This window comes from Rissa tridactyla, chromosome 1 (genome assembly GCF_028500815.1).
Source record: "Rissa tridactyla isolate bRisTri1 chromosome 1, bRisTri1.patW.cur.20221130, whole genome shotgun sequence".
Classification (NCBI taxonomy): Eukaryota; Metazoa; Chordata; class Aves; order Charadriiformes; family Laridae; genus Rissa; species Rissa tridactyla.
Window position 1 is genome coordinate 66,542,515 of NC_071466.1, and position 72,089 is coordinate 66,614,603.

The 72,089-nt window shown below is 40.7% G+C and overlaps 1 long non-coding RNA gene across 2 annotated transcripts; it reads left to right on the forward strand.

The window, feature by feature from the left end:
* The first annotated feature begins 5,284 nt into the window (after positions 1-5,284).
* LOC128904478 (uncharacterized) lies at positions 5,285-42,168 on the forward strand. 2 transcript variants are annotated; one of them, XR_008464508.1, is made up of 8 exons: positions 5,285-5,412; positions 10,425-10,507; positions 14,472-14,631; positions 27,842-27,931; positions 29,785-29,832; positions 30,069-30,221; positions 34,643-34,716; positions 41,707-42,168. It is a non-coding gene; the product is annotated as an uncharacterized LOC128904478 (long non-coding RNA). The 2 variants fall into 2 exon arrangements; XR_008464507.1 differs by lacking the exon at positions 29,785-29,832.
* Positions 42,169-72,089: the final 29,921 nt, after the last annotated feature.

Below are 72,089 nucleotides of genomic sequence, written 5' to 3' on the forward strand. Positions count from 1 at the left end.
CTAGCTGGGTACACAGATTGCTTCAAAAAGACTTCGGCTAGTGTGTGAAAACTATCTTTTGTATTTGAGAATGCTGCTCTAGTGACAAAGAGGCAGGAAATCCTCAAAATAAACTGTTTTTTTTTTACAGCACCGTTTTTTAAAATTCACTCTGGGTTCACTGAAATGCTTTTGATAATCATCAATGCAGCTATTAAGTCTGTAATTTGAACAAAGGGTACTCTTCTTGGATCATCAAGTAGGAGACCTCCAGAAATAACAACACATTACAAAAAATGTTTGAGTGAAATTCCAGTCTTAGAAAATACCTTTCCTGTTGACATTTGCTTGTCTGCTCTAGGGACTGAAGAACATCTAAAATAAAATAATTTATTCAAGGCATTTGCAATATTGACTGTTTTCCCTCTTTTTATGCAGGCTATGCCAACAAAACCTGGGGACAAGCCAGAACTTTTTTACTACCTATCACAATAGACAGAAAATCACGGCATGCAGGCCTTTAAATGAATGCCCAAGAGGCTTAACCATGCACAGGGTCAGAGATCCTTGTTGTGAATGTCTCTCTACCAACCAAGGACTTGAAGCAAGCAACAAGTCTTAAGACATGTATCGTTTGTTACAAATTATGCAGCTATGCCAAATGCTTGAATACTTCTGATATCTTTTGAAGCACAAAGCATTATGCCAAGGGCTCCCCACCTATCCGAGTGGTGTAGATCTCAAAAGTAATTGAATTTGTTGATACGCTTACAAAGTACAGAATTCTTCTGTTTACACAGCTGGCTACTGACTCCTGATTCTCTCCGTGTTGGCTGTACTTAACGCTGGAGCCTTCATGTGCTAATCTGGTTATGATCAAACTGCCTCTTCCAATGACTATGGAAAGAACTAATACATTTAAGAATTAATGCATGTCTTATAAAGGCACATTCCTTTATATCCAATATACCACGTTTCTACCATAGTAGATGCTTTGCCAAAGGTTACGAAATACATACGCATCACCATGTTACACACAGTCTTCAAGAAGAATTTTGCACATCTGTGGAGCCTCCAGGATTAGTGGGTGTGCTCCTACTTTTCATAGTTAGGGGCATTCACAGGGTATTACGTGCATCATGTTACCAGGTCGCTTTTGGTTCCTTGACCCAAATGACTTATTCTTAACTGAGTTGACTGTGGGTAGACTGCTCCACAAATTCACAGCAGCTCTTGAATTTATGTCTCCTGATGAATAGCAAGATGTCCATCCATCTTTGACTCAGTAACACACATGGCCTCCATACTAATGTCATCTTCCTTGAATAGCTGGTGTCTTACATCACTATTGGTTAATGAAAGTTGACACTGAATTTGCTTTTCTGAAGAACCCACAGTAGGAGGAAAACACTTAACTTTGGAGTTGAACACTAAAGTGCCTCGATGTCCAAGACCTCAGTCTCACTTCTTATAAATGTAAAACAATCCTCACATGTAGTCTGCTGAACAGCCCTTCATCATTGTTGTCTCTCTCTCCCATTCTACCATTTACCTCAGTGATACGTTTCCAAGGTGGCAACTTTGTGTGGCCTAACAAATAGAAGGCAAGTTTATTGTAACAGCAGGTACAGGATAGAAAAAATGCTAGAATAAATTTTCTGGCTTATTTTCGTTATGCCTTCAGCTTTGGATTGAGTTGTTGCAAAATAAATCACCCAACTCTGACTACACAAATACTTTAATAGCTACAGAGGTTCTAAGCATTTTTAATTTTTGGTGAGTGCAGAATCCTGTTTATTTAACAGATGACTTTATACTGACCTACAGGTATTAGAAAAGAAATCTTCAGGCAAAGATAGTACTCTATTTTGGAATGGATATTATGCAATTAAGGAAAGAGCAATATTTTATTGTTCTTGGCACAGAGGCTCTTACTTGGGAATGACTACCTGTTCCTTTTTATCTTTCCCACCCATGCCACATTGCAGCAACCATGGCCGCAGGTGCCTGCACTGGATGAACACCTGTCCAATCTACGCAAGAAGGAAAGGAAATCAAGGGATGGCATGTTTACTGATCTTGTGTACACACCACAACAGAGTGATAAAAAGATGGAGAAATGAAAAGAAAGTTAAATTTAGCATGATTAAGAGGAGAGAGTGGAGAGGAAAATGGTCATGACCCTTCAGAAACAGCTTTTGCAGGAGACAGAGAGCAGGTAAATCTAAATATGCTTTTTTTCAAAGACAAAACTGTGCTCTCTGTGTCTATCAGCCTTTCTCTAACAATGTATCTACTGAGGTAGCACCTTTTAACAGCAACTTGTGGGTACAAGTTTGTCCTTCCACATTCCACATTGCAAAGCAACAAATAAATGTGCAGAGTGTGAGACCCTGTAAAATCATTAATCTGCCCAAAGGGATAGTGTATTTCTAGAATTCCACAGAATATTCCCTGCTCTCTTGCCCTAACTAACTTACATTTTCTGAAATTATTTTCATAACTTTGCTGGATTATATAATAAGCTTTGCAGAATTCAGTAAAATCCCTGTGTATGATATATTAAAACCCTTCGTGTATATGAATTTCCCTACGCCTGCCCTAAGAGGGCACCCATTTTGTTCACAAATCTGCACTTATTTCACATTTGAGTTGTAGGGCATCCCTGACTGTAGTCTTCCTGATCAGCTGGAGGAGTGCACCACCACTACTTTTTTTACTACTCAAAATGTCTTGGTGTTTCTCTGTTTACTTTGCTGTGAAAGAACCTGCATAACACGGAGGAAATAATTCTCACATGAGGCAGATATTGCCAATCAAGCACCCAGTTTTTGAGTGTTGTTAATGCACAGTCTAAAATCACACCATGTGGTTGGGTATTGAGCCTTTCATTAGTTAAGCATCCACTAAAAGGCTTCATAACAGGGGAAACATGGGTGTATGGATACGCTAAGTCTTTCGGACAGACAAGAATAATCACAGCCCTATTGTTTTCTATATTTGCCCTTAAAGAAAAAAATAGCACTAAATAGCCTCGTGTTTCTAAAAATGTAGGCTTCTTGGACTTACCCATCACATCACTCTAATATTAGTAAGTCTCCCATGGTGATCATCTGTCTTTGCTACATCATAGAAAAATGCTGCCTTCTGTTAGGTATGATCTGAAGTGAGAATAGCCTTATTGGTCACATTAATGACCTAAACACCATTAGCTACCTTGACATACTTAAACTCATCAATAAATGCCTGTGTGTTGCCAACTTATATAAGCCAGACAGTTTTTTTAGTTGTTGCACATAACTCCTTCACAATAATCCTGACCATTTTTTCCTGTGGATTTGTCTCCGCAGAAATGGTTACCAAATGAGAACGGCGAGCCTTCAGATGAAAATGGATGACTATATTTCACCGTGCCAAGAGAAATTCTTATGACATGTTCCATTCTTACAGTTGCAGGGCAATTTCTCCATTTAAGGCTCTTGAAAGTTAATGTTCCCAAACCCTGTTGAAATTGCTGGCTGTCCCTGTTCTCCATCACTACTGAGCCTCACCATTTCATGCATTAGTTTAGTCAGTTGTCTCTGCTCAGCTTCAGCTGTGCACATGTCCCTGTCCCTAAAGATACACAAATAGCATCAGGAACCTCTCAGGGGTCTTCAGTGCTTCTTGCCTGATGCCCAGCAGTCCTTTGAAAATGGAGCTCGCTCTGAACCCCGTGATGAAATGAGAGAAATCGTGGGAAATACTCCACTACCTTCTGGTGGGATCTTTCACAATGAGCAGCATGGAAAAAACCAGAGGGACAAAGCAATAAACTGTGGAATCTTCCAAGAATGCAAAGCAGCAGTGTCGTAACAGCTGTGTAGACATAGCGATTCCAGAGCACTGTGTAGACATGATTATTCCAAATGCAAATTGCATCACTGAAGATAACGAAACACTGTGGACATACTGCTCCCCATTTCAGAGGACTTGCCATAGATACAGATGTCCACAGTGAATTTCAGTCGTATATAGAGTTTAGGTGTCTTTGATAAACTTTGTGCTACATTGAGGGTGGACTACAGAATTGCTTCTGAGGTAACACAAAGGAAGATTATAAAGACTAGGTCTTTGCTGCTAAAAAAAGGATACAATATTTTTGCACAGAAATCACTAATGTGTGTCAGATATGCCAAACTGGAAACACAGCCAAGTGCTGGATACTTTAATTTTACCACAAGGTTAGTTCAGCAAGGTCAGCCCTGTCCTCTTGCCTGGGACTGACATTGGTAAATTCACCTAGCTACAAAATTAAAGCACCTTATCTTGACTGTGTTTTTAGCACAGGAGAGCTGACGTATGTTGGTTTCTCTGAGGTTAAAAAAAAATAAATTAGCTAATATTTTAACAGTAAAGAAAAGTCCAAATCAAGAGTCATCTCTGTTAGGGTATCTCTGCAAAACCTTGTGTTACCTATGTTCTTCTGTGTGTTCACTGTTGCGTTAGAACATGATTAGTAACGATGGTATAGACACAGCATTGCATGAGTGTGGCTGGTGGTGGCTTTATGCGGGACTAGTCTTGAGAATGGCATAGTACAAAATAAGGCAGATGTGAATTTAAACAGACGTAGAGGTTGGCATAACAAGTACCCTTGGCAGCTGTACAAATGGCCAGTGAGGTGCTTTGTCTTGCGTCTTTTTTACACTGGTAAAAGCCTGAGGGGCAACCCACTTATCGTGACAAAAAGTGGCACAACTTATTTTGTACTTTTGCCCTGGTGTATGTTACATAGGTAAAGCGCTTTTCTTGCTCATACAGGTTCTCCCTGTCTTAAGAGGGCTTTTTGGGAAGGCTATTTGACAAATCATTCCTGGCGTGGATTTGGCCCTAACTTTGTACCAGTGCAAACTTTCATGTGTACACTTCTATGACAGAGTAAGAATGATTTTTCCCATTTGTCTTGAATATATTACAGACAGGTCAAAAATGAAAAAAGTCCTCCTGTACCAAAAAGGTACAGAACATGGACAGGCACTGCAGTAACTATACTGGCTTCAAAGCTAATTAAATTTACCTCAGTGTGGCTTTCCCCTGTAGACAAACCCAGAAGTGCCAACCCCATCAATCATTGTCTCACTGACCTCCCTGACCTATCTTTAAAACTAGAAAAAAAGCTGATCAGCTCCTCTCCATTTCAATTTTGCGCTCCCCGGCCTGAAGATCTTTTTAAGTCCTAGCTTCTGGCATGATGCCTTCCAGTCACTGGTCAGATTCAGCAGTGCCAGCTGCTAGCAGAAAATCCGCCTATTCAAGAGATGACCTTATGTGCTCCAAACGCTGCTTTCTCATTCTGCCTAAATCGTTTCTCCGTGTTCAGTGCCTGCACTAACACCAGGATGCAAATAGAGATGTTGCAAGTCTTCTAGAGCCAAAGGTATTATTTGAAAGGTAAGAGATTTTATATTTTAAATTCAAAATGATGGTGAGACTGTCCTTTTACTAAAAGAAATTAACAAAATTTCACACATAGCATCCAAATTGTAATTTGAAATCAATGCCACAGTATCCATCCTGATTCCCTTATGAAAGATCCACTGTAAAATCCTGTAATGCCTTGTGAATAATTTCAGTGATTCACTCCCATGCAAGTCTCTTATTTTCCAATGCAAATATTGCATAAGGGTAGCACAGTACTCTTAAACACGAACAAGACATAAACCAATTTCATTCAGATTATGTTTGTGTCATAAATAAGGCTCTGTATCCACTCAGTTCAAATCGGCCTCCTTAAGCAGGCTTGCACTCGTTAAATCCTGTCTATGACCTCAGGCAACCTGTTCTAAATGCATGACTCTTGCATGTGAAGAGAGGAGCTTGGAAAATAACACTGAACTGAGCTAAGGCTAAATCTATTTGGATTCATTACATCTATGACCGATCTGTCTTTCTAAATAACACTTATTTACATATATTTTAAGAATTCTCAGTTTTGCCTATGGAAAACAGAATCATGAGAATATGAAAACCTCATTCCAGTTTAGGCGACCCATAGTCACCAAAAAAAAATGGCTGGTTATCCCTTCGTATTTTTCAGAAAATACACAGTTGGTGCATGCCTACTAAAATCACTACATTTCTTCCATCCCTTTTTTTTCACAGTGTTCTTTTTTGGTTTTCAGCTCATCATACTAGCTTGAGTAGATCTTACATATGCAATTTTCTGTGTGTCCTTATGTCTGAAATGACTACTATCACAGAATGACAAGCCGGTATCCAGGCGCATTATGATGCCTTTTTTTTTTTTTTTTCAAAGAACTTTAGGAATTTTCCAGCAGCACGAAGTATGGGAAAGTAAAAAAGGTTACATGCAGGAAGGTGACTTTTTAAACAAATATCTTCAGGTAGTTTTCCTCACTAAAGCATAGCTGTAAGGTAATAGTTTTTCTAGGTGTTAACCTGGCTTTACTCCTGTTTGACAAGGTTCCGTTCAGACAGCTGTTTAATATTTAAATACAGGAATTTTTTTCCTACTTTAGGCTTTGCTTAGACACCTCAATAAGGTGCTATAGCTAGAAACCTTCCGTGGTTGTGCTGCCACAATTAAGGGATTTGACTCATGCTCACACAGGACTCTGACTCAGGAGCAAGAATGGCTTATGCTGGCATGCCTGTGATGTTTCTTGCTCACAGTCATCTATTTTGGTCTAGCTTTCTCCCCTTTTTTGAGTTTGCTCACACCATTACAAGATGGGCTAGGCTTTTTGGGAAGCAGCCATAACCCCAAAATTTTTAGGCCTGTCAAAATAAACCAGAACTGATACGCGGTTCTTTAATTCATGCCCATTAGCAACTTCATTCATATCTTAGTCATCCCCGCAGGAAAGGTGAGAAAGGAGAACTGTGTCTGCGAAATGCTTCACCTTGCCCAAGGTTGGTCACTCTTGCTCTCCTGTCTAAGGCCTCAGTTTGTGGACATGCTCTTCTAGGTCTGTCTGTGGTGCCTGAAATTACTGTTATCCGTAGCCATGTATTGGCAGGTTGCGTTAACCAAGCCAGTTTACCTAAGAAAGATTAAAGGAGGTAATGGGGGAAAACAGAGGGGTGCCTCTCCTGAGAGCATACTGAGGATGTAGGAGATTAAAACATTATCGGAGTGTGCTGCTGTTTGCAAAACTAAGTCCATTATAAGCAATGTCATGACCTGTGTGACAACTGCTCAGCCAGAAAAACACCTCCCAGACAGGAGTTAGGTGCACCGAATGCAAGTCCACATGTTACCCTGATGGTCCAAAACCTGACAGTTTAAGTTCACCTGTATCAAAAATTCAGGCTGAGCTCACTGACTCTAATGTAAACTGAGGATCATTCCTAGGTTGTGTACTGCCATTCTCCCGAGGCGGTTGTGACCTTGGTCAGGGAAAAAAAGGAGGGGTGGAGGACCAAATAGCTACAGGTGACAACCTCTTTAAAGGCTACGGTTCACTTGACATCCCTCTAAATTTTCAGTGGCAAGCACAGGATCGAATGGACATCACGCCACTATGTAGAGGTCCTAAATCACATTGCACGGTTGGTGTGCAAACTCCACCCTCAGCTTTTGCTTTTGGGTTGCAGGGCACATCTACGCTGGTGCCGATAAACCAATTTGAATTACCTTGGCCTAAGGGCTGACACCCACACTAACAATGAGAGATTTTTTGGCCAAATTTAATAGGTATACAGGTCGGTTCTAAGTATAACCTTAGACAAGTCAGAATGGATTTGTACAGTCTAGAATTAAGAGTAAATTGGCACCTCAGGTAAAACTTTTAACTGGGAAAGGTAATATACGAGCAGGATGGATTAAATTGTCGGGGAAGATGAACTAGATGAGAGCCTCTAGAAAATGTCAATTTTAATTTTGTCCTGTGCCTTGTTTTTCAGCAATTTACTAAGAAATAGATTTTTTACACTACTGGTCTTCTTATGAGAACATACCAGCCTCCTCAGAAAGAGGATTCATTAGAGCTATTGTGCTGGTAAGGCCCTGAAAGAAAGACAGAGGAGGGAAGAAAATACATGTGATCGCTGTGTGAAGATGATTTGATTGTCCAGGTCACCACACATACCATTTGTTTGCCACATGAAATGCTGGAGACCAAGCTGCAGGCTCTTTAATGCTAACTGAATCCTCAGAAGAGAGTCAAGCAAAAGGCTACCTTACTCATGAGCAACAGCAAGCGAACCGCATAAAGGTGCCTTAAAGTTGGGTGCCACCAGGAAACCTTTGGTGATTCATGCTGGAGCAATTTAAGCAGGTAGTGCCCCTAGCCCTCTGCTGCACCTCTCTGTGGAGGTTACCACGCCTACAGCAAAACCAGTGTGTTCGCTTCCCAGCCACACCAGCCCACAGTCCAGCGCATTCGGTTTAACTGGGATTGATGGCCGTTTAAGGTAGTTTGCCAAGCTTAAGGCTGCGGCAGCTGAAGAGCAGACACAGTGCCTGTTCTCTCAGGTTTACAAAGGGGCAACAATTTCCTCCAGAAGAGCAGAGAAACCAGCAGAAGAAATATATATTTCTAAGTTGCCCCAACTGTGCTTTTTTTTTAAAGCATTCTTTTATTTGCTGCTATTTCGCATTTTCAGTTGATATCACTTACCTTTTCCAAGTGATACTGTGTAAACGCAACTGCCACTATTGCAGTTGGTGCGACCATACCCAAGCCAGGACATGGGTCCAGTACCTGCTCCCAGTGTAACCACAGCAATGTGAAGCCATGCATCTGAGATAGAGCTGAAGACATGTTTAATATCTTCTTCCCAAGGAGTGAGTTGATGCAATGTGAAATACAATAAGCCTTGTGTCCGTTACACAATATGTTTTGGCTGTTAAACACTAGGGAAACTACCACTGCTGTGAAAATACTGTTTCTGTAGACTGTCCACGTTTAGTTTGTTGGCTAGGTAGTGGCCACCTCTGAGCTGACATATTTAACAGGTTCCAGGTGGTTTCTACCTTTTTCATTATGAAGGTAGAGTGCTCCTTCCTAGCTCCCTGAGTAGGAACCTCACATATTTCTTCTCTTCACATAGGAGAGGGGCAAATTTTTAGTGAGGGGTCCTTACCAGGCGTCACCTCTGAGAAATCAGCGGCAGCATTCCTTAAAACACAGGCAGGCAAAAAACCCAAACCCAAACCTTCTTAAAACTATCAGATAAGTTTCAATCAATTAATTTATTCCAATTGAGTCCAATGGATTGGCACTCTATGAAGATGAGTAAAAGACGCTTCTGGCAGAGGTCCTATTACCTTCAGGAGAAGGACTCACTGATGCATCAAAACTCAGTTTGAAACACCTGAGGCAATTAGAGAAAGGTGCTGTTGCCACATCAAAGGCACAGTATCATAATCAGATCAAGCCAGTTTGAAAAGTCACGGCCACTGACGGGTCAAGTTCTTCATCCTTGCCCTTGGCCACACGTGCCTGCTGCCCCTGCCACGCTGGCACACAAGGTGACGTGGATGAGTGTGCTGATACCATTAAATACTGGTCTTTCTTACCAAAATAAAAGGTTGTGTTTCAGCTGGATCAGAGGAGGAGATGTGAACGCATTGTCAGGACAAACTCACCACTTTGGTGAATAGCTCAGTCTTAGATGACCGCCCCAACAGAATGACTGATCAGTGACTTTGGATTCAAAGAAATCTGGTCTGCCTGTGGTTAAAAGTCCTTTTGAACACTTTTTAAAAAGAGACTCAAGTTGTATTCAAGTTGCTTTTTATAAGCCCTATGCTTTCTAATATAACAATTGGAGAATTCATAAAATTTTCCAAAAACTACTAGAATTCTGAATATTCCAAGCCTTGGAATACTTATGATGTGGTTCTATGATAATAAATACTATACCTTCTCTTTATTATATCACTGAGTGAAGGAGATGTCATTTAAATCAGTTGTGGGCCCATGATCATAACTGTTGAACTACTCAGAAAAAACAAAATGGGATTCAGGCTGACTTTTATGCATGTGTGCTGGCTTTATACTAATTGTTAGCAATTATCTTATACAATTAACAATTGTTCAACTGCTCTCAGGTCAATATTGAGTTCCTAATTATATTGGTAATTCTTCTGTCTAGCGTATCTGATGCCAGGAGAGTACTTCTTTAGCACTGATAGATCAGAATTAAGTTACAGGAGTAGCCAAGCTAGGAGTTAGGCTTGTCCTTTTTGGCCCTGAATAAGGCTGGCCAAAAATATATTAAATCAATAATATATTGCTCAAAGGCACCGTTACTTCACAAAGAAACTGTTTAAATTGGTTTTAATTACTATTTTACTGTCTGAACACCTTTCAGATTCTCATCTATTAGTCATTGTTGGGCTTAATACTGTTTCTTCTGTGGCTTAGAAACTTTTACAATGTATAGTCTACTGGAGTACATGTGTTTGAGTTAATTTTCCTCACTGTAAAAACTAGTGTATAGACACAGGAATGGAGAACCTGGCTGTGCCTCTTGTCGGAATCCTCTGCCGTCACAGAAACCTCATCACAATTCTCAGGTAACGTTATCACCCATTTTGCGTTGGCACTCTTCTTCAAAGCAATTTAGGTTATTAATCCAACATATCTCCATTAGAATATTGTTCCAGAGCCTTATTTTTCCAATGGTCTTGATAATTCTTTGATTTCATGAAGTGGCAAATTGCAGAATATTGTCCCATTTCACTGCGAAGACATCACAGTATTTATGTTTTCTATGATAAACACAATGAATTATAGTTACAAGAGACTTTTGGGTGAAGTTTAGTTACAAAAGAACTGTAGCAATAGCAAGACCTATATTTCTTAACTCAGATTAAAAGATAATGCATTCATCAACAGCTTTTTTTCATTGTTATACCTCTGTAATAAAGTTAAACAACTTGTGAATTGTTCAAAACAATGAACTCCATCTGGCTTGCATCAAGTTATCTCTGTTGAAAACCAATGCAAATGAGGTGTGCACAATTAATGACATAGGTCTTCTCTTCCCTAAGATGAGACTGAATTTTTCATTGGTAAATCATAGTATGCCTGGATCGCTGAAGGCATAATGGGGAATTACATTTCAAATTGACTTTAAAATTAGTTACTTCCTTTACACTTTCAATCATTTAATAACTAAGCACTTAAATCTTCAAGTGATCATTTGTATTTCATTGTCCCTCCTTTTCAGTACTAGGTAAGAAATAATAAGAAAGCTATCTTCTTTGTGGCTCCTTTCATTTTAAAATAATACCTATTATTATGTGTGTAATCAGAAGTAGAGTGGGATCATTTTAAATATATAAAATTAAAATGGGATTACATCTGATAGCTCCAATAAATTAATAAAATTAACACTATGACTATTTTTGCACAAAGATTACTTAAAATTTCTCTAGAATAAAAAACTTATACTCATTTTGTCTTGTATTTTATTCTGTAACTTGTATTGGAAATATATATGTATATTTTTTAGGCTATTTTTGTCTTATTAACAAGAATGCTACTATAAACTACAGAAAACAAGTGATAAATTTAATGTGTATCTCATAAATATATTCAAAAATATAACATTAAAAAAATCTTTTTGAGTGACAAAGCTAGGAGTAGTTGCAATTTCACATTTATGAAAAGGAAACATTTTGTTGAAAACATGTTCTAGTTTCAAAATGAATGCAAAATTTTTTTTTATATAATTAGCATACATACTTGCAAAGGTTCAGATAAAATTAGAATTCAGTCAAGATGAAAAACTACTTATAATGCACAAAAAGGGACCCACAATTAGAGACTGGAAGGGGGTTAGGCACAATAGTGGGAATACATAATTCAAAATGTCACTCAGCAATCTACTTCAGAATAATATGAGTTGTATGCTGATTTTCCTGTTTGGCAACTCGGAACATATTTGGTCTCAAAACAGGAAAATAAAAGGTACTTCATATAGTTCTGTTTGGGAGGATGGGAAAAACTGGAACATTTTCCAACTGTTTCAGAAGACATCTCTATCAAATTAAATATGGCTGCTGGCTTTCACCTGGTTTTCACTCAAAAACCATAATACCCCTAAGCACAAAATTCTGTGCAGATTTCTTAAACTCATCAACATATCTGCCCCAATGTTTTAGCTCATTAAGTAAAAAGTAATGCAGCTTAACATGGGCTAGTTTGAAACAAAAAGCAGGGAAAAAACCCCACATTATAGAAACTCTAAGTCTTTTCAGGAGACAAAAAAAAAGTGCAGTTAACTTGTTCTCAGCTTGGAGTTTAATTCAGACGTTTCCTCAAGGCTTTTAGAGAAGGACAGTTGGGAAGGACAAAGAAACACACTGTGGAATGGCTGGAAAATATAGCAGAAAAGACAGTATACGTGGCATGAACAGTTATGGAAAACTGGCAGACAGTGACAGGAGAGTCAATTGACAAGAGTAGAGGTCAGTATAAAAGAAATCGGTATTAAGGCCCTGAAGCATGGAGAAAAATGTCTACGCACTAAACAAAATTGTTTACTTAGTTTTGATTTATAGCTGCTGCATCGTGAATTTCAGTTACAGTTAGCTGCATAAGACAACACTTCTCTTCAATCCAGACCTTGCCAGTAAATGAAAATATCTGATTCTCAAAACAACCTTTCAGAAAGAGAGTATTAGGTAACATAGGACTGATGAGTAACTATGGTGTTATTAAAATTAATCTAATCTAATGTACTCTCTAAGTCTAATAGTTAGTCAGTTCGTTCATTGTTCCACTCTTAAGAGCTGAAATGAAAAATGAACTGGCAAAAAAACACATTTATGAAAGACAAGTTTATAAAAATCAAAACATTATATAGGTCCAAGCTTTGCCTCATGTTCACAAGTAGCAATCAAGTTACTTGCTTATTGATGGCGAGTGAGGTGCCTGACCATTAACCCTTCCTGGATGCTATCAGATATCAAAAATGCCTTGAATCCTAAATAGTGTCGTGGGGTACCAACATTTGAGAGCTCCTTAGTTTCTTGCAAGCATCCCACGTTAAACTGCTCTGCAGCCACCGATAGTTGTTCAAGCAGCTCGTTATTTCTGCCTGTTACCCATAGCTTTTCATAGAAGTAGCTCTGGGGGGTTGCATTATCCAGACTGACTTTGGAAGAAGTCAAAGAGCACTCACACAAGTCCTTCTGCAGACAGTGTTGCAACGGTGATAAGTCAGGGCCCTGCTGGCTCTAGTACAGTAAAACCCAGAAAAAGTTGTCTGCTTATAGGCTGAAGCTTGCATTATGCATATGGGATCAACATAATAAATTAATAAACTAGTGAAGTTATGTGAATACAGGTAAATCATGGCTGAGGGATGGATTGTACAGAAGTCTTTGTCTTCGTTTTTGCAAACCTGTGAATAGATGGGAACATAGAGAGTGCCATTGCATGTTTTGGACGTTGAACAGGTGGGACAAACCTTCAGAAACAAATACCGGCATTTAGAAAAGAGTTTCTTCAGCACACTGGTGCAGCTGGGGACATGGAAAAATGTTCACTGCAGAACACAGGGACTTCAGATTTTTCTGCTTTCTAGCTGCTTAGCATCACCTCTGTGTCAGATATCACTTCCATGGCAGAACAAACATGAGCATTCTTCATCCACTGCAGTGGATGCAGCCACTTAAATTGGTGCAGCCACTTAAAGTAATTTAAGATATTTTTAGATAAGATATTTAAGATACATAAGATAAGATATTGAAGATATATAAGATATTTTTTTCACTGAAGCAAATGAGATATATTGATGTATACAGTTCTAACATCGCTGAACGCTAACCTCCAGTAAAGAAAGGTTTGATAAGCAAAAGTCACAAGTTAATAAAATCAGTCCATTGAAATTCAATACTGGTTATCCAGTCTACAAATGATCACTTCCTGCAGGTCACTGCAAAAGTGTAAAACCTGGCAATGTCTTAGCAATAGCTAAAAGTAGGAAATTTACCTCTTGGGCAGCTCCACCTCTACTCTTAGAGATACCAGAAGTGACAACTGGAAGCCACCTTGCCTTTTATTAAGATGGTTTCTAAAGCCATAGTGAATGTCAAGCACCAAGGAGATATCTTTGATAGTGTCTCCTTTGGTCAGCTCTTTTATGTCATTGTTTTCAGCACTGAACATAGGATGCAGAAGTCCTGCTTAGTGTAAGCAGGTGGCAAAGCATTTGCCTGATGAGGGATACAAGAAACCAAAGTGTTTAGTGAACGAGGAAAACAAATGAAAGGGCCAGCATAAAACTGCTATCTTGAGTTGCTGTTAGGAAATAAAATGCAGAACTTCACCTACCATGAAAATTTTATAGAATGAATATTAATGTTATGAAGAAGTAGGGTGGATTTGCATTATGTATTTGACTTGTCCCTGGAGCGCAGAGACTGACACAGAATTGTGACTGCATTAACTATAGCTAAATTTTAATTGAAGACGATTGATTGTTGAGCATTCTGTTAATTAACCTCTTTATTCTGCATTTTCCTACAGAATCTGAAATGTCCTTTCAAAGTAAGTTTTCCAACTCAGCCATCAAAAAATGCGGGCGTGAGCTTCACTCACAAAAGATTCCTTGTAATAGCAATCCAGAAAAAAAGCTAGATGCCCAGTCCTCAGAAGCTGATAAGGGGTTGGTCCTCATAATACAGAGGTAAGCTCTCACATCTCCATTTTAATAACCAAGAGACAAGAAATTAATAAAAAAAAATCCATGCCCACAAGAACCTCTCACCCCCACCCCCATCTAAATGCAACCAACTTTGTTTCCTTTGAGCTTTTATTTCTCCCCTTCATCTTGGATTTAGAATTAAATACACATTCATCCACAAAATAAAATTTCTTCCCCGGTTCTGCATTATTTGCTAACAGGTTTGTGCAATATATCTGATTTCTCATCCTGGCCTAATATAAAGGTTAGATTTGTGATATGAATGATTAAAATAATTTGCCCAGGATAAGAAAGGATGCTTATTTCCTAACGCAAAATAACCTCTTTCTAAATCAGGTACTTTTCTCAAACAGTCGTGTGTACTATGAAGGAACCTTCTACATCCAGTGACATAGAGAAAGGGAGGGATCCTTCTCCAGTCAATACCAGTCACTACAAGCAGCTGTTCTACATCTAATCAGGCGTCACTCCATCACTCTCCAGCTGCCCCACAAATGCCATCTTTGAAGCAGCTTGTCAGTGACAGTCTAATGCAAATTTCAGCACCTTTACTTTACAGTGCAAAACAGATCATGATTCACAGAAAACTAGAAGGAAAACAAGGCAGTTAAAATGATTTACTTGTTTTGGGATGGCACACTGTACCGTTCAGATTGAGATTTAGGGCGGGATTAATCTAAACACTGAAGTCATCTCAACGCTGGAGGACTAAGCCAAATTGTTTCTCTGCACTCCCTCAGTGTGTGTCCAGGAAAAGAGATAGACACCACCAGACGGTGATCACCCCATCCTAACACGGGTGTCAGAGGTAGCGTGATGAATTGCTTCCTAAGGTACCTATCTCTTTTCACTGACTACAGGGGAAGCACAGACTAGACGTCTTATTTTATAGGCTAAAATTAGGTGAGATTAAGGCTACCCAGCTGCTCCAAAGTCAGACAGCATTTATTTTCCTTTTACATACTTCATCGGAGGTGCAGATGGCGGGATAAGGAAAGGATGAGCAGAGCTCAGTGAGTGGGTAGCTGTTCGATATTTCTTTTTACACTCATCTCTCAACGTGCGCCCCATCCATTATTTACTGCACGCCATCTGAATGCTGCACTGAATAGAGAATCACTCATTTTCTCATGGGCTTTTCCATACTGTTCTCATTGTAGTACTCTATTTCTCTGCAAATATTAATGAATTTATCTTCCTGACACCCTGGTAGTATTATTATCTTCCTCTCACATGTTGTGAAGGAGATGCTGAAAAAAAGTAAAAACAGACCTCTGATATTGTTTCCCCCCATGCAACATGCTTTCCAGATGGATTTTTCAGAGTACTTACCAATTTTAGGCCTTCATAATGTTGAAGTACAGTTCCTGTTCACTTCTGCTGCAATTATTGCTGCTTAGCATTCAGCTGAGTAGTCTCTAGGTGTTTTAAGACAGATACCCAGAAAAATCGAGAAAAATCAGGGACCCAAATGCCTCTATTTGAAGTTCTCTGCCTTATCCTGGGCTGCATCAAAAGAAGCATGGCCAACAGGTCAAGGGACATGATTCTGCTCCTCTATTCCACTCTCGTGAGACCCCACCTGGAGTACTGCATCCAGCTCTGGGTCGGTCAACGTAAGAAGGACATGGACCTGTTAGAGCAAGTCCAGAGGAGGGCCACGAAGATGATCAGAGGGCTGGAGCACCTCTCCTATGAAGACAGGATGAGAGAGCTGGGGTTGTTCAGCCTGGAGAAGAGAAGGCTCCGGAAAGACCTTATAGCAGCCTGCCAGTACCTAAAGGGGGCCTACAGGAGAGATGGGGAGGGACTCTTTCTCAGGGGGTGTTGTGAGAGGATGAGGGGGTGATGGTTTTAAGCTGAGAGAGGGGAGATTTAGATCAGATATTAGAATGAAATTCTTTCCTGTGAGGGTGGTGAGGCACTGGAACAGGTTGCCCAGAGAAGCTGTGGATGCCCCATCCCTGGAAGTGTTCAAGGCCAGGCTGGATGGGGATTTGAGCAACGTGGTCTGGTGGGAGGTGTCCCTGCCCATGGCAGGGGGTTGGAACTAGATGATCTTTAAGATCCCTTGCAACCTAAAGCATTCTATGATTCTATGATTCATGACACACTTCCCAACATTTGCAGCTGAGCAGATTTGGGCTTTCTTCACTTTGACTCATTCCCTGTCTGAATGCCCTTCCTGTATCTCCCCTCCTGGCTGGCAGATCCGTGGCTTTTTGGGCTGCTCACTGCTAGATGCTTCATATATCCTCAGACATAAACAGTTACAATCCAAGCCATGTCCCAGGCCCCCTGCCAATGTGAACAAGCTCTTGTAAGACCGTGTCTAGATGGAGTGGCTGGCATATACTGCACTGGGGACAGAAAGGGCCTGTTAAATAAAGAGGCCCATAAACCAAACTTGAGCATAGGACCCCTGATCATTGATATTGCTGACTCTTCTTTCCCTAAAAGAAATTCCCACAAGAACAGGGGTAATTATGTCCTCAGACCTATGGGGCACCACAGAGATTGCAGGGTGACATGCTTCGCAGCACGGGCACACATCCTGCTTGAGGAGCTCTGCCTGAGCAGCGTGGGCATAAACCTCTCGGTGCCACTTGGTTTCAGCAGCAGGAGTTGGTCCCTGGTCCTCGTATTTCACAGAAAAATACTCCTCCAAGGCTGTGCAGTGAGAGTGGGCCCCGCTGCAAGACAGAATGACCTGCCAATATTTGGCTGAAGGGTGTGACTCTCCTCTTTCCGCAGCTCCGCCGGCATAGTGTCAGGCTGGAAATAAATGCATTGAACAGTACATGCTCTTCTACTACTTTGTTATGAAAACAGTGGCAGTAGTGTTGTAGCTGGGATGGGCTAAAGACCACAAGAGCAGCAGGGTTTGCAGGAAGAAATTCTATTTTTTAATTACGAAATAATTAAAAAATAATTTTTAAATCACCTCACTCTGTAACTTACGCTTTTATTTCAAAACCAGGCTTTTTTTCTTTTTTCCTGTGTTAAACATCCTCGACTCCTAAAAAATAACAAAAGAAAGTCATCTTTTTTTTTCTGAAAGAATTTCCGCCAGAAAAATGTTTTTGCCAATGCTGCGATCTGTCCAGGCTGTGTGGCAGGGGTACACCAACTGGATATGTTAGCCAAATAAGCTTTATTATTTCAGTGAATTTCAATTACTCTATTAAAATAAAACAGACCATTGCACTTAAGAATAAAAGAAAAAAGAGCAATAGGAAAAATTTAGAAAAAAATTCAATACCATGGTGTGATTTTAATTTAATCAAAGCTGAATCAAGATAAGCACAAATGGTAAATTAAGATAAGCACAAACAGTGTTTATAAAATCAGCATAAGTCTTGGCTTGTAAATTGATATAAAAATAAAATGTGAATAGGATATTCAGTATTGCCAAGCCAGTGGATTTCCAAAGTTAAATATGGGATTAATCAGAGTCCATTAATCTTAATTTTCCATCTGACCAATATGAAGAAATTTTATTTTATCAGCCTCATTGATCATTTTCACCATTTACATTTTTTAGCTTGCACAAACCACTCATTTATTGTTACATTCCTGCTTTTAATGGGAATATTTTCTGTAGGAAATTGTGCAAAAAATAGATTTGACATTGCACTGCTGCTGTCTTCACAAGTCCTTCTTTATCTCTGCATCCATTAGCTGACTGTTTGCAATATGGATTTATTTCAGTCTGCTTCTTGCACCATCAAGGTCTTTAAATGAAGTTCTGCCCCTGTACATGAAGAGACTTCTTAATTCGTAGTTTCATATTATGCAAAGATTAACAGTAGAAGGTTATTAACAGTGCAAGGTTATTAAGAGCGTGTTTAATATTATTTGAACGATAGCAGAATCCCACGGAATCCCATTTTGATATAACTTTATTAGCGACAGAAGTATTCAGCTAATTCCATGCTTTTTCCTAGAATGACCAATAATAAATGACTGCAAATCAGTATGCATTTTAAGCTCCTTTTCAGCTAGCAATCGACAATTTTGTGGTCTATTAGAGTCTGTGGTTGCTCAGGGTAAGCGCTGAGAAATGAATGCACTTTACCAATGGCAAAGCTAATAATAGTATTACTATTATTTCACAGAAATTTCTTTCTGGTTTACATATAATCATCGCAGACACATTAGGAATTTTTTCAGTTCAAGCCTAGCATTCAGCAGGCTGATTCCCTAAACTCTGGCCAGAGCCAGATCCCATCACATTTCACTTCAGTGTAACCCAGGGAGGAGGAGAATTGGGGGAAGCATGGAGGCTTTATCAGTTAATTTGGTTTGTAAGGTGCTAGAGGTGATCGTTCCTGGATCTAACTGGGGCTTACAATTAGCCACTCCAAGCTTTGTTACTAATCCTCAGCAGAAGGTCTTTTCCCCCAGAGCTCAGCTGACATCAGGGATAGCCCAGGAGTGTGTTTTCCCCTGCCTTGCTGCAGGCACCCACACGGACACGAACCCGACCAGACCTGCGACTAGGAAACCCTCTCAAGATCTCTCACAACACCTGCACTGGAGGATGGTTCCAGCATTAAACCATATGTCAGGTGTAAACATCTTAAACTGCCCAGAGTGTTTATAAAGTAATCACAAGTCTAAGCTCTTAATCAGCACCTACGCTGAAAACACCATAGAGTTAGAGGAGTCAGCTAATACATTAAGAGCATACACCCACACATACCAAACAAAACTCTTCTTCTCCTAGTCCAGGTAATGCTTTCCCGATAAAGTTCCAAAATCTTACAACTGGTCTCAATTCTTATTCCTTTGTGATTTTCTCACAAATTCCTTGCAAAACCAACCTAGATGTGCAAATAGGCACTTCTGTAAAAACACTTGTTCTAGTTTTCCACTAGAAAAATAAAAGGATGATTTGATGTTGAGGGATAGACTTATTTGAATTTTGTAACCACGCTATGTTTAACCCTAGGAGGCTTTTTTTAACAGTACTTTGTTCGTTTATTTAAATTCCTTGCTGTTGCACAGCATCTGCAGCATATCCTGTGAGATGCTTGTATAGATGAGCCCCTGGCAGCTATCAGTGCTTTTTAATCTTCATATCATCCAGCCCTACTCAGACAAGGGCTGTAGTGTAGTTCCCAACTTCTTTTTCTCTGGTGGCAAAACCAATTTAATAGATTTCCATCCTTTCTTACCCCAGTTACTCATTCCCTCCCTTGTATAACAATATATCACCCCCTTAACCGTGCCTGTGTTGCAGGACAATGCGTGTTCAGTGCCATGCTCTAAATTAGATGAGTGAAATAATCTGGGTTGAAAAGACATATTTTTTTTCTGGAGGGTATTTCTTAGCTTAGAACATTTTGCTGGTCCTATTGAGTAAAATTTTGTCAACAACTCCACTGGCAGAACCGAAGAGATAAATATCAGTACAGGAATGGAAGCAAGCAGCTAGAGAGGGAAACATTGTCAGAGGGAAAATTGTTCATGAACCTCCGTCCTTAGATGCTGTATGTTTTAGTTGCTCCTCTGGAGAGCCAGAACTCCTGTTTTCTTTGATATGGAGACCCTGCAGTGCAAAGAAATCTTGAGAACAAATTTGGTAATAGCTATGAAATCCACAGATTTCACAGAGCTCTAAAAATCCACAGAATACTCTGGAATTTTTATTCAGACAAGAAAATTGTTATATGGTTCCTAATTTTATTGCCTATTGAGCTTTCTGCCTGGCTCCTGAATCTGCAGCTCTGTAAGAGCTGACTTCACACTTTCCATTCGAAAATCTATTTTTCTGATGCAGAACAGGGTTTTGCTCCACCATCATGCACAATTTTTTGTTGCCTGCCTTCTTTGTAGCCTGAGAGTGTGAGATAATTGACACGGAACAGACAAAAGCTTGAATACATAATCCATGACATCTGTGAAATGCACGGTCTTTCTGTACGTAGAGCATAGGAATAGCCAAAAAGAAATTGCTCAGTCCATGGCCAAGATCCCAACAAGTAACGAAAATCCTGGAGACACCTCACTTTTAGGCATGAGCAGGAGGTATGTAGGGCTTACGCACGCAGTTGGAGTGGTAATATTTTTAGATTTGCGTTGAAGTATGGATAGCTTTGGAAATGGTTACTTTGCAAAGGAATATCTAGGTAGCTCAAAGAGAAACTGGTGCACTACGTGCCCACCGTCTCTGAGGAAGAGCAGTGGAAGTTGAAGGAGTGGAGCACCGCTCCTATGAAGACAGGATGAGAGAGTTGGGGTTGTTCAGCCTGGAGAAGAGAAGGCTCCGGAAAGACCTTATAGCAGCCTGCCAGTACCTAAAGGGGGCCTACAGGAGAGATGGGGAGGGACTGTTTCTCAGGGGGTGTTGTGAGAGGATGAGGGGGTAATGGTTTTAAGCTGAGAGAGGGGAGATTTAGATCAGATATTAGGATGAAATTCTTTCCTGTGAGGGTGGTGAGGCACTGGAACAGGTTGCCCAGAGACATTGTGGATGCCCCATCCCTGGAAGTGTTCAAGGCCAGGCTGGATGGGGCTTTGAGCAGCCTGGTCTAGTGGGAGGTGTCCCTGCCCATGGCAGGGGGTTGGAACTAGATGGTCTTTGAGGTCCCTTCCAACCCAAACCATTGTATGATTCTACGAAATGGTGAAAAATTGAGACTATTTTAGCCAAACGCATCCCATGAGCAGAAATAAAGAGGAAGGCGAGGCCAAGGGAGATGCCAGGCTGGGATGTCAGCTGGCGGGTGGGGTCAGGGTCAGGCCCGGTGAGGGGAGCCAGGGCCAGACACAGCCCGGGGCATCCGGGCAGGGCCGTGGGGATGGGGATGGGCCAAAAGATTGGCCCTGCTGCTGCGGCATCACTTGAGAAGGGGCTGGTGGCCCTGGGGGAGCTGACATGGGGTCCTGGGACTTAGGCAGGTGGGGGGAGCCCTGGACTGTGCAGGGACAGGGAGACATGACAGGCGGAGAGTCAGGTTAAGGAGCGATGGGGTGAGGGAGGATAATGTCGTAAGATAAATCTGACAGAACTCATCTGCTATGGGTTAGGTGAGACATTACAATGAGAAAAAAACAAAACAAAACAAAACAAAAGCAAACCCTAGCAGATTTAACAGATTGCTGAACACATTTTTTTATTATATTGATATAGAAATAAAACATACTCTACACCTCTAAGCCCCTGAAAAGCAATCATAAAATTCCTGCAACCAATAATCGTACCACAATGGAAACAGAAATGTGAAGTAAATTTTAAAGGCCTCGTCTTGCCCAGTATGTGAGAGGAGGGGAGTCTGCTCTACTGTTAAAAAACATCACAGAAAAGATTTGAGAGACAAAAGTTCTTGCAAATATGTTTTCATTCAAGCCTGCCTGATCCTGCCTCCTTCCTGCTCCCACTACATTCCTGGTTAAAAAAAGAACAGGGTTTGATATGTGGCTGTCTCACTGCTCTTATCTCATGTGTCTCTGTGGGCTATTAGCACCCAAAGGGAAGATAAATCTTTTACCCCCTTCTGCCTTATTTTATGAATAGGTAAAGTTGGTTAAAAAAAAAAAGTAAAAAAAAAAAGTAGAGAGCCAATCAGGCTTGAAAATGTAAGATCTCATTCTCACTGGAAGATTTTCTGAAGGACTGAAAAGCTCTCTGCATCTTTCGCACCAGAAGGACAGGCAGTGGATTTCACAAAGGCAGTGTCTGGGCATTCAGGCAGACCCAGTCCCCCCAATCCCCCTGTTCCCCGCTCGTCCCATCCCACGTCTCAGGGGCTATGTGGAAAAGGAGACTGAGGAGCCAGAGATACTTATTCACACTGTTACATCAGCTTGTCCCTAACACATGTGTCCATCTACAAAACTCCAAACAGGAGGGCTTAAGTCAGTGGAAGCACTGAGATGTGGGAAGGATCTGTCATACCCCTTATACAGCTGCCCGCTTTCTTGTTCTTTCTTCTGAGTTCCCTTCATTCAAATTCTTTAAGAAAAGAAAACATAATCTTGCTTTTCTCCATGATAAATCTCGCTGTACTTTGGAGATGGTTATGAGAAGAAGCACTTGTTCTAAGCTACAGGGTTTAACATTTTATTTCGAATTTGAGGTAAGAATTGGTCCTCTGCAATTCTCTTTACTGCTACTTTTGGAGAGCTTATATTTCATATGAGGCTGGATCACATCAAATAACTAAAAAATGTTTTTTCCCCAGTGATAGTTTCTAATTACCGCTTAACTATAAAACTGAATGAGGAATTAGATGGGCAGTAGAATGACATAGAGTTTGAGTTTGACATAAACATTCAAAATGAAAAATAAACTCACCCAGGAGTGAAGGGAAGGAAAACAACAACATGTGCAACCCATTTTATAATTCAGGACAGTCTTGAACATTTCAGCTACTGCTTCAGCTTGGCAGAACTAAAGCCAGCAAAAGGCAGATTACCAGAACTCCCCAGCTTTAGGGTTTGTATGAATACAAGGTGATTTATTTTGTTGACTTTCTCTACTGAGCTTTATGTTCTGATTTGTTGATGTACAATTATAATACTGTTTCCATAGGTCTAATGTAAAAAGTCTTTCATTTCCAGATATCACTTTCAAGCTGTCATTTCACAATATGCTGTCCCTAACCACGCATTCCTGCCTCCCCATATTGTACCACCTCCACAGTTGTGTCAACACAACTGTTTGTGGAACTGCAATCTACACTGGATCACTGAACTGATTTGGATTAAAAATAACATTTGCTTTGGAGGGGACAGGGCGTGGGAATGAGCAACTGGGGGCAGAAAAGGGCCGACAGAGATGGAGGAAGGAGAAAAGATGGGAACCCATTAAACTAGTCTTACCACTGAAGTTGAGCTATTGTGAAACTGTGAATTGATGATACTTACCTTTCAGCTAGCATAGCCATGCTTTTCACCTAGTATTAATCAAATTAGACACATTGAACTCTCATTCTCATTACATTTAATGCAAACAAGGGGACAACTTCCATGAAGAGCTTATGAGCTGTCAGTTAAGACTACATCCATTCCATGTACTGTTCATATTATACCAGGTGAGTCAGTAGCAAACAACGCTACTGCAAACGTCTAACCCAGACCGCAGGGAGGTCAGTGAAGGTACACCTTCCTAAATAAGAAAGAGCCAGGGAGTGAGCTCTAGCCCTGTTCTTAATCATTGCCACAGGTGATTTGTTAGCTCACTCCCCAGCTCCGCACTGGCCTGTCACATCTTGCTCGTTCAAGGCAATTCTTTTATAAAAAGGACTAACCCAAAGCAATGTGGGTACAAGCCAGCGGAGATATGGGGGCTCCAAGGCAGTTACTCGTTCCTATCCCACTTTTGTTATGCAATATCAAGAGACCTGACTGCCTTCCCTTTGCTTTCAGCCGGCTTTAGGTCAGGATCCAGAAACTGGAATGCCGACACAAGTTCTTCATACTTGAATTTCACACAAAGAGATGTAAGCAACACAAATACGCTTGTAGCCCCTCTGTATATTTTGCTTAAAATAGATATGGAATTCAGGGACTAAATTAGAAACTGACTTAATGAAAAGACGATTCCTTCTTGTAAAAAGTCACTGTGATTACCCAGGGATCTGGAATAATAATTTAATGACATCAGTATGTCAAGTAAACAATTCCACAACCAAACACTGGAGTGACCCCCATGTAATTTCCTTATTTATAGCACAAGTATCAACAGCACATAAAATTGTAATTAAATATACTAGCCCGTTTGCCATAGATTAATCAAATAGCTGCTAAAATCATTGCTAATATGTCATCAGCTTGCATAATGCTTTTGTCATATCTTAAAATATTATTTCATGTATTTATGTCAACTTTGTCCTAATGAACAATCGTTTCCCAGATGTCCTATCAATCCACATAAATAAAAAGCCTAAGTAATTTGCTAATTCGTAACAGTGAGGATATAGTCAGACTTCTGTTATCAAAACACCCTTGGGATTATGGCTAGAAGCAAAGTGGCTCTCTTAATAGAAAAAGATACGATCTTATGTCCTTTTGTGAAGAAAATCCGCACCAACAAATTAGTGTTTCCTAATTTTCTAGTAATTATTCTTTTACTAGATGTAGACCCACAAATAGATGTGATTTGCAATCTATCCTGTTCTGTGCTTGGATACAACTGAGTACAATATCTAAGTTAACATACCAAAGTCATGTTTGCTGGAGAAAAAAAAGTCAAGCTTTATGATTTCTCTGAATGTCATGTCTGTGGACGCTCTTGATAGGATAGTGGGTAGTGTTTGTGGGCAGAGACTTTCAAATGTTCTTCCTTAATTTTGCTTAAGCAAAGGTCATTTTTCGACAAGGTTATGATTGTCACTGTCATAGACCAATTAGTGCCCTGTGTGTTATCTTTTGCCAAAAGTGCTATGTAATTCTTCGTGTATTGTGGCTCCCATAGGGAACATTTGACAGTGAATGACCCCCAGAAATAACTAATCAGGCTTCAGCTACAGGGGCAATAGGTTTCCTTCTGGCACAGGATGCCATGGTGTGTAAGTTTTTGCCGCCTGTACCAGAGGCAGAGCAATGTGACTGTGCAACTCCTCCTTCTGATCATGAACGTCTTTATCCTGGTAAGAAGTATCCTCATTTTTGTCGTATTATTCCAATTTCACCCACAGGCACAGGCACCAGACAGATAAAAAACAAAACCAGAATTTACAAAATTCACACTGCAATGTTTTTTCACAGAAGTAATTGCCAGATTCTAATTGGATGCAACCTGTAAGGTTTTGGAGGGATGAATCTGTTCCCTCTGCCTCAAAGAAGAGCTGCAAAAGGGAACGACAGTCTTTGCCTACCTGCAAATGCCTCCACATTTTTATAACATCCAAACAATGCAATAATGAAAAAGAAGATCCAGTGAACAATAGCTCTGTAAGTGTGTTGTATGAGAAGACACAGAGTTCAAAGATCACAATTTAACTTGACTCTTAGAAATAGAAGAAACAGATCAGGATGATTTTCCAAATTCTGGAACAGGAAGTCCTGCAGTATCTAGAGTGACAAGCGATTTCTGGGACATGGTTTCACACTACAAAAAGTTTATCTGCAAGATTTTCAGTTCCATGTTCAACCTCACAGTATGGTGCCACAAACAATTTTTCAGCAGAGCTGAGGGTCTGCTCTCAGCCATATTCCACAGTGCAGGGCAGCAGGAGGAGAAAGGGAAAAGAGTATCTAAAGCCAGTGTTCTCACTGAGCACTTTATGCCACGAAACCACATCTTGAATGTATTAATTTTCAGGTACTCACATTAGGCAAATCAAAAGACTAGAAAACACAAGCCATTCTAAAAAATGAAGACCTTTTAATAACAGTTCAGACTAAACTTCCAAAGTCTGACACACCAAAATTCATTAGTCACTCAAAAAAAGCAAAAACAAAAACAAACCCGACAAAGAAAAAAGAAGAGTATATTTAGCTCTAGGAGTTATTTATCTAATTTCTAAAGTTAAGGTATGTCAACCAAGGAGTACAAAGATTATAGATTTTGTTCTGTCTCAGGCAAGAAATTTTGTTTTAATTAATGTTTCTGATGTACAGATATCAGTTTCTTCTTGTAGGGATTGAAAAAATCTGTAGGAAAGCAGTGGGTTCCATAAATAAACCAAAGGAATTAAAACCTGCAAAACATTACTGGCAAGTCTGACCAGATATTTCTTAAAGCTATAGCTAATGTCATTGCAAACAGCAGCTGAAGTTGTTGTGGAATAAATTAATTGTTTTATGGAGATAACTGTCAGAATTTTTATTCCCTTAGATATGGAAAAACAGAGTGAGAACTATTTCTAAAATACCTAGAAGCTGTGGCTTTAAGCCAGTTTTCCAGCTACTTGATAACTAATAAGATTTATATAAAGCATAGGATGTCCTGTGTTTCTAAATTTATAGCTAGAAAAAAAGTCAGCAAGACTGTGCAAATACATATATTTTGCTTCGAAATTTAGCTGCAAAGTAATACTACTTGTTTAGACTCAGATTAAAAGTTACATTTGAAAACTCCAGCATACTGAATGGGGATTACCATAACCCCTGTTCAGGTATCAGTGAAGGGATCAACACAGTTTTATTAATGGTTAAGAATAACGTTCTCAGTTTCCCCAGCATGACTTGTGAAGATGAGTAGGAAATTATGTAAGACAGCTTTTGGTAAATATGGAACGACATAAAATGTGTCATTTTAGTTACAAAAACTTAGGACCATTTTATGAAATGCTATGTTGTTTGCTCCTACCAGCTTCAATAAGTATTAAAGGGTTGTCTGTATCTCAAAAATTAGGGCTTGTTTTTCTAAAAGTTATGTTGATAAAATGTACAGGTAGATTACTGCATATTACTAAAATTTATTGAAATTAAATTCCCAGACACTAACGAGGATCCAGGAGAGCAAAGAAAACAAGATGCTCAACGACAAGATTCCTGGTTGGTGTAAATCAGAATAGTTCCTAGATTTCAAAGAATGTATCTGGTAAAGATTTCATTCTGTAACTACACAGATGCAGACAACACTTTAGTGAATTGCTTTTTCCCCTGAGGGTCTACATACAGGTTCCTGCTCATCCCATCCTTTCTCACTCACAACAACCTGCACATTCAGAACCTACCCAATGTGATCAAGAGTTGGGAAAACAAAGCCATAAATTATCTAGAATCAGAACTTTGGTAAAGGAATTTTTGTTCCCATGTTTTGCTGCACTTGAGGACTTACCTACTGAGAATATTTTTCCAGTCTTCAAGTAGGAGCTTGGCAGTTTCTTTCTGAAAAGCAGCACTTTGGCGAGGATCTTCTGACAGCAGGAACGTCATTACTGAGGAGGGCGTAGAAGCCCTTTGGAACCAAACCACCATGCTCACTTCCTCTTGGTCAATGAATTGTCTTCTGAGAAGTAGCAGATCGACAAAACTATAAGTCCAGATAAACAGTAGGCTTATAGAAAAACAAGTAGTTTTTCAATGCTTTTACAAATATATCTGAAAGGAGACAGTGCCCACGTATGTTGCCAAAGACTAATTCCTCACTAGTAAATCCTGTAGAAGTATGGCAGCTGGTAGAAACAAGATGAACTTCGTGTCTGAAATAGCTTGTCATACAGAGTAATGAGATGGATAGGCTGAACTGTTAAGAAATTAATGTATTTCAAAGTATATCTGTTTCATACACAAGGTCACTTCAGGAGGGCCTCAGGAGCAGCTGAACAGAGTCAGCAACTTCAGTGAAGGAGGAGAGAAACCTAAATTGACCTGAAATATGAGGGTAAGTGCTTACATTTTGTGCTCTCAAACTAGCATCTGGGGAAATAAATAAAAAAAAAAATTAGCAAGAAGAGTCAGACAACAGTGGTCCCAAACTTTTAGGATCAGATATGTCTGTTCTTAACTCTTTAATTTTATTTACAGACCCCCCCATGCCCTTTTATTATTAAGGTTCATGGCAAGCAATTCAAATGGTTCTAAGGACCAGATGTGGACAATTTACCACATCCTTTCATTACACAGTCTGGGAATGGCTTAATTTTCATCTACCACTCGTTACCATCTAAAAATGTTTCATTTTACAGAGAGCTTATTGGACTACTTTCAGTTGTCCTGAAATAAAATTGCAGTGATTACTTACGTTCAAAGTCTCAAATAATTGTTTACATGATACGGACTATATCTACAAGGAAGCCTACAGGTGTCTTTCTAACTCCCCTCCTCCTGACCACCACCAATTTTGTAGCTGACACACTAGAAATTTTATTTGCTATCTTTGGAGTTAAGCAGCTATTTTAACACTATTGCTCATATTCTTAATAATTTTAAATGCCAGTTCACTCAGTTATTCTTTAAAAAGTGTCTTAGCTGTGCACCACATGAGTCCATCAGAGAAAGCTTTATCTCTCTTCTTGCTTCTTTGCTAAAAACTGACAAAAATTGTTAAGAGAGAAAGTGAATTCCGATGAGCATTTCTATTTTGTGTACCAATATTTCACTTCACATTTGGTAGAAAAACTAATTATATATCCTGAATTTGGTCATTCTGAGGTAGATTTTAGAAGGGAAAAATGCATGGATTTCAAAAATGGCAAAACAAAATATATCACTGAAATTCAGTTAAAGGGTACCAACGTCACACCATGCAGAGGAGCTGGTAGGGGACACTTTACACTCTGCATCTAGTCGCCTGGCATGTGTCAGCATCTTCAAGGTTACCCCTCGTCACATGAGAGGCATCAGTTTCCACTGAGCATGGGGGCTACTATTACAGCAAGCTTAAATCCGGAATGGTTGTCCTCCCCCATTCGTAACACTGCTTAAAGCATTTGTGCCTATCTTGTAGGCTCTTCCTGGCCTAAGGGCTTTTGCTATTTTACAGTCCAGGGTACAGTGTGTGCTGTGCTCTGGAATATCTACTACCTGTACTCCACATAGAGTTGAGACATGAATCATTCCACTGTAAGTCAATTACTTATTACATTACAGATTATCCCTCGCCTAAAAATTTCTTTCTACCCATGTTAGAATAGATAAATCTTTTTGTATACTACTTTTATTAAACCTACACCCTGCAGATATATTGTCTTAGTTGCCTTAAATATTTTGTATTAAACTGTGGCATAATAATAATAGAAAAGAAATTATTTATCTTTTCTGCAAATTGACACCCCCTCTCCCCCCGGAAATATCCCGATATTTAAAAGAGTTCTGAACACATAATGATCTTGAAAGACTTTTGGCATACAATAAAAGAGTTTGAACTCTGAAACAAAATCACCTTACAAAGTCATAAATTATTCAGTATTGCCATTCAAATCACACAACCTGTTTCTTAAGCTCCAACAAACAGGTCAATTTATCTTTTGAATTCAAAGATCTTTCCAATACTTAGTTATCATAATATATTCTACATGATTTTGGGACAATCACTGAAGAGCAATAAATTCCACAATTTGCAAAAAAACCCTGTCTTATTTTCATGTCATGAATAGAAGTCAATAGACTGCTTTTCAATGGTATTTACCACCCAGCACCACCCAGGCCCACTGGACATAGCAGAATGTTCTTACATCAAAGTAAAAATATGACTTTAGAAGCATAACTTCTCGTTTTTTTCTGAACTAATTTTAGAACATCTGGAAAAGGCAAATATTACTATGCACTAGGAACATACCCTAGGTATGTATATGTTGGGTTTGTATGATACCATTTATTTATAAAGCATATATTATAACGTCATCATTGATATATCTTGGAAAATTTGTGGACTCTATCACATATATAGACAGGCTTGTAAGGCTGATCATGGAATGACTGAGGAACACAAAAAGGCAGTCTGTGTTTCTATGTTAGTGATTTAATGTACCAGATGAGGTTGGTTTTGATACGCATTTCCCTTCCTTTTATACTTACAGATATGATAGACAACTAAGTGCATCATTGGTGTTCCGAACAGTTTCCCTCTGTAGGGAAACACAGAGGGCCACCACTCAGAGCACCTCACATGCAGCATGGGCCCAAGATCCTCCAGCAGTCATCTGCCTTGCATACACTGTATGGGTTGGAAGGTATGTCCTGTGAGGAGCAGCTGAGGACTTTGCGTTTGTCTAGATTGGAGGAAAGGAGGCTGAGGGGCGACCTCATGGCTCTCTACAGCTTCCTGAGGAAGCGGAATGGAGAGGGAGGTGCTGAGCTCTTCTCCCTGGTACCCAGTGATTGGCGCTGAAAGCTGTGCCAGGGGAGGTTTAGACTGGACATTAGGAAGCATTTCCTTACCAAGAGGAACAGGCTTCCTAGAGAGGTGGCCAATGTCCCAAGCCTCTCAGTGTTTAAAAGACATTTGGACAATGCCCTTAACAACATGCTTTAACTTTTGGTCAGTCCTGTAGTGGTCAGGCAGTTGGACTAGGTGATCATTATAGGTCCCTTCCAACTGAAATTATTCTATTCTATTCTATTCTATTCTATTCTATTCTATTCTATTCTATTCTATTCAAGTTGCAATGTAGGGATATGGTTCTACATCCGTAATAAATCTTAGCAAGACAAAACACAGTGTTTCCCCTTTGCATTGCACCAGCTGCTGATAGAAATGTACCACAAGTATTAAAAAAAACTCTATAAATATTTAAAAAAAATTACATTTCTTCTAAAACATGTGCCCTTCATTTGTGTAGCACATTTCTGACACACTTATTTGGGCACTTTCACATACTGCAGCCTTGTCATCTGTCAATAGTGTGGTAACACCACGTTTATTCCAAGAAAACTTTTATTCCACCACCTCATGTATACATATATGCAGAAAATAGGCAGAGATTAAACATATTACTTGAACAAATCTTGGCAATATCTGATCATTAAGTAAAGGTAGTCTCACAGTGATTTGAGTGGAAGCTGTATTGTATGTATATATCCCTGTAAGGAATCAGTGACAACCAAATAGTAACCCACTATACTCAGAATGTATATGAATTTACATAGTATTTATTACTTATTGGAATATATTTTATTACATTTCTTGCTATATAGAAGATGTAGCCAAGAATTTTACATTTTAGTTAAGGATCTACCATTCACAGTTAAATATGAAGGTGCTTTGAAAGCCAACTGGTGAAAAAAACAAAACAGAATTTAGTTTTATTTATTTCTTTCCTTTAGACAACACACGAGAATGCAAAGCAAAGTTTCTACAACACATTTTGCACCAGGCTGTACCATTTCTATTGTGCATTGGCTCACAAATTCCACCATTTACATTTTTGTTGGTAAACTAATAAAAGGTCAATAAGCTGTGACAGTTTCCCCTTCAAACAAACAAAATGCATTTACGTATGAGATGTATCCATGGCTTTCATGCCCTGCTTTATCAGTAGGAGCAACAAGGAGAGATGTGGTTTCCCTGTGCAGGGCCAACATTCCACTCATACCATCTGAGAGTAACGCTACTGAGGTTACGGACATCCCTTCTGATGTTTCAAAGCTTCAAATTGAGATATGGTTGGCAGGCAGCAAAAGCCCAGGCAGTATTAAAGGCACAGAATACTGATATAGGATCTTAAATTAATAAAAGGATTCATTCCATTTTATTACCCCACCCTCCCCCTTCTCACAGTGACTTCATAGAGTTCCTTGTCTCTGCAGAGAACAGCCTTCAGCAGCAAAACTGATGCACTATGTGCGTCTTCAGGCTTAAAATGAGTGACACCATAGTGTAAAGATTGGGAATAGTTGCAGGGTACAGGTATGGATTCATGTTGGAGCAGCAGGAAGATCATTTTGTCAGTAAGTTTTAGCTATAACTCAGCCATGAGGTGATAAAGATTAAATACATTTGTCAAAAGCCATTGACGAAAGCCAAATATGGTATTGCTTGGAGAAAATACACACTTGGACTGCTCACAACAGAAACCATCTTCAAGGAAGCCTGCATTTAGGGAGCACACCTGTGTACAGCTTTATTCCACATCTCTAAATTACTTGGCAATTTTTAGTCCCTTTTCCTCTCCATGTCTGCACAGACTTGGAATCAAATATTTTCCCTGCAGTAAGCTTTGTGTACATGCTTTGTGTATTTTTTTAATTTTAAGTACTCGGCTGGTAGTAAGTTCACAACGGTAGTAGCGTTTTGAGAAGGCCACCTTCCATCTCAGAAAAAAAAAATAATAAAAAAATCAAGCAATAAATATGAGCTGAAATAAATTCTGCAGACTATGAAGATACTATTTGTACGAAATTACAAGTTACCTGGGGATTCAACAACCCATTCCCCTTAACTTGGAAGAGCTGGTATCTTTAATATGTCAAAATACTGAGTAAGTTTACTTTCTAAAGCTGCTCTCCTGATTTGGGTATGTTGACAACAAAATTAGGGAAGAAAACAAAAATTAAAAGGCTTCTGTATTTCTCATGATATGAGAATGCCAAGAAGAACAGGAAAAACTTGAAGTCAATGAATTTCTGATACATGTAGAAGCCCTGTCAAAACATCATAACTTAGATTTTAGAGAGAAAGGGAAAGGTACTTTGAGTACAGAGTCTAAGAGATTCTTTTAACAAGGGAAAGAAGGAAGTAGTCATGCTGCCTGCAATAGTGAGAAATGTCTCATTAAATTAAGGGTTTCTTCCCTGTTGTTTGTAAGAAGTAGAAACAGAGAGTCAGAGGCCTGTCCCTGCTAATGGCTGATTTTACAGGCAGCAAAATATTAAAAAGAACCTTTAGCTTTCGTATAGTGTTTAATGCCCTTAGGCCATCAAAGAGATGCCAAAGAAGGGCAATATTGCCCTCTGCAATTTTTTGGACAAACATTGGCCTATTCCTGCAGTCCTTGACCCAGGCAAGGCTTCTGGCGGAGCCAAAATGCCTCCCACTCTCATCTGAGGCCCAGGCAACCCTAGGCCTGAGCCCTCCGCTCTTTGGGGAAACCGGCCCTCTTTGGCGAATGTATGACAACACATGTGTGAGAGGTCAAACGTTTGCCTGGGAAAACAAAAATTTTCTTCCTGTCATATGAACGAAGTACCAGCAGCCAGATACCACCTTAAATAAAAATAATAAAACGCGAAACGCTCAGAGCCAAAACAAGATTAATGCTGTATTTTAGGGGTGGGGGGGAGGAAGGCGGGGGGCTAGAAAAGGACTGCAGAAGGCTTTTAAGCCTTAACTTCTAGCAAATAATTGGCAGCAAATGTCTAACAATTTATATGAGGGAATAAAAATATTCATTGTGTGTGTATGTGTGTTGGCTTTGAATACCATGGTCACCCTCCAGCTAAGGAGCCATTTACATCTGCCAGCCAGCAGCCAGACACCAGCGGGGAGTTGGCAGAGCCCTTATGGGCTCATTGTGTGCGAGTCCAGCCACGGAGCAGAGCCAAGCCTCCCGCTCCGGCTCTCCCCAGCAGCCAGAAGCAGCAGCTCCCCTTGGCGAGCTAAAAATGACCTTCCCTACCTGCTGGCCGAGCCCAGAAAGGTGCCGAGCTTGGGTTGGTTCAGACGGATGCTGCTCCCCGCACTGCCCACCAAGTGGTTCCTGTGGCTGTTGACGTATGGTCTGTGAGAGGCTCTTGGACAAAGGCTAATAGATTTCACTCGAAAGTTTTCACTACTTCAAAGTTTCAGCCTGTGACCTACAGGCTTTCAGTGTATTACTGCAGTCGTGATACGTAAAGCAAAATAAAGTTATCAGAAGGGTGTCTCCTCCTGCTATTGTTCCAGCAGAAAGAAACAACTACCAACAAAAAGCCTGAAAATTTGGTGGGCTTTTTTTTATTATTTATATACAGGAACAGCTCTTGTCCTAGGGCAATGTCAAATGCCCTGTCTTGCAAAACTGTAGCAGAGGTAGAAAGGTGGTTGTACCTGAAGGAAAAGATACTCAACTCAGCCCAGACCACCTGGGCAATGGCCCCATGGGGCAGCTTGCTTTGACTTATTTTCTTCTGGTAAGGGAGAGGGAACTGCTGGATGTGAGCTTTGCTGTACTCACCCACACGTGGGCACTGCACTAATGGGAAGGTCTGAATGAATCTACTTCTTCCTGTCCCAGGGCATTTTAGAAAAACCTTGCTTTTATCTAACTGTAAGTCATCTTTTGATGTTACCCAGAATCACAGAATATGATTCATTAGCATATTTATGAACTGAAGCAATCGTAAACATACATATACGTTATACCTGGGAATATAAAGCACCCAGGGTCCAGCTCTGTAAACATAAATGCATTTTGTCAATAGACGTACAGTGTGTCATAACATTCACAGTGACGGACATATCTCCTTCAGTCACTCAATATATTGATCCTAAGCAAACGTGATTATTCAGAAGGCTATGGCACATGCTGTTTTGTAATTCAGATGTGCTATCTTTTAAACAACTCAATTACATTTGCATTTTGCAAGTGGAACTTGAAATGGTGGCAGCGAGTCCATAATTAGCACTCTGTCTTTTGTTTCGTTCAACTTTGATTTTTGCTCTTGTTTCCTTCAGTCTCCAGGAAAATTTCGCTCAAGCTCAAATATACTGCCAGACAACATTTTCACTGTCCTGTTCATTTTATTCAGGTAAGTCCTTTGGAAGCGTGAAATGAAAAATCATTTTTAAACTAGCTAGGAAATGAGGTGGAGAGGGGTGGGCTATAGCTGAGATTTTCACTACCTTGAAAGGATTTTTGTGTTTAGAAATGAAAAAAAGAAAATAAAGTTAGATTTAAAGGCCATTAGTAGAAAAATGTGAAGTTTTAATGAGTTTTTATTTACTGTTGCCAATCACAGCATTCAAGAATCATGAGTCAGGCAAAAATTAATGAGATTGGCTTAAACATTAGATTTTACATGTGATAAATTTGGACTTCTTTGCATTTATGTCTGTTTTTAAACCTTGGGCATTCTTTATAACAATGATGGCTAGAAAACTACTATTAAAAACAGAGAATCTTCTATATCCAAGGGAAACGATGTTAAAGAAAAGCATGATGTTACGAAGCTCTGTAAAGTGAAGCATTATCTAAAGTTGTGGAATTATGGAGTAAGTTTAGTACTAGGAAACGCTTTGTGATAAGAGATAATTTGGACCTTTCATCACCAAAAATGCTGATGTTGGGTTTTAAAGTCCAAAAAGTTTCATTTTGAATGTTTTGGGTTTTGTCTATAAAATAATTTTGAGGAGGGTACACTGCAGAAAATGTTCAATCTCAAACATTATGATTAATAAAAAGCGTTGTGATTTATTTTTGTGACTAACCTTAGTCAGCAATTTAGTTTGGAGCATTTCAGAGCCCAGCTCATGCTTTATAAGTGCAGTGAGTGAAGAATCTCACGGGAGCAGAGAAGTTCATCCTGCTCCTATGGAGTTTCTGACGTTCGGTGGTAACAGGGAGGGTCAAAAACCTCTGTATCCTGAGGCATTTCTGGGGAGCGAGGACTGTGCCAGCAGCAAACTCCTCCCAAGCTCCACAGGTTTCTGCAGCTTCAAATCTGAGAGGAAACCCTCCAGAGTGTTGGAAAAAGAAGTTTAAAACAGAAAACAAAACTCCTTGAGCTATCTGAATCCCTCATTTGGTAAGTGGATGGAGAGGTAATTTTGAAGTAGGTAGTGAATGACGTTGGCAAATGGATAGATGTGAGCGGATGAGTGATGAGACAATGAATAAGTAAGGATGGAGCGAGTGGTAGGTGTGATTTGAAACGACATAGCCCAGAGCTGCTATCTTACAGCCTTAACAGGACTCCACAGGAAAAGATAAAAAGAAGCAGGAGAAACACCTGAGTCACCTGCAAGATCAGCTCTTGTCAGAGCTTTCATTGCCTTTTCTCTGTCTTTCTTTCTTTTTTTTTTTTTTTTTAACATCTGCATATTTTATGCAAGGGTTGTAACAATTAGGCCTCTGAAATATACTGTCAGCCCTAATTCTAGTCTAATTAGGACTTATTTGCTTGGTTGTCTGGGAACTTATTATCTCTTTGAATGGAGCTTCTAGATAGACACATGAACACCTCCAGCTCCGGTAGAATAAACTTGAAACACACTTCCTAAAAAGGCTCAGGCTTGTGTTCACTGATTCATCTGGGACAGCTGAGGCAGCTTTCACCCACAACTATCCCATCCCTCTCCCAGCAGTGACTGAGCAGGACAGCTACTTGAATCACCCCTGTTTACAGCTTGTCCTATAGTCATAAACAGAAACTGGTAGTGGTTTTATATTAATGCTAATCATACGTTAATATATCATGCTGGAAACTACAGCAGTGGAGGATTTGATGTCAATCCCATTTAAACTTCTTTCTTATTGTGGTTGAAATTTTGTGCAGGATGGGCAGCTGGGACAATAGCCACTTCCCAGCTAAATCTCCTTCTAAATATGAGTCAAAGCCCAGATCTAAACAGTCTTCAGCTGAAGTCAATAATATCCAGATCTTAATAAGTTTCAGGCTGTTTTGTGACTGAGACACTCTGTTGCATATTACTAGCGATGGCAACAACCACTTATGAATGATTTGAAGCCAGTTTTAAAAACATCCTCTGAAACACAGCTCCTCAGGATTGGTAGTGTGAAGAATCCACGTTTATCAAACATTCCCATGTGAAATCTGACTTTTATTTCTAGCATCATTTACCTGTAGCATCATTTATTTGGGGCTGTCAAGGAGTGCATCAGACCTGTATTTGAAAACGGTGTGGTGTACTGCAACTGTCCAGTTCTTTCACTGATTTCCAAAGTAGTGAAAACTAAGTTTGTTTTCTTAGACCTGTGTTTCTTCTATATTGTTGACACCCTGAAGTAGAGTGTAGCCTCCTTTATAGCTTAAGGTTACACAAAAATATCCAAAGGACCAAAACGATCCAGAAATAACACTCTCAAAGGTAACACCACCTGCCCCTTTTGAGTCTAGGTCTAATTTAATGACGTTCAAGATTTCAAGCCTTCAAGACAATTCAGAGGATGAGGTTTCTGTATGAATGCAGACAATCATCCCTAATGAGTTTAAAAACAAAAGGAGACAAACATTTAGTTAAAAGCATTTTTGGAATTTGTACTGTTTCTTACTGCTCGTGACAAGCTCTGCAGTTTGGTTTATCTCCTTCTGTTGCTGCTTGTAAGATTTCCGTAGGTAAAGGGGAACCTGGTGAATGACTGTACAGGGCGACAGAGAAAATCACTGCCCACAGAATGTTGCTTCAAGCACTTAAGCAAGGGAGAAATCACGAAGTTTTTCTTTCGCCCCCATCTTTTGGTAGCAGAACAGGGAGCTACATTATAGCAAATACACAGAAAGGGAGAGAAAGAGCTTTTGTCAGAACAAAGGGAGAAGAAAGGAGGATACCTACTTATTTACTCTTGGGAAAAAAAGGGGTTAACTTTGTATTGAAGCAAACACCAGATTAAGCGGCCAATTATGACATGCATGAGTATTGTATCCTTCAACATAAAAGAGGAAAAGTGATTTAAAAATGGTGACAATAAGTGACTTGCTATTCAGAACGAAAGATAAAATGGCTAACATGAGAAGCTGCCTAATTCTGAAAATAAAGATTAAAATAGAATCTGTCAAAAAACCCCCACAACAACACAGTAAAGAAAACTGCAAGTGTTACATGTTTTGTACTACCACAAAGCTTTATGAAGGATGGGGCAATACTACTGCACAGAGGTAAAGCAAGGATGAAGTCACAGCTGCTCCAGCTCTGTCACTTGGTCAGTGGTTTTCAGCAACAGCGACTGCAGACCTCTCTGAAGAAAAGCAGAGAGAAAAACAGAGGAGGGAGTTGTTTTCCCCACATGGGTCAACAGTGAAATTAAAACCCTTAAATCTTTTTCTTTCGCTGATTTTTACGACCTCATTACCTCACCAGTGCTTACAGTAGAGAGTACTGTGTAAAGCGTAGTTCCTCTCTAGAAACAACACTGTTACTCAGGTAAGGTGTTTTTGTAAGAAAGCCAGTCTTGCAGTCATATCACGTTACAATGCATCCCGGTCAAAGTGAATGGAAACCCACAGCTCACCAAAAAAAAAAATAAAATAGTCCATTCTGCTACTTGCTCTTCCTCCATAAGTAAGAAAATAGAGTACGAAATAACTCTTCTGGTGACGCACAGTTCAATATGGTTGAAGTGTTATAATGTGTTACTTGAGTCATAACTGACAGGGTGCCAGCCTTACATTTGTTAGAGCAAACAGAGATCAGCTTTAAATTTCCGTGCTGTTATGCAACCGTGCTATTACTTAAAGGACTACTTGTACTCAAACAAGAAAGGCCATCTACCTTCCTGTTACAGTGCCGATATAATTGTCTCTACTACAGACACATTTTCATACACACTCACGTATATATTTAAATACACACATACACTGCAGCATTTCAGCTGCTCTAAGGAAGCGCTCACTACTTGGCCTTCAAGGATCCTCCCTTGTTTTTGCAGAAGTTTGAGACTTAGGGTCACTGCAGCTAGCACGGAAAGAGGTGATCACATGGTCCAGCTGACCACGCAATTCAGTTGTCTACCTATCTCAGTAGTCAGCAGGACTCAGACACTAAAATGTTAGACAGCCACAACTGTACCTGCTCCTGCTAGTTTCTCAAAAGCCATTATAACTTGGCTCTCACTTTCATTAACCAGTCATTAGCACAGTCATTGTATTTACCGGTCTCTATTGGCTTTGTGGGAGGTATCCGCTAATAGCACAGTGTACAGAAAAAATACTTTCAGTAACGTTGTTTGGAAGACTGTTAGTAAAAAAACCTACCACACTACTACTGAGAGGAAGCTGAGCTCCAGGTTTTACTGGGCAACGGGTTACCTTGCAATTTAGAAATGACAGATCCCAGGTCTCCCTCCAGGATAGCCCAGGAAACGGTTGTGCCGAGGTGTCACCAAGGCAGTCAGAAGGCAGGACAGACTGACAGAGCCTCCTGAAACCCAGGGAGGGCTGGTGGTGGGGCAGCTGCTTGCCTTCAGGTGCTGCAGCAGCCAGCTTACTTCCTTTCAGAGCCTGAATCAAGATAGCACTGCTATTCTAGCTTAGCTTATCAGAACGAATCATATGACTAATGATTAATCATTCAAGTATTTATCACTTCAATATAATTTCTGCATACTATTATTGGGGTTGCACCTTCACTGGTGTGGCTCAGGCATGATTGGAGCTGACACTTGGGGAGCATCTTTCAGCAAAGAGCTTAAAGAGCTCGAGAGCCTGAATACTGACAACAGGTGAGGCTGCTGTTGGCGTGGAAGCAAACAGAGGAACAAGCCACGACAGCTGTGAGAGAAAGCAGAAGCAACACAATTTGATATCATCTCCAGGCTGCCCCTTCAGGTCATTTCTGAAGACCCGGGGCTCTTCATCTCTCATGATCTGAGAAGGGAAGAAGGTCAGTGGCAGGGAATGTGGGCAAAGGGCCTGAACTTGACTGCCCTGGGGCATGTGCCGCCCTGGCAGTGATGTGATACTGCTTGCACAGCCCCCGGAAATGTACTCCCCGGATGGCTACGCACCATCTTTCCACCTCACCATATGTCCCCCCATGCAAGCAGTGCAAACATTTGTGATGTCTTCTTTTCTCAAGGAATCCAGGGAAGTCTGTGCCTCACCTTCTCCAGCAGGATAGCAGTGAAGGCATAAAGAAAATGGAAAGTTGGTTCAATGATGGTATCTCTTTGGGTGACAGAGTCTCAAGCTCATCTCTATCCTTTAGATTTTTCAATCCAAATGCTGGTAGGGAGAATTTCTTCTGACATTATTGTGTCATGGGACTTTTTCCCTTCTTCTGCTTTTGATAGAGTGTAACTTTCACCCAATTTCACTTCTGGCAAACCTGCTCGGGGACAGCTAACTCTGGGAAAATTCTGCTATCATACTGGTATTTCTGGATTTCTCTACAGTCTCTCCATCAGCACAGGTTGTCTCTCCCATTTCATTTTTCTCTGTTCGTTTAGGCAAGTCAACTGCAATCATTTCTCCAGTCCAATTCCTTCCCTAGCCTTTTCCACTAGTTGCTTGTGGTTCAGGCTAGAAGACTTTTGTCCTACCAAATGTCTGTGAGGGTTGGAGGGAAGAACATGCTCTGCCCTCTCCCAGCTCCCTAAGCCAAGTTGTGAAGCTATGAGATTAATTCAGCTTTGTTTTTGTTTTTGATTTAAATAGATTGTCGCTATTGGTCTCCATGAAAGCCATCACCTACCTTTCCTTCACCTTGCAGTGAACAGAGAAGGGTCTATCACAGAAACAGCAGGGCCAGAGACCAAGCATGTAATCCAGACAAAAAAATTACTTTTTGGCTTATCGTTGAAGGCACAGCGACAATTCCAGTCCCTTCTCTCAGCTTTGGTTTTGTGTTCTAAACAAAATAGCCATTGGATGACATACAGAAATTGTCCTAGAAATGTTAACAAAGGACTCCATGTTCTCAGCTCAGTGCTAGCCCACTGAGATGCAGTATGATAAGTGTGTCTCTCCATCTCATTCCCCAGTAAGGCTGAAATCCCCTCTGCATGGTGGCATAGCTTTAACAGGTAGAGGAGAGAAGCTGCTAGAAAATTACATGGTCAGATAGGAGATGTTGGTCTGAGGGCATGGACGTGCGTTTTGCATTTCCTGAGTAGATGCTCTGACCACTAAATTATTAAAGAAGAACACTACTTTGTCTCATTTCATAAGTGGAAACAATAACACTGCTTGAGAAGCCCAATCCTGTGGGTATGTTGTCGGTGTGCTCTGGTAATGCTAAATAGATTAGGATCCCCAGGGTAACTATGTACAATGAATCTGAGTAGCTAGATTTCAATCGCACTTGTGAGAACTGAAGTGTTCACAGAGGGTGAGCGGCAAATGCTCGGAGTTCTCATCAGGGAATTCAAGGCAGTACCTAAATGGGAATCTAAAATTGCAGGTTTGGTCCTATACACTTGACTTGTTTGGGTTCTGATCCCTAGATCCTTTCTTACATCTTAGTCCAACTTGTAATAGTGCCTTCTTGTGACACCTATCATAAGAAGAGTAAGTTTCTATCATGCTTACTGTTGGCCAGAGTTTTGTGAAAGTGTGACAACGAATGAAACAGCAAATATGAAACAGCAGTTAGACCTACTTCTTACTGTAAAAAACAGGTCAGATGGCCATCAAATAAAAAAGACCAATAAAGTACCACTGTCATCCACCCCTAGCATCTGTCCAGGAAAGCCTGGGCTCCCAAATGCCTTCTCAGCCTTTTTCTCTGCTATCACTTACTGACATCTCATCCTCATATGAGGAAGGCAACTTGAAATTGCACCTCTCACTCTCTTTGGAACTGGGTCCTCTCTATTAGATAACCAAAACCCCCCTACACATGGACAGAGCAGGAACAGAGTATTCTGGTGTGATTTAAAGATCAGAAACTATCAGCCCCGTGTTTCTGCATGGATGCTCTCTTGCCTCGACAAGCCAACACGATGCACATACAGAGCAGTGCCGTGGTTACTCTCCTACTTCAGGCTACAGCTGGTGTTTGGCATCCATCGGCTGGAAAGGAGCCAGTTATATAGTTACCCAGTTATCATCGTATCTCCGCAGGGGATCTCGCAGACCAGCAGTACCGCCTTCCCTCCTCTCTCGTCCTCCCAGCATGTGATCTGCAGTGCCCTGAGATGCTCCCATCGCCTAGCCACACGCACGCATGTCAGACACATGACTCCTGTGCCCTGGACCCCTGCCACCCATCATTTGACCCAGTTCCTGGTATCTCCTACTCGGTCATGGAAGTAACTGCACAGCCTGTACTTGCATTCTTGTGAAGACTGCTTAAGCTTGTGGACAGAATACTTTTCACAAGATATGGCATGTACAATTTCTGCTGTTCAGGGTACGTGTACATATTAAAATAAAGCTGTCTGTAGGTGTTTGTGTGTGCTTGTCTGGGGATAACTGCATGCAGAACCAAGGATTTGGTCTTAGGGCAAAAGTAAGAGAAGCACTGCCCTGCAGGCATTTTAAAAAATATGACTCTTAATAAAGTGATGATAATCCTATTTTTAATTTGGCTTCTGTGTCTGCTCAGTAACGATTTTTCATAACGATTTATTGGCCCTGGCTTTTTACTGTGCTCTTCCTGCTAACACTTTAGGAATGGTAAAAAGCCTTGGTCCTAAAATTTAGTGCTTTATAGATGTCTTCTTGAGAGAAATATCAAAAAGTGGCTTGGGTTAGCCAGATTTTTTTGGCTGTCTCATTCCTGCTTGGCTCAAGGCTTACTTATTAGACATTTTCACGTTCGTATCCCTGGCAATGGAAAAGCTATACATTCAAAAATCTGGCACATGCACAAAGATGTGCACCGACATTCACGAAACATTTCCTAAGGTTGTAGTTGCTTGAATTTCAACTCCTTAATTAGCAGGATGCCTTCAAGAAGACATTTTCAGGGTTCTTTTCACAGTTGACTGTTGTATCTGAAAGACGGCTCCTAAAATTAGACTTACTGTGAGGCCTGACCCGATATGTCCACGGAGTGCTAGACCAGTTGTCTTTTAGCACTCAGAATTTTTGTCCAAGTTGAAGCAGAGTCTGCTAACCAGCAGTCGTTTTTCATGCAAAAGTCAGGTATGAAGTAAAGCCAGCACAGCCAGGACACGTTGGCCTTATTCCATGTGGTATGCAGTCGGTAGCTTATGAGCAGCCAATCTGACACTATCAAAACCTAATAGTCTTGGTGCACGTCTACAGATAATCCGCAGGTCTGACATGTCCCAAAGGCGTTGTCCTTGGGGTGCTTTTTCTGCACGGTAGGTGTGCAGAATCTCTTGGAGATAAGTACAGAAGCCTTCCCCCATCCTGCCATTCTGAAAAGGTTTTGTCTAGACAAGAGAACATTTTTGGCATAATTATTCTCTTGCATTTTAATTTTGCATGCAAATAATTAGAACTGTGGTGTTATAACATAATTTCGAGCAGGCCATGGTACTTGTAGAGACCTGAACAAAACTCTTAAAGGCCATTGGGAAAAGAAAAGAAGCTAAAATGCTGGCAAGTCAGCATAGTGTCTTATAAGAAAAAATAAAAGCTAACGCAGTTTTAAACCCAAAGCTAATTAATATAGATACTGAAAACTGGTGGAGGAACATGATCCTCTTTCACAACATTGTGCCTTTGGACTGATTGACAACAACTAGATACACGCACACACACACTTTTGCTTTGAAAATCATTCATTACCGCTTCTAACAGCAGAAAGTTTTCTACATTTAGATAAAGCAATGGAAGGTTCCAAGGAAATAAAAGGAAAAGGGGTTGTTATTGTTAGCTAGCCATTCATTTGCCTTTGTGCAGCACATGCGGTACAACTGTGCGTGGTGCCAAATAAGGGCCCCAAAGTGGAGTGAGAAATTTTTACAGAATTAAAAAGAGATACTTTTTCTGGGTGTTTTTCTGGGTTATCAGTTTCTCAGCCTGGTTCACTGTGCAGCTGTACAATGGGAGAGCATACAGATGGGGAGATACGACATGTGAACTTGCTCTGCCACAAAAATAAATGCTCATCTAAATGGAGCCATAGTCGATTTATCATTCAAGCAAGTAAACTAGTTCATTACATAGGATGTGCTGTACTCAAACTACAAAAAAAAAATCCTTATCTCCATAGTAAATATGCAAACCTAGGAACTCAAACTTGATTTATTTTTTACTTGGTACAAATACATCTGACATAATCATCAAGCTTTGTAGATGTGCTTGAAACAACCACACAAGTGGCTTTAGGAATGTAGAAATATAGGAATTTTTAGTAAAATTACTGACATCAGGATTATATGAGTAATCAAAATCTTAACACAGTCTACGTATTTTCTAGCTATTCCTATATTCTAGAATGATTCCTCTATAAAGAGAGTCTAATTTGGAATAGAAATTATTTCATTTTAGGATATTTACTCCGCTTTGTAAGTAAAGTAATTATTCTGGAACATGCTCATTTACATTTTGGATTAGTGCCTGCAGAATGGCTCAGAGGAATAATTATTTTGGAAAAGCTATTCTGATCGATTCCTGCATCTGAGGCCCTGCAGACCATATGTGTCACCAAAGGCAGTCCAAAACTCCGAAAAGTACTAATTGAAGCCTTTCACTTAAAAGGCTTCAACATTATTTGATCTAATATTTAGAATTAACTATTCAGAGCAAAAGAAAACATAGTTATCACACTTTTAGGGCACTATTTATAAGCCAGATAAACACACTATGCAATCATTAAATGCCTAGCATAGGAATTTCAGCACAATACAGAGGCAATGTATTTGCCTACAATATTCCATTAAGGTCTTGATTGTCTCCATGAAAAATGCTTTATGCCATGACAAAACCCCATGACTGGGTTTTTGCTACTAACCTACAAAATTCGGAAGAAAGATTTGTGTGGCCCTGGTGAATAGGTACCAGGTCGTTATTGAGGTGGTCAACAAGCTAACTGAGAAGTCCAGACCAAGTTCTTCTCCTTGACACAGCACCCACAGGATGCCAGGCCAAAACTCCACGCTGGAAATGTCCACCAAAGTAGCACCAGGGATGAGGGACTTTCTGGGCCCAGTAATGCTGCCTGGCAGCATGGCGCTCACTAGTATAGTCACAGCCCTATGTGTCTGTCAAGGAACAAAAACAGCAAGATGATTTCTAGCTTATTTGTGCCCCTGGAAAATGGTAAGACTTTGTATACAGTATCTCCCTGCATTGCTATCATGGCTCACATCATTCCTTCCCACGGAAAAACACCAAGGTAGCACATGCCAGGAGCAAAAATCTCCTGAGAGATCTTGTTGTGGAGAACTCCTCGTTCCACTGGGATGGAAGAAAAGTTTGTCCTACAGGAATGGTTGTGGGGTCTGCCCCAAACAGTGCACTTATCAGAAACTCTAGATTCATGCCAGTAGGAGGGAGAAATCAGAACCTATTCATTAGTTGTTCCGTAATAGATTTAAAAACGCAAACTTGCAAGGTCACTTACGTAAAGCCTGCAATACCATATGCTCAACACATTCCAGAACACCAAACACATGAATCACTGCAGTTATATTCATAAAAATACTCTTCTACTCCTCCAGCACATCACACAATGATGTAGTTACAGGAACTTTTTTCCAGGTGGCAGCTGATTTAAGAGGTTTCTGCATTTCCTGCTTATCCCTGCCCCATAGCTATAACTGATGGCTTCCTCAGTTGTGCTAGTTTAATTCTGTGGAGGTGTGCCAGCCACCATACTGGGTTTAAAAAAGCACCAAAACAACAAACAAAACCCCACCAAGACTTTTTGCAAGTTGTTTTGAAGAAAAAAAAAAGAAAACCCACAGGGGTTATTTCAGTGATGTAACTGTTGCTTCACCAGCGCCGAGGGGGCAGTGACCTGCTGCTCAGTAACAGGAATGAGCAGCCAAAGATGGGGAAGGTAGGAGCTCTTAAACCAGCTTTGCAATCAGAGACAACTGATTGATCAAGCTGGATTCTGAGAGAACAGAGAAAAGAGGGACATACCTGAGCATGCCACCAGGAAGCGTCCTTCTCAGAAGCGTTTGCCTGGTTTTTAAGCGGTAAAGAAAATCAGTAGCTGTACAATAACATGCCTGCGCAACTGTGACAAACCTATGAATGTCCCAAGTAGTAAGTGGGAGGGATACGTGAGTTGGACTGGGACCAGCATGCAGGGACTCTATAGCTTCTTTAATTATTAGACCTTCTGAAAAGTCTTTTTTAAAAAAATGTATCACAACAAAAATAGTTAAGCTGAATGCTATCAAAAAACATTTTATCAAGTTAATTTTTTTTTTAACTTGGTCTCTACTGAAGTGCAATTTTACCCTAGACCTTTCTTAATGCTTTCTGTGTATATTCTGTGTGTATATATGTATTAATAAATGGTATCGATCCTCATCTATGTTGGAATTGTTTGCACAAGCATTCAGACTCAGTAAACCTTCGGGGTTTTTTCTCACTTTCACTGGGGTAATACAAGAGTAGTGCACGGGCGAAATCAAGCCATTCTTAAATAAGCACTAGTGAAAAAGGAAGCAAAACCTCCATGCCTTGGTATTTAAAATTAGGTCAGTTGGCAGACAAATTTCCAATGTAACTGACTTACTAATCAATACTGCAAAACTCTCATTTGTTCCATAAAATGAATTCAATTTGCTTAAGAAAGTTATGGTGTTCTGAATATTGAATGTTAGAATAGATGCGGGGGCGCGGGGCAGACAGGGGGGAAGATGGAATGCAACCGTGACCAGTGTGTTTGATGAAGTTTTTTCAAGAAGATATTGCTTCTTCAAGAGTTAATTTATCTGGGAGAAAAATAGGAAAAAGACCCAGTATGGTTTTATGTGTTTTACAGCTCTCAGTGTGTTGCTGCATATTGTTTTATGAAAGCAGGAATGCGCAAAAACCCCTCTCCTGTGAAAACTTAAAAGGTACCAGGAGGAAAAGCTAAGACATTCACAAATTAAATTCTGCTTTAACTTATTCTCACTGAAAGACAGTTTTTCCATTCTACTGCTTTTAGAAATCAAACAGCAAGAATTATGTGAATGAATATTTTCTTTTTCTACCGTTTGACGGAATGGATAGCAGTTTTTCTATAGTGTGTGTCTTGAGATCTGTTGCCTCTAGAATAAGTTGATCATAGATACAAGGGCCTTTTTCTTCTGTTATAAGAACCTATTAGTTTACGAAGAGGGCTCACAAGAAGTCCTGTTTCAGTGAACAGAGTGGAAGCAACAAGATGCTGTTTCCCCACTGGCAGCATTATGGGCCATGATTTAGGAGTGGGGATGTCACAGCTGGGGGTGACTGATGTGATTAGACTCAGCCATCTGCCCTGCAGCTTCCAAGAACTGGGTTTGCTCATCTGTATGAGAAGGCAAAGAGGATACCTCACAGCTGCCTGCAGCTGCTTCATGGAAGGGTATAAAGGAGACGGAGCCAGAGAGGCAAGGTGGAAGGAAGCAAAGTGATGGGCACAAGCTGTAACACTGGCATTTCCCAACTTGATACAAGAAAACTATTTTCACTGTGAGGATGATCAGACACTGGAACGGGAGGCCAGGGAGGTTGTGGACAATCCATCCATGGAGATATCCAAAGCTTTACTAAGCAAAGCCCTGATCTTTCTTTGAGCAGGTGAGTTGTGGGGGGACTACCTCGAGTAGTCAGCCCCGTCCTCTGTGCTCTGATTCTGTACAGACAGAGGATCCATTTGTGAAACTGCTCTGTAAGTGCTGCCGAATGGTGCTAGGTAGCTGTCACTGGCTTTGATTTACCTGAGTTTAGGCGGTGAAGTGAGGCCGTTCAGCACCTGACTGATGGGTGGGCTTGAGCTGAAGGAGCTGACTGGGCATCAGAGTTGAAGTAATCTTTTTAGGTCTCCTCAGTTATGCCTCCCTTTCCTAGTCAGATACAGCTCAGAAAGGTCCCACTGATGTCTCTTGTCTTTGTCTCCTTCTCTCTCTCGGAATCTTAACTGCTGAACTGCGCATATTATGGGCATTACTGATTAGAAAGAAAAATTTATTTTCGGTGATCTTACATGCAGATCTACAATGCAAACATATATCCAGATAACCTGTGTCAAGGAAAGAAAGCTTACTTATCTGTAGGTACTCTACTATCATCACTCTCTTTAGCCTCAGAGCTCATTCCCATTTGGTCTTGTGCCTTGTGTTGTTTTCCATTCATACAGCTAAAGCAGTAGTCTGGGCTCTTATTACCCTGGCTGCCTCAAAGTCCTCTTCTCTGGCCTCAACAAGAGCCACTAACATCTGTTCACAATGTTCCTGTAGAAATGTCTTTGATTTATCACTATGACAACGTCATCCTCAGTGCTGCATCCCAACACGACTTCTTTCTCCATTGCATCAGTCACTAACCACTTGTCTTCAAATCCCGTCTATAGGGAAATGGTTTGCTCCACTGATGAATTGCACTTTCCTCTGGGATGGGGCTCTGGCAATGCATAACCCTAAACATCAGGTTTAGGAGAGGAAACGAAAAGTTATAACGTATACAATGTTAAACAAGGATGGATCTACATAGGCTGAGTGTAATAGCCAAATAGGATCTTAAGTTCTGAAAAAGCTTGATTGCATTATTACTTTCTGACATGTTAAAATTTCTCACCGGCTTTTGAGATTTACCCAAATGAGTGGATGGTTCAAAAGGCTTTTATCAAAACCTTTGTGCTACTTAAACTCAGAAGTACTTTACTTGACTCTTAGAGGTAGCCACTGACTGAGCCGTGTGTGGCTGCTGGAGGGACACAGCACTACGCAGCGTCAGTAAGTTTATCAGAACCTGGCCTTAGATATAAAACTCTCCTTGAAATACTCTCCGTTTACTGGAGAGTAATACTCTCCTGCTCTGGCTTGAAAAGCTAACTGTTATATTCTTTTTTAGCGAAACGGCTTTTAACTGAGACCAAAAGGACGACGGCATCTTCCAATTGCATACAATGATATGCATGTATGTGCAAATTTCTGTGTTTGTTATGTACCGATACAGAAACTTGACAAAGCATTAATTTTGTACATAGCACTTCTGAGCCATGCTTGATATAGTGTTGCATTTGGCTACAATTCAAGATGTAGCTTGATATTTATATGCTATTTTACATTGAAATATGATTGCATGCTTTTAGATTTACAAAAGTCTAGTCTTGCCAGGAAATTTTTGCCTGTAAAGCTATTTTAGGACTTTATCAGTTGAAAGGCTTAAGAGCTAAATTTTGTCCTCACATTGACTTAAATGGATACTGCATATGCGTATTCAGACGCAAGCTTTGGCCTTAACTTTGATTTAATTGTTTAGCATGGTTAGAATTACATACTTAAAAATCCAGGGTGATTAATGAGACTGGTGACAGTTTGTGAACTCCTAAAGTTTCTCTGATGCTTGGAAAAAGCTCTAAATTTCTTTCGCTGACACATTATACAAACGATAACTTAAATCCCCATGTGGTTTCTATTTGTCATAAATGCGTACGATCTAAAAGTTTTAATGAAAAACTGACTTTGAAAAGAAAATTTTCACATAGCATATTTCCTTCTTTCACTTTTTCTTACCAACCAGTTAAGCAACTGAAACATTTCCCGTGTTTAGAATCAAACAATTTTAGTATTACACAGAATTTTTTAAATATACATGATTATTTTTTTTCCCTCCTCAGATAATTTTTTGTAGCTCTTTTGTAAAATTCTGTGGAAAATATTTACTGTTTTCTAACTGACCTGGAGACTGGAGCCAGAAGAGTAAAGGCACTTGGTCAGTAGCTGCTCCTGGCAGCCATTACGAAGTTAGCAGCCCATTGGAATCCCCCAGGAATTCAAGCTTTAACTTAGGAAAATAAATATGTTTCCAACTCTAACCACTCCAGAAAACACTGAAAATATGAACTGAGAGTAAATCAATTCATTGTTCCTTTACTGACTGTGCAGACAGCCTGAAATAAAGCCTGAAGTGATGGGAGTGACTACAGTAGACTACTAACTCAAAATCCTTAATATGATCATTCAAGTCTTAGCATCGACTGAATCATAACTGGTTTTATCATTTGAGGAGCAGCATTCAACTAACATGCACGCGTTATGATTCTAAACCAGCTGTTAATGTTCTCTGTGTGAAGACTGACAGAACCTCCCCCAAACCTGAAAAATATAACACATTGATTTTTGTATCTCTCAGAAGTTCGAGTCATAGATGCCTTTGTTGCATAAACTGCTAATTAACAGAGAACAAAAGGCTAGTCTCTGCCCTAAGGAGCTTGCAGTTTAATTATGACTGGAGTCAGTGTGTAAATACCAACAGAAAATAAATGAGTATAAGGGTTCACTTAAGATTTCTCCAGGGAAGCAGGTTTAAGAGATGTCCATCTTCTTTCATCTCAGCTACTTCTCTCTAGGATCGAAGAAGTGACCCCATTTAAAAAAAAACAACCACTATTTTTAGTGCAAGGTTGGGGGCGGGCCTTAGCTTGGCTCATTTCACTTTTGGGAGCTGGAGTGTAACCTTGCGGGCAGCTGGACCAGGAAACGTGACGGGATGGCAAGCAGCATCCCATGAGCAGTTGGTGCTTCAGCCGGAGACCTGCTGGTGCAATGGAGTCGCTGCCTTTGGGACTGCAATGGGGCACTGCTGACGGAGACCGCGGCAACACAGCAGGGTCACAGGAGCCAGCTCAATACGCAGCAGTCTGAGTGTGCCGGCCCCAGGGAAGAGTCTCAGCACCAATAATGGTGTGTTTACATGGTGAAATAGCAGCAGCGAAAGCTCGGAGTACTTGCATGAAGCATAACAGGTAGTGAAGGTCAGAGTCCTTGACAAAGAGGAGGTGGAAATCAACGTTACCTTGCTACACGGGAAGATAGAGGCCAGATAAGAAGGAAATTGGAACAGCCTGGAAGACGACACCTGGTCAAATTAGGTATTGGCTGCATATTAGCCATTGTCAGTACAATGTCTTGCGACTGTGAAGCTAAATGGATGAGAGCTGAAATTGCATGTTATTTCCTCTCAAACCTATTTGTTTGCACAGTTCTGTAAGAAGGAACACATGAAGTCAAGCAGCAGCAGATTCCCCCATATTTTGCAGCAGAACAGGAAAAAATTCAGCATCCTGGTATATGGCAAACTGTGCCTGTATTACAATATTCTGGCTATGGGACAGGATACCTGCCTTGCTGTTTTATTGTCATACGAATAAAGGAGCAGCACTGTCTTTTCATTACGGCACGCCTGACTTAAGGGATAGCTGTTATCACAGTGACATTTTTCTGTAGACGTTATACATAGAGTAGCTATTATAAAAGGTAGAAAGAGCCCTTCTCTAAGCATATTATCTGTACACTCCAACTGGGCCTAGCTGAATCCCCCACGTAATTGTTATGCTTTGTTCAGCTTATAAAAAAACCACCATAGACCACCATGAATTTATGGTACGTGGCAGCTTTAAACTTGTTTGTAAAGGTTTAAAGGCAGGAGTTGAATTCCCTGGATTAAAATTAATTTTAAATGCTTTAATGGGGTGAGCTCTCTTACTGAAGACTGACGTGCCTGCAGGCTTTATGAGATGTCGGCATTCTAGGATGCAGAGATATTCCCTAAGTCAGGTTGCTAAAGGATATCACACACCAATGGCAATTACCACTCTCCCTTTTGTGGTCACATACGATGCCATAAAATGGGCCCCAGACTTCCTTATTTAATTGCCTGGTTTCTTTTCATCTCAAGCACAGGGCAAGAGAAATGCATTTAGCTCACCCTTGTAAAATAGCGCACATTTTCTTACTGTTATGCCTTTGAATTATTGCACATGACAGCGAATATTTAGAGAATTTCATGAATGGCAGAGACTTGTAAGCAGCCTTATCCTGGGGATATTTATTGGCACAAAGCTCTGGTGGCATCATGCTTCAATGATATTGAAGAGGTAAGACAAGTTTGTGCTGGAAGATGTGAGTGTGAGCAGATTCTTCCCACTTCAGAAAGGTTGACTTGTCTCCTAGCCTGGCCACCTAAGGACCATGCAATTGATGTGCAACATTTGCATACTTGTCATTAGATTGTTTTGAATGAAGAGAGATGATAATGCCATTTTGCAGCGCTATTATCATATTGCAACTTCAATTTGACACGTAATCCAGGTCCTGGACCCCAGTGTGATCTTGGACAAATAGCTTCATGGAATAGACGATTTGCATGTTTATGACTCAAATTACCCACCTGTGTATTAGGAAGAGTTGAAATGGTAGAAATTCTGCCATCCTCACTGAAAATGCATGAAGAACCCCTGATCAAGGCACTAAGCTTGTGTGAAGTATTTAGTATTGTTACAGAATTCAGAATTAATGTAAGACATTGAAACTTTTCAATAAATAATGAGAGATGCAGGGATTCCTAGGCAAGCCCAGTGACAAAGACACTGCCACGATCGGCTATGAGGTGTCTCAACAGCCACCTGTCACTAAGGAGAAGCAGGGATGCTATAAGAGGTGGGGGGCAGAGGAGGAATGGAGGAATGGCCAGAGAAGGGAAGCAGAAAGGAGAACGGGTGACGTGGGGCTCTGCTCTGCTGCGTTCTCCTCTGGTACAGCCCAAAGTTGAAGTGCAGGGCGACGCAGCTCTAGCTCAAGTGGCTGGTATCAAAGCGGTTGTCACCGTACCTCCCTTTCACCTGGCTGCGATCTCTGTTCAGATGCAGAAAACCTGCAGAGATAATATATTGTGCATCTGTTAACCACTGCCATCAGTAAGCCTCCTTCCCTGACAGTCTGTGCTGACTTACCAGTTAATGCCCACTGCAGAAGGCCAATGGTACTGCCACATGCCACCACCTGCCCACTCACCTCCTTCCACTCTCCCCTTATTTTTACCTGGTGGTGAAGCACAGAGGTGGCAAGCAGGCATTTTGCTCTTCCCACTATGCCTGAGCTGCCGGCTTCTCCCAAGGGAGCATCTGCTGGTCTCTGTGTAGGTCTGCCCTCACGCTAGGCAGGCAGGAAGAAATCTGGGTCTCTCTGGTCTCCAGGCAGCAGGTTGTCAGCGACGGCGCCTACAGGAAAAAAGGAAAGACGCTATTGTCAAGACACATGTTTTCACACCTCAGAAGATAAAGCTTTGTCTGTTAAAATGTATTAAATAGTGGTTAATATTTGTCCATAATGAGTTCTGGACTAGAAGGTAAATTAAAGAAATCATTTTTTTACCCATTTGGCTTAGCAGCAAAAAAGAATGGGAAGAGCATACCCACAGTAATAAAGGTACGGGCTTTTAAAGTCTGTAATCACTCTGTTTTGCACAGAATGAATGAATCAGAAGCTCAATGAGCAACAGAAAAGAATTTCAAGGGAAGCATGAAAACAGTCCTCCTCCGTAGTTGGATAATCTCGCTAATGCCTGGAAAAATAAAACCTCCATATTATAAGGTTGGATCTTTCCTTTCATATTCCTTCCTAAACAAATTCATATGTCTGTTCACCAGCACATGTTGGGACTAGACTACCAGTTGTTGTTCTTGTGCTAAAGAAGATTCAGAGGCAAAAACACTAAAAAGAAGGAAAAGACCACCAAAACCTGATTAGGTCCCCATTCCCTCTCTGTTAGCTGCAGGGGAAAGAGGTGAAGAGCCCACCCTTAAGTGCTGTCACTGCCAGACTACTAGAGATTACTGTCCTATAGACCTGCTTGCTGAGCTACTTGGATAGTCAGTCCCTGACCCACATCCATCAAAATGAGCCAGGTTAAAGCTGAAACGGGGTAAAAAGCTTTAGCACAAGCGGATCTGCTGAGGGGACAGTGGTGGGAATTGCCAAGCATTCCCACTGCGGCATTGTTGCTGGCAGCAGAGGACACATGGTCAGTCTCTCGGAGCTGAAATCTCTGGGGGCCTCACAACCTTTAAAGGGAAGGTTTCTATTGCTGAACCTACGCTGTGCTCAGCTCGGTGGTACCTAACAAACTGGCACTCCAGGGGTGTGAGGGAGGAACCCATATAGTTAATACCTCTTGGTGATATTTTCGTAAGGGATTAGTTGCACAGAATATAAATGCATATTTTTGGGAAAGCTCAGCCATGAAAGTATGACTGGTAATAGTTAATCTAGTTGACGAAAACAGAAGTGGTACTTCTGAGTCTACTTTTAGTATGGTAAACTAGGGACAGAGCTCCAGCTAACATATAAAATGCACTGAAAATATAATTCTGCATTTCATAGTACTTACTTAAAACAAGAAAACTGATATCCAGAACAATCTTTTGAGGAACTCATTTTGCAGTTGAATCAGCTGAGGAGCTTCTCTGGGATTTTTTATTTGCTAATTTATACACCATTTGTCTTGCACCTAATACTGCCTTCAGAGCCTAGCTGTGCTTAGGGACATTCAGATGCTCAAGTCCAAGAGGAGCCCTTGTGATGGGGCATAGGTCCTTAATCCTGTGTTTCTATAAGCTAAAGACAGCTTTAGTTGCATTGCCAACTAAAGGCAAGAAGGAACGGCCAAAAGATACGTTAGGCAAACCTTGTAGGAATATGTAATATCTTTTATTAAACCAGCCAGTAAAAAACAGACGGCCTTTGGCATAGGCATGCCTTCTTCTGGCTTGAAATTGAAACTTTTATATTGTCTTCAGTAAATGTTACATCACAATGAGATAGGCGTGGGAAATTATTTCTGCCATAGGTGAGAATGAAAGATGAAGCTTACAGAAAGAATCCCCACAGAGGAGCACAGGAGGAGAGGTGAGATGCCTAGGGCTGTGCCTCATCTCTTCTGTAAATGTTTCTCCCAAGAAGACGACAAGTGTGGTTCCCTTTGTATGTGCATTTAAACTTCATTATATGCCTGCCGTCTTTGAGGGTGACTTTCCTTTGCAGTTCAGAGCAAAAATGAACCTATGGCATAAAGCAAATGTTAACTCATTCAGTATGTCTGGTGACTTACTGAAGCAAAGGCCTGTCGTACAGGCTCACAAAGTCTGATTTGACTCCAGCATTTGATTCCCACCTTCCCCGCCACAAAGGCCGTATCCCATGAATTTATGCACAGTTTACCTTCTACCCAAATAAACTGGTCATCCTCTTCTATGATCAGCTGGACGATAGTACTAGGCACAAAAAGAATCTCAAATATACACTGAAAAAAAGTCAAATTCTCCCAGGCTACAATCTCACATTGAAGCCTTTCCCTTCCCACAACACGTGAGTATGAGGGGTCTTCTGGATCTGGTGGTCCAATGTGCAGGGGAGCTCCTGCCGCATGGACTAATGCACAGCACCTCGTGCAGTGGGGAAGAACAGGCGTAAGTCCAGTGAAAGACGGTAAAAGCTGCCACTAGGTATAGGTGTGTTTAAAGGTAATGCGTACACGAAACATCCTTCATCCAATGTGTACCGAAGCAGCAATTAAACATTCCTTTGGTCAGTGGCAGCTGTAGTACTCAGATCATGCCCAACAAAGCAAGAGCAAAACCAAAGCTCTGTGTGCTGATAGGTTTCCCAGGGGCTTGCTTGCAGAAACAGGATCCGGTGGTACTGATTGATTTTGCAGCCGGGTGTGAGACGGTCAGAAAGTGAGTACAATGCCAGAAGGAAAAAAGAAACCCAGTAGTGTGTGTTGCTTTCAGGCAGTGCTTTTTTGCGTAAATAAAGTTTTTTCGGGGGAAAGTACTAACCAAAAGGACATGTCTGAATTCCTGAAAATGGAAGCTGCCTCCTCCTTAGTATTACAGTGTTCAGGAGAACAGAACTTTGAAATCTTTTTTTTTTTTTTTTTGCCTTAAATATTTAAAAGCTGTACCGAAGAAATTCTTTGATCTACAATTAGCTACTTCTGCTAAGATAAAACTGTCCTGTGAGTTCCAAGTATCAGCCCTGCTTGCTTGAACCAACAAGCGAAAACAGAGTTTCCATGGCAAACGGGAAAATTTCACAGGCAAATGAGGATGCATTTGTTCAACCTGTTTTGCTCTAGCGAGTTTGAAGGGAGTGCGCAACAGAGCCACCTCGGTTATTCTAGCCCTTGTACAGCGTACAGCTGGCACGGCAGCACTTTCTTTCATCAGGTTAATTTTGAGACAGGACCAGGGAGGTGAAACTGTAAAGATTTTGCAATTTTTAATTAAGAAATTGTGTAAGTATATGAACAGCCACATGATGAACAAAGTAACCAGACATGAAAGAGTTTATGTTTACACAATATGTACGGTAATAGAAAAGAGTCATATAAGGAGAGAGCTACCTCCCTTCAACCTACTAGAAAATAGTGTATCCTGAATTACCTCTCACTGTGCTTTCATGAACACCCTCATGTTTATCACCATCGACTTTATCAGAATTACCAGCAGAGCTGAGCCACATAAAATGTCGTAAAAAAAAAAAAGTGAAGACACGGGGCATTGCAAACTGTATAGCACCCTGAGAACAGGCAGTCTTTCTGCCAAATTAAATGCACATGGATGGGAATGCAGCCATTGCTGGAGGAAGAACTTGGAAGTTTCCACGTGAACTTTACCTCCATCCTTTCCAGGATGGCAGCTGCCAGGCTGCCCCTTGCCTGCAGCCTGCAGGGCCCGAGGGCAAGGCAGAGCCCCGCAGCTGGTGCCGCACGCTGGGGCTGGGGCCAGCTGCCCCGACATAACGGCATGATTCAGAATTAATCCACAGCAAGGCGGCAAGTCGTACTTTACCTGATCGGACGATTAACCTTGTTTTCTGAGGAAGGCCCGGTTCTCACCAGGAAAGGCACTCAGGTGGACTTGCAGGGACCGAGAGACTCCTTGGCGTTTGTTTCTGTAGGAGACAAAGTAAGGTGCCCAGATTTGAAAAGCATGTCATTTAACCAAAGAGAGGATGAAGCAATGGCTTGAAAGCACCATGTGTATGAAAACAGAGAACCTTATACACAGAAATAGTCTTGTATAACTAATATTCATATGACCAGACCCTCATGAAGAGACACAAAAACTTTGGTAGTTACCATCTCTCTCTACACCTTTGGCTCAGGAATCTTTCAAACATAGATAAATTTGCCCAATGTTAACATGGAACTGTACTCTGGAGTTGCAGCTGCCCTCTCCCTTCTCCCACAGACCTTTTCCACTCCTTTTAGGTTCCCCAGCTCAGAGGAAGTTCATCTGCCTACATTTGGGTAACGAAAACTAAAAAGAAGCCATGAGGATGGAGTATTTAAACAAAGATGTTAAAAGAAATTGAAAAAGTACATTTAAAAATAAAGGTTAACATAGCATTTAAAATAGCTAAAAGAAAAAAAAATGTTTTAGAAAATAATGAAGACCTTTTGATAAAAACTCTGATTCCCTTCCTGATGGTGAGCAGTATCTTATGCAGTGAGACCAGTCAGACTCCTCACAGATTATGAGATTTCTTTAAGTTTATTGTAACTTGAGCAACAGGAACAAGTAAATGGCTTGAGCCTTATTGAAAGCGGTGATGACAATATAAACAGCTGTGTGACAGGACAACTCTTGGGCAGTTTTTACTCCAAAGGCTGCAATGCCGATTCTGAACTTCCTTGAATCATTTGAGGACTAATTCCAGAATTAGTCTGGTTTCACACAGCGCAATTGAGATCAGAACTGGGTCAGAGGATTTCTTCACGTTACCTCAACTGACTGTTTAATAAACCTGAGCATATTCCTTTTTTCTCTCACTGACAATATCATGGACTAACCTGGAATTATTAACAGGCTTCTCCAGCATCAAAGCTGACCAGTAACATCGCTAGTGTTTTTTCAAAAAGCACCAAAAAATATATCTTCTCGTAGGAAGTAAAAAGCTGTTCCTCAAAAGGTATTGTGTTTGTAGATATATATATCTCAATCATATGAGTTCCTATACCGATGCATTTGAGCTGCTGCTTTATCAGAAAACACCACCTCTGATGACAGGTGTCTCTTTAAATTTGTCCCTATTGCAGTTACTTCTAACTAAAAATGAGGGGATCTGACATTACACAACAATATCACTTTTAATTTAATCACAAAAAATCTCTGTATCCTGTTGCACAGGGCAGATGTTTAAATCTCTGCCTGTTGCAAAACATGTTGTTGTTTACCAGCAACATACAAATTGTACAGACACATTATGAAAATTGTTGAAATATGTAAGGAAGAAAAATAAATCTTTGACATGGTTTTTATATTGTGGCGTATTGGATTTCAACTGAAAAAGTACAAATTCCTAAAAACATCCATGAATTTTCATACATGCATGGCCCAAGATTTCAATTGTTCGTTAAGAAAGTAGCAGAAAAACAAGTTAATCAATTAGATGTGCCCAGTAAAGAAAAATAGAGTTTTTAATATATTTCATATTATTGTGGAAATGTGCAGAGAAACACCACCGTTCCCTTTCAATCATTTAAAGATGTAATATTTTTCTTTGCAGATTTTAAACCTTAATCTACACAGAAACAGCTATGTTTTGTGTATGTCCAGTTTCATAGGCTATGCAGGTATCAGTCAGATTTCATGACACGAAAAACCATTTTAACTAAGTCATGTTGTGTTAGTCTGGTTTAACCATGCGTATATTGTCTGTGTATCAACACATTTTAAGCTGTAAAGGTTATTTATAATATTGTATACAATTATTATGACAACTGAGAATGGTATTACATTGACATTTTGGATCAACATAGTTTATTTGTTTATTATATACAAGCCATGAAAATCCACTTTTTAAAGTTATTGTAAGAATTTAAGTAATTTTAAGGTCAAACATATGCTGTCAACATTACTTTTACTACAGTGTAATCTTTAAGATAAAAGATTTTATTAAAAAGCTAACATAAGAACTTCAGAATAGAACATCTCTTCTTCAGAGGATTGCAGAAGACGGTGTTCTCTGTTACTGCCTCTAGGCCTGACCACAGAAAAAATATGAAATATTGTGCAAACAAAGCTTCTCAGAAACTACAGATGGAATTTTTTACATCCCATATAATATTCTAAGAACAATCCTAAAATCATGGGAGGCCTGACTGCTGGTAGAACAGCTGGTAGAGAACCACCTCTAATCATGTCCCATCCTTCAGTAAGACACATGAAACGACCCACAAAAGGCATAGGGTCTTCTTATATATTTATTGTAATCCACTTGAAAATGCTGGATACAAGGTTTAGCAAGGATAGTAATTTTACATTTTTAAAAATTTCAATTTAATGATTTTAATTATTTTAATTATCTGGTTCATCTCTAAGACTCTGTCTCTTTTATCAGATCATCATTTTCTTCTCAACCCCTAGTTCCAAGTGAGTGCTACAGCCAGAGCCCAGCTCTGCTGTGAGGTGAGGTGCAAACAAGACACCAAGGTTTTGGGGCTGGAAGGGAGCCCAGGGAACCAGGACCCCGGGAGTGCTGCAGTGTGCCTCCACAGGTACAGCTGGTGCACAGGGAGATCTCACAAGACATTTGGAGAACTTCTGGTGTCCTCTGAGCTGTTGTCACCTCTGCTGCCAGACAGTACATCCACCAGTCCCAGCCATGCCCTGTCCTAGAGCTCATCTGGTTCAGTCTCCAGCCATTGCCTTTGAAAAACATTCTCAGACAAAGAAAGCAGCCCATGCTGATCCTACCAGACTTTATTTTGGTAGGCATCAGCCCTTTTTGTCTAAGCTCAGAAGAAAGCAAGAGCTTCCAAGATCACAAGGGTCTCAACAACTCCGAGCATTGGCAGAAGAGACACACCTGGCCAGAGCAAAATGTTTTTTGTACAGTTTTTCATCTCTCCCAGATCCAGTTCCAGGTCTTTGAATCAATCAAACACAATTCTCTAACCTTACTGTCTTTGTGGCACAGGAATTACCATTTGAGAACACAGCTTTGATACACAGCCTGATTTGTCATCCGATGTCTGACAGCAAATTTTTCACAAAGAAGGTGAAAGAAACCCCAGAATGAACAAGTGCAGAAAAATCTAGCCATGGGGGAGATATCTACCTAACCTCCACTAACTGGTAGCTCTCTTACACCATAAGACACCATAGGTATATCCTGTACATTTCTTATCCTGTCCAATTAACTATTGGACAGAAAAAGAAATTCTTATTATCTGTATAAAAGTCTAATAATTTTTTCAAACCCTGCTAAGACCTTAGCCTCAATTATCTTCTAGCAATCAGTCCTAGTAGAAAATTGAATGTTTCATACAGAGCATTTCCTTTAAACCATGTTTCCTCACTTCACAGGCCATCCCCTTTCTCTCATATTATAAGATCCATAAAAAAGAAACTCACAATTTACATTCTCTATTTAAATTTCCAATATTTTATCTCCGTCTCTTAGTCCCTCTTTCTTGTCTCCTTCTGAGCATGAACTATCTCACGCTCTCACGATGCAGAGGTTTCTGCATAATCCTCAGGATTTTAGCCCATTGCCATGAAACTTCAGCTCAGGCTTTGTTTTGTTTTGCTTTGTTGTTCTTAGATGTGACTGCCATCATTTGGCATACTCTCAGTTTACATAACCGTATTCTTCTCCATCTTCTTGTCTATCTTAGCATTGTTTGATTTCTGTTACTGATGTTACATTACAAGCAGAGATTTTTATTACAGTTCAGATGGTGGAAAAAAATGTTTTTCCTGCGTGCTGACAGTCACTTTTGATTCCAGCAATCCCTAGAAGCTCTGTTTAATCCAAAATAGATAACATTATTTGTCATAGCTACAATAATAAAAATTTTGTGACAGGCTTTAATAAAAGCACTTTGGATCTCAGGACTGTGTGCTTTTCTACTAAGGATGGTTTGGAATTTTTCAACGAAACATTCTTATTTTGGAATTCAACTTTTACTTTATATGTTCTGCCTTTCTAGAGAAACACTCGGTGGCAACTTTTCTGTGCGTGTTAAGGTCACACGAAACTGTGACAAAAACAAGTGTGTGTGTGAACCAAGGAGGAGTATATTCAACGCTGTAGAGTTCGGGCTTTTCCCCGGGATGGAGACTGCCAAGGCTTAAGAGTCTACTATGAGAGCTGAAGTCCACTGATGTGTGCTTGGATCTCCCGTCTACCAGGAGCTTCCGGCATTTCAACAAAAAGTTGGAAGGATCCAAATTGCCCAGACATTAATTTTTCATACAACGTGCAATTCTTGTTTTTTGTCAGCCCCATCCCTAGGAATCTGCTGTTGTGCTGAGACTCTCACAGATAGACATTTTCTTTGCAAAGGCAGTGCTTACTTGCCCCTGTTACGTTACATTCATCACAGCATTTTATAATTCTAGTTTTGGTTACTGCTCCAATTAATTTATTAGTTACTGAAGAACTGGTTTCTCTGGTTTTGATCTCATGAACATCCCTTATGATATTTTTGAAAGAGAGATGCAGCATTTACTGCCATCACATTGTTTGGTACAGAAACCTATTTTAACCCATTTCTTCATGCTTCTGCCCTTCTTTTCTCATATACCTCTGAATTACTACCATAAACCTAGTCACAGAATTGTGTTAAACTTTATTTATGAACGTTAACTATTATTTATACAAAGTACACAAACTTCTCCCAGCTACCTACTTGCTTTTCTATTAGCGACACGTTTCGATGGACGTTTCAATATTACATGCTTCAGGCACCAAAGTGACAAATGATCTTTCGATTGTTTTTGCTTTGTAGCTGGCTAAATAAGAACTAAGAGAAAACTGGCAAAGTATGTGAGTTCTTGGCCATATGGTTAGAGGGGTTTACATGGAGAAACAGGCTGCTGTACAGCTGGCAGCAGGGTTGACGGGGTTCAGTGAGTCTCTGGTGGCAAGAGAGGGCTCAGCAGCAGGGATGGCAAAAGTCTGCCCCAGACATATCATGCTTTTCAAGTAGGAATTGCCCTGAGAGGAAAGGGTGGGAGGAGGGAAAGCAGCTGCTGAGAGTCAAGGAATTACAGATCAACAAGCATGTATGGCTCACGCCACCATTTGTCCGGAGGTGGTCAGATGTTGATGAATGTGGGTCTATTATAACTTTAATTTGCTTTTGCTAACAGCCATGTAAACAGTATGTGTAATGGTAACACAAAGCAACTTGAAGAGGGAGTTGTACTGCTGTGAAAACCTGAGGTGCTCCATGCCTTTTCAGATACCTGGGCAGTACTTTACAAATACATCTAGTCTACGGACGGAGCAGACTCCCCAAGCTCCCAAACACCCCCAGTCTACACACTGACGATTACTGAAGAAATTTTCCCAACAGTTTTTTAAGTTTTACTTGATAAAGCATGAGGACAGAAGCTGGTATTTATGACCCGACAAGGTGTAAGGCATCTCCCTCTTTCCAAGGGTACTGACACTTGCTGTCAGGCCTCCGTGAGTGTGGGCTCAGCAGGTTTCACCTGCACGCGGTGCATGTTTGGCATTGTATCATTCAGGCTTTTAACGCTTGTGTAATGGTATCTGGTACATTGCTACTGTTCATCTCTGACGTGTCAGAACAGTTCTGTGTGGAAAGAGGCTTTGAGGAAAACTGTTTAGGTGAGTAATGCCAAGTCCCCTCCACATCGTGTTGGGCTTTTGCCCCACAGCACTGTTCTCGAGCTTTCAATAAACCTTTGCCCTCAACCACCCCAGATTTCAGCAAAGCGTGTCTTTATTGTCACAACAGTGGTGGCTGGCTCATCTCTACAGACACACACACATACACACACACACACACAAGCTAAAGTTGAATTTTGTCTTTCTAGAAGGGAACTGATGAAGACTTCATGCCTGGCTTGCTGACCTTACCCTTGAAGGTGGGAGTACTAAAATTAAGAGAGTAGAAGATGAGCTTTTGGATGTTGTATATATTATATGTATAAGCAGCACTTGGCTACCTGGACTTTGGAAGCCTAATCAGCCAAGTTTTGGAGCTGCAACCCGCAGTGTAATTGGATGAGACCATACCATCCTCTAACTTCTAGTCTTTTCAGGTGCAACCATACCCAATACCCCTGCGAACAGTAACTGGTATGTTGCAAGTGGACACAAATTCTGGATGCTAACCACTTCTATACCAGCTGGGTGTACTCAGCTTCTACATCTGCAGTGCTAGTGGGCCTTCTCAGCTGCAGACCTTCTGTCTGCACTTTCCTTGGTTTTCCAGGCTCGGGAGTGCCTGTGGCTGAGTTTGCCAGAGCAGAATCTGATGTTCTCCTTGCCCCGATTACTTATGCCTGAACCTTTCATGCCAGGGGTGTACAAGTCTCAGCTTTAATCCCTGATTAAACCTGGCAAAGTGACAGAGAAGAAAGAAACCTAAACTTAGCTGGAATTTACTGACTATTAAAAAATCTTCATATATATATATGTGTGTGTGGATATATATATTTAATCTTAACATTCTAAAAATTCTTTTGATATAAAGCACCAAAGAATTACTGAAATTCTCTTTGGCTTTTGCTCTTTCTCTAAGTCAGGACCTCAGAGCTTTGAGGATGAGTCCTTTCTGTCCACTCTCTGCAGCAGCTTCTGGGAGGTGTGATATTACTCTATTTGCTCAGGTATTTTCCGTGCACAGTCAGGGACCACATGCTCTGGCCAGGAATGAGCTCTGGTTTGCTGCAGTTTTAAGCAAGGAAAATGTAACAGGTGCCACGGAGTTTTTGAGAGCAAAAGCTGGGGAATGCTGTGACATGAACAAATAAAAGCATCCCATTTGTCTTATTGAAATCATCAAATGAAAAAAAAAAAAAGCCAAAACCTTAGAACAAATGACACTTTTTGCTTATTTCCAAGTAAGGTAATTAAAAGCAACAATGAGGTAATGGAAAAGAAAGGATAGGTGTAGGCATTGATTACAAAAACGGCATGGAAAAAAACACACCTATCATTACTTTTTCAGGCATCCAAGATGTGGGAATCTGAGGTTCGATTTCCTCCTCCAACTGAAAATATTCGAACCCTTTCTTCCCACTAGAAAAAAAATGCTTAAAGACTCATTGGTACAGAGAGAATAAACTCTTGGGTGTTTCAGAAGGAGTTTGTGCATTGTTTCAAATACCAGGTTCAGTACATGTTTCAGGATCCCATGCAGATAGGAAAGCTTCGGCTGGAGAGGCGGAGAACACATAACTTATTTCAGACAATTCAGACACGCTGCTTGTGGGGCTGGAGGTCCAGGTGCAAATCCCCTTTAGCAGAGAAAAGAACAAGACCTAGGCCTTCTGGGTTCTTAGCAAAAGCTCTTACTCCTGGAGAAGGAGTGAGAATGGAACACACGTAATTTCTTTTCCTTTTTGCGAATAAATAATTCATTACAAAAATCAGAACTTTCTTTTTGTGCTCAGCTATAGTGTCTTAATGTTCTTTCTTTTTTTTTTTTTTCTCTAAATTTTTAACTGTTTGTCTCTCTACTTTTTGGGCTAGGGAGGATTTTTCCACATGAAATTTTCCATAAGTTATTCAGAAATGAAGACAAAACGAGCTCTCATGCCAAGCTGGATGTTGGCTAGTTGTGCAACTGTTTCCTTAAATACAGGTCATTTCTGGGAACACCAGGCTTCTGCCATTTCAAACCAGCTACATGGCTCCTGGAATTAAAAAAAAAAAAAAAAAAAAAAAAAATCTGCTGTCTTAAGTATTATCATTCACCTGTAAACATGCACAATGCTTTTGCAAGAAAAAAAAAAAGCAATACGTCTCTTTGTCACATCATAGAGGACCCTATAAACTGCAATGACAGTATCAGGGCTGCCAGAAAGTCCCAAGCAAGTGAAATTTCACTGTTTGTGGGTTCAGGGTGATGATTAGTAGGGTCGATATTCTCAGGCATGCCTGCTAGTTGTTGCTTGAAGCCTGGACACTTTTACTCATTCATTGACTAAACACAGCGTGAGTCATTAACCTTTATATTTACACACAGACACATATGTACACACACGTACATACACACACACACACACATCCCCTGAACAGCTGGGCTTCTCATAACTCTGCAGCTATAAACATTAATAATTAATTTGCTCTGGCAGCTACGCCGCACTATTTCCTTCTAAATCTTTCACAACATCTCCGAAATACCTCCTCCTCGCCTTTCTCATCAATGGGAATTGTTCTCCGGGCACACCCACCCGCCAGCACACACGCACGCTCACACACGCATACGCAAACACACGCAGAGTAAACTGAAAATGGCAAATATGCCATTCAAGAAGGCTGTCATGGAAATAAATTTCCAGGGCACCGAGCAAGTCATTGTATACTAAAAAAAAACCACAAAAGGTTGCGCTTCTACGTCGGCTGGGATGTCTCGGCTCTCCTTGCTCACTAAGACAAACAAACAGACACAAAAACTGAGCGAGCCAGAGAAGAAATTGAAATAACTCGTGAAATATTTGTCAATTCAACTCTTTCATTAGACAAAGTAATTAAAATAATTACTTTAAAATGTGGAAATACATGGAAAAAAAAATAAATGAACAGGCACCTGACCAGCTCTGATAAATGTCAGCTGAGTGCTTACATCGAACATTAAACCTTCAAGTGTCTTGTTTCACCTAAAACGGCAATGCATACACAGCACGGATTAGGAACCACAGATTTAAAGGTATTTGGGTGCCTAACACTCGTGTTCTCAGGGACTCATATACTTTAAAAAATTGTTTTCAATTGAAATTAAAAGTCTAAAACAACTTAAAATAACTAAAATAACTTAAAACCACTGTATCTCGCCCTGAAGGGCATCTTCCTGCTAATTTTAGCATAATTTCTTAAATGACTCCAGGGTAATCGGTCTTCCTGCCAATAGGAGCGGTAGAGCATATTTGCATGATCAAGAGCCATAATGCACACACCACATACACAGGAGATCCAAGGAGAAGAGGAACGGGAGGGCTGGCCACTTTGAGGAAGGAAGAAGGAGGCTGCTTTGACCAAGAGTCTCGTCGCTTTGCTGTGGGATGTGAAAGGGACGTGAAAGGCCGGTGCTGGAGCCTGCAGGGTCTGGATTGCCCTCTGGCCTCAGCTCCTGTGTAACCGCAAGCCTTTGGCATTGCTCTCACATGGGCACCTTCTTCTAACTGCTTGCGAGCCATGAGCGACTGGCCACCTCTGTGCAGACACTGAGAGAAAGGCAGAAAGAGAGAGAGAGTAAGTCTCCTTTAGCAGGCAGCTCATCCTGTCTCCATTTCGTGTCTAGAGACACCAGCCTTACCCGGTTGTGGTGAGACTACATGAATAATTTCCTGTATTTTATTAGCTCAAACTGCTCATTCTTTTTTAACCGGTAAATGTATTAAGAGGAAGAAGATGACAGTTGCACAGAGGAAAGCTGCACTGTGTTTTAGCCTTTGTTGTTGATGTAGGTTTATACTTGAGCATTAATAATTGCTGTTGTTTATTGTTTCTTTGCAAAATAAAGACAATCCTTCCCTGTCTCACAGGGGTTCCATGGCATCTAATGAATCGTTGTGTTGTGTTTTCAGCTGCAGGTTAAAATGCTGTGTATGATGGACAAATGTTCTCACGGACCGTTGTTCAAAGAGTACCGTAGGTCTGTGGTGGTGAATGAACAGACACAGAAGGTGTAGATGTGGGTGGAACGAAACGGTCAACTTTTCTTCTGCCAAAAGCAATGCTTCTTTTCTTCTTCTCTTTTACACATACAGATGTTATTCCTTATATCTTTCTTTAATGGGTCACAATGGATACACTGTTTTAGATTCCAGTTTCTCCTACCAGACTGTATTCTCTGGGGTTACTATTCTTACAGTTGGCTGATAGATGGAAGGAAACATAATTTCTTCTATCCCTGTCTAACATCTAGTCTGTGCACCACCACGGATTCACACCATACACCTACTTTCTTTTTCACTTTTTGTGTTGGGTAACTAGTTAAATCTACTCTAAGCCTTAGCCCAAGGGATCAGAGAGAGCAGTGCTTATTTCTAAATAGGATTGGAGGAATTTGACAGTCATTAAGAACATCTGTAGCTATGCTTCTGTCCCCTTCTTGACACACAAATTTCTGCTGCCTGTGATTGCCTGGAGGGGCAGGAAAGCCTCCATGGCACACACCCAGATCACATCTGGTCAGATAAGTTTCAGCGCTTTCACGATGTTGGCCACGGCAAGAGACATGAAGACTGATAGGCAATTTCTGTAATTGCATGTTTCTGGGGAACTATTAGCCAGCAAGTAGGATTCCTGCTGTTACAAATATAACAGGGGGAAGAAGTGTGCTGTCAAAATGAATTAAACACAACTCTGGTTTAATTAACAAAGTGGGACTGCACTGCAACTATCCAAGTCATTTTACTGAATACACACTTTTAAGTTGCACGATCTAAAATAGGAAAAGGCCCCTTCACTTCTGCAAATGAACATTCGTGTCCCGGCTGGAAAGAGCAGAAGCACGTTATCTCTGCCAGACAGCTTAGAGACCATATTTTACCCAACCTCCCCTCCAGCCCGCAACAAGGACAACAAAGATGCTTTGAGCAGGGAGCTCACTGCCATTGGCCATGCTTAGTCCTAAAGCCTTGACTGCAGAGGCACAGAGCATCTATAGAGAGCTCCTCAGGGAGGGCACAGGTATTAGTGGCTGTTGGGAAACATTCTAGTCCTGGCACGGAAAAAAACAGATTAGGTATGTACCTGTGCAACCCTACATTTGCCCATAACCTGCCCATCACTGCCTTCTGTTTCTTTACCATGTGCCTAACTGAAGCTTTGAATTTTGTTCTTCTTTAGGAATAAAATGGTATCAAAGACCATATAAATCAAATATTTATACAAGACCTTCCCTAAGAACTGAATTGAGTGCACGGGAGTTGTTGGGGGGGTAAGTTTTCCACTAATAATTTACTCTGACATGCTCTGATTTTATAATATGGACACTGTATTGTACTGCACTCTAGCAGGCAGTATGTAATTCAAGGATAGTAAGCATGCATTTTGCTCCCCTTTTCAATCCATCAGCCTGCTTTGCTATCAGAAAGCCAAGTAGCTAAACGTATAAGATATAAAACAAGCAGGAAAAGTGAGAATATTCATTGACAGAGCTCAAGCTGGCAAGGAAAAGGTTCTGATGAAATGAAACATAGGTCATGTGAGCGATTCAGATTAAAGTAAAATCAGCCCTTCCTTCTTTAGTTCACTACTTCACAGAGAGCAATTAAGGAGGCACAGTGCGCAAACATTCCTGAGTGTCATCCATCACCTGGCTAATCTGCCTGCCAACCTGCCCGGCCCTACCTTTCCACTGGCTGTTTCCTCTTGCTCTTCCTACCCGCCCTCTCTACCCTGATTAGATCCCTTGTTTAGGGGGGTGGAGAGACTGAAGGGAAAGAGGAAGGAAGGAAGAAAACAATTTAATAAGATAAGAAAATCAAGGAATAGTGCCACGGTTCTCTAACAGAGTGCAGGTGTGTTAATTTACAGGTAGGGTTGATGATGACTTCTCACAGCTGTCGGGTTTTTATCACCGTCATCACAAAGGTTAATCCTAATGTTTCCATTTGGAGAAATGTCTTCCTGATTTTCTATTTTAGAACATCCTGATCCATTCTAGGACTCATTTTTCAGGACAGGAAATTTTTTAGATCACTAATGAATCAGGAAAGAATACCATCAGCAGCGTTAGAAACCAACTCTGTGGATATTGGATACGAATTTTCCTGAAGTATCTGATATTGGCTGCTGCCTGGAAAAGAATGATCCATTTTAGTCTGACAGCTATTTAAATCTTTCTGTTTTCCTTGTGGCATAGTATCTTCACCATTTTCTTTCCCTACTTTATCACCAACCAGGTTATCTGAGACAATAAATAGGAAATGGTTAATATTCACCTACAAATTCAAAAATACTCTCACATTTGAAGCACGTTGGGTATGATAAGGGGTCTGAAAGGAATCGGAGGAGGCTCAGATGCACAAATGGTTATGTCAGTATACTCCCACACCTCAGAGAAGCATCTAGTTATGTAGAATATCCCTTTATAGACACGCTTACATCCATTCCACAGACATCTGATAACATCCTACATTTTAGCATAGGAAATAACACAAATGAGCGTTACAAACAATAGGAGAAAGAGAAGGATGACAAGCATAATATTTCTAACCACATGAGCTAATGTAGGTAAACTATAGGAATCCAAATCAAGTGAAGCTTAATTTCTTATTGACTAATTAATAACAGTAATCCCCACTGCCGTTATAAGCTAGCGGCTTCCCCCAGGGGTGTGGTAGAAGGTCTGAAGAAAAGAGCTCAGGGAGGAGCAGGTAGCTGGCAGCTTCATGAGCTATACTGTGAACATGTTCCTTGTGCTGCCCAAAATGGGAGAAGAAAAAACAAGCACACCATGGCACTGATAACACAGGGGTTTAAAAATTAGATTTGCTTTGATTTCTCTCTCCTATGGCTCTGCCAATCAACCAGGACTGCCTGCGTGCCAGAAATGTCTTCCTTGTGTTCCAGGTGAAGTCCCCGAGCCTCGTTTGCCACAGCGCACGTGTAGCTGGACTCTACTGGCAGCTTCCTGCAAGGCCCACAGCTATCAAAGAATTCTTCACCTCAGGTCCTACTATTAATGAGGCAAAGAGGGGGCAGTATGCAGTATTATTTCTCATCTGCCCTTCTGAACTCTGAACTGGCATTTACTCTTCCTTGTTTTGCAGAACATCACTCAGGCCTGGTTAATCCCGTTTTACTTTATCCAACGATCTGTGTCTCTGGTTTCCCGTCACCCTTTTGTTAGACTAAAGATTCTTCTAGCCTATACAGAAATGGGACTTGATGATTGATTTAGGATTAAGCAGGTCTGATATTGTAAATACTTTTTGTCAGGTATTTCAGGAGATGCTTGGTGCCTGATAGTCTGCAAAATCTCAGCAATGATTAATCTTAAAATATTGGAGTATCTTGTTTCCAAAGAAATGCATCAAAAGAGCAAAACAAAACAAAAATCTCATATTGATTATCATCACACAGTAAGTGTAAAAAGAGATATAAAACTTGAATATTAGTCTTTAATGGTCGAAGTAGATAAAACTCCTAATTTATGCTCTTGCTAATCCCTCAGGTTGTGAGGAACAAAGTTAGATGTGATCACACAGCTGAACCTCAGGCAAACGCCTTGTGATGATTCATTGATGCTTATCCAACTGGAAGATACAAAGTAGTGAAAAGGAAATGCCAGACACTGAATTGGGAAGCTTTCCTTTCATTTTTTAATAATTATAATTCTATGTCAAAGATTTGCTTTTAAAATATGTGTTATTCTGTGCAAAGGTTTTGCACATTATCTCCTAAAAAGAGAAAACAGAATTGATTTAAACCATAGCCCTTTTTTACACTTTGGTGGAATAACAAAATCCAGTCCATTTTTTTTTTTTCACTTTGTTCAGTTCCAAAAGTATCATTTAAGGAGAGAAATGAAAAAAGCACATTGATCCAATGGGGTAAGTTTACTGTCCCAAATTACTGAGATTACTTTTGTTCAATCTTTTCAATGCTGTGGGACTTTTGGGAGGCATCTTCTTGGATCATATACTGCCAAGTAAAAAAAAAAAAAAAAAGCCCCATAAAACTAAGGAGGTAGGTTTGCTATCAGCCTTTGTCTTTGTCGACACACTAGGAGGCATCCAGCTACAGTGCAACATAGTAGGTTCAGAGGAGGCAGCCTACAAGTCATATTACTGACCCATAGATGTTTCCAAGTTGCCAGGTCCAAATAACAACTTTTGTATTGGTGCGGGTCAGATGCAAGAACGCATCCCTATACTAGAATCCCTCAGAAGAGAAAGTGGGCATGGGAACTAGACCAGGGGTACTGTACGTATTGCACCAACCTACTACGCCACATCTCAGCTACAAGGCCAGGACACCAATGTGAAAATCTCAGCTTGTTTCCCCTCACGCTCAGAAGGCTGAGAAGAGAGTGTGAGGTAATTGACACTGTGGCTTAAAACAGTCCTGCAGTTTGGAAGAGAGTCCTCTATTTGCCTCTGTTCCAGCATCTTGGTTCAGGTGGCAGTGTTATTTTGGAGTGCACAAGTTAAATTCCCCTTGGAGGAAACTGAAATGAAATCGCCACTTCAGAAGTGTTCCTATGCTCCATGGAGACAGTGGGTTTTGAGCCAGGGTGTGGGCCACATTGCCACTAGGTGTTACGTGAAATACTTATGCTGTGAGGAGGCTCTTGACTCTTCCACAGATCCCGCAACACCATAAGGAACAAGTGACGTCTCTGCCTTTCTATTTACCAAAAACTGCTATGCCTCCGCCTTTTTTTGCAAATGACCATTCATCTTCTACAGAGGCATCTCTGGCTTCGCTACCCTTCCCCTTGGTTACCAGCCCAGCCTCGTCCCTGTTTTCTTTTCCAACTTGCAATCTCTGTCTTGTCTGTCAAAGTATCAGACACCTGCCCATTCTCCTAGAAGATTCACAGACTTGAGGAAATTACATCTTTCATAAAACTGTGAGATAAATAGTCTGAAAACTACTTAGGCAGTTGAATAACACAGTGGCAGTATCAGTAGGTTGCTAGAAATGTTGCATGAAATTCAAGAAGAGAAATGTAGTTTTTCTGAATAAAATAATTACACTGTGGGGACAGGAGAAGATAGAATCACAGAATCGTAGAATAGTATGGGTCGGAAAGGACCTTTAAAGGTCACGTAGTCCAGCCCCCCTGCAATGAGCAGGGACATCTTCAACTAGATCTGGTTGCTCAGAGCCCTGTCCCACCTGTCCTTGTGTCCATTACAGAGAGCAAAAGTTCTTTGATTGGGAGTGCACCACGAAGTTGTCTGCTTGTTTGAACCTCCATAGCCACCATGACCAGGTTACAGTGCCACCATGCCAGTACTGACCTAGGGACCTCATCCCTAAACCCCGCAGAAGGCATGTGAGGGCATTCTGAGGGGCTCCTGCTTTTGCCACTCCCACCATGACCTGCAACAGTCACCCTCTGTCCCGGTTAATTCAAGCATGGGTAAGGGTACAGTTTCATACTGACATGTCTAGGCTGGGAAGAGGAGTGAAGCTCTAGCAGATGTATTACAGCTGTACATTTAGAGCTGTGGTTTAGCATATTGCCGGTCTGACCACTTTTACAAACTATTCTCCAAGGGTTATAAGCCTCCAGAGAATTTTTCCATGTAGCAACTGTCTACATCCAAAACCATTCATCCAATCCCATCCAACAGGAGCATCTAGCTCAGTCCAGGCATCCAGGCAAGCTGGAAATACAGCACACCATGGTGATTCATTCTTCTTAGCCTTCTGTGGACTGACACTCTTGCATGGTTCCTTCCCCTTCCTTTATGCACTAGATTATCATCTGAAGATGTAGTGATGGCACCGTGCACAATAACACTATTGCTCCCATCCCTGCCCTTGGTCATGAGACTGAAAAGTAGATGCTGAAAGGTTTCCTGTATTTACAACACAAGGATGCTGCTGGGCTAGCAGCTGGCTACCACTCCTCTCCATCATTTT